Below are 69,605 nucleotides of genomic sequence, written 5' to 3'. Positions count from 1 at the left end.
TGCCAACCTTCTAATGAGAGTAACTCTTTATCTCTTACACTATTTGATTGTCCTCCATGCTTACCGAAAGAGGTTGAATGTTATGTTCTCGTGGATTCTCTTGAAATAGTACCTATGAGTAATACTTGTGAGAATGATTATGCTACTCGTTATTTATGATAATCCATGCTACTTTGATAAATCTTATGATAATGCTTTGTTTGTGCCTCGATGTCGAAATGCATGGTACTAAAGAATTTTGCTTGGCAAATGTCTATGATAAAGCTCTAGATGATGGTCCTATGTTACTTGATAATATTAATTGTACTACTAATGAAAATGGGATTGGAGAGTTCTTGACTTATTCTATGAGTCCCATATCTCTTGAGATTGATCAACTACCTTGTTATATTATTAATAAAAGTAAGTTTGAAAGTTTTAATTCCACTATTCTTGAGATTGATAAAAATTATGAGTTTGGAAATCATGAAAAGTATGCTGCATGTGATAGTTATATTGTTGAGTTTGTTCATGAAGCTACTGAAAATTATTATGAGAGAGGAAAACATGGTTGTAGAAATTTGCATGGTACTAAAACACCTCTCTATATGCTTAAAATTTTGAAGCTACACTTGTTTTATCTTCTTATGCTTGTCACTTTGTTCTTCATGAATTTATTTGTTTACAAGATTCCTATGCATAGGAAGCATGTGAGACTTAAATGTGTTTTGAATTTGCTTTTTGATGCTCTCTTTTGCTTCAAATACTATTTCTTGGGAGTGCATCATCGAAACTGCTGAGCCCATCTTAATGGCTATAAAGAAAGCAACTTCTTGGGAGATAACCCATGTGCTATTTTGCTACAGTACTTTGTTTTATATTTGTGTCTTGGAAGTTGTTTACTACTGTAGCAACCTCTCCTTATCTTAGTTTTGTGTTTTGTTGAGCCAAGTGAAGCCTCTAATCGAAGGTTGATACTAGATTTGGATTTCTGCGCAGAAACAGATTTCTATCTGTCACGAATGTGGGCTGTTCTTTCTGTAGGTAACTCAGAAAAATATGCCAATTTACGTGCGTGTTCCTCAGATATGTACGCAACTTTCGTTAGTTTTGAGTTTTCTGATTTGAGCAACGGAAGTATTTTATTAAAATTCGTCTTTACTGGCTGTTCTGTTTTGGCAGATTCTGTCTCTGTTTTTTTGCATTGTCTCTTGTGGACTTTAAGCGAGGTTTTCTAGACGTAGAGGGCTGTAGCTAATGTTTTATTGAGTTCTTGCAATGTGCCACTACAGGACCAAGGTGGATTCAAATTTTTTGAGTACTAACCCCTCTAATGAAGTTTATGAGAAGTTTGGTGTGAAGGAAGTTTTCAAGGGTCAAGAGAGGAGGATGATATATGATCAAGAAGAGTGAAAAGTCTAAGCTTGGGGATGCCCCCGTGGTTCATCCCTGCATATTTCAAGGAGACTCAAGCGTCTAAGCTTGGGGATGCCCAAGGCATCCCCTTCTTCATCAACTTATCAGGTTTCTTCTATTGAAACTATATTTTTATTCGGTCACATCATATGTGCTTTACTTGGAGCGTCTGTATGTTTTATTTTTGTTTATGTTTGAATAAATTCGGATCCTAGCAATCCTTGTGTGGGAGAGATACACGCTCCGCTTTTTCATATGAACACTTGTTCTTCGTTTTACTTTTAATGTTCAATGATAAAAGTTGGAAGCTACAATACTTATTTGGTTGGAAAAGGAAAATGCCTCATATGTCTTGGATAATTTGACACCTGGCAATTGTTTTGAGCTCTCAAGTAGATCATGATTAAGTTTTTTCATGTAGTCTAAGCCTATTAGTGGAGAACTACTGTAGAGCTTGTTGAAATTGGTTTGCATAATTGATCTCTCTTAAGGTTTAGATATTTTCTCGGTAAAAGTGTTTGAGCAACAAGGAAGACAGTGTAGAGTATTATAATGCTTGCAATATGTTCTTATGTAAGTTTTGCTGTACTAGTTCATACTTGTGTTTGCTTCAAATAGCCTTGCTAGCCTAAGCCTTGTATCGAGAGGGAATACTTCTCATGCATCCAAAATACTTGAGCCAACCATTATGCCATTTGTGTCCACCATACCTACCTACTATGTGGTATTTCCTGCCATTCCAAAGTAAATTGCTTGAGTGCTACCTTTAAACAATTCAAAATTTATTACCTCTGATTTGTGTCAATGTTTTATAGCTCATGAGGAAGTATGTGGTGTTTATCTTTCAATCTTGTTGGGCAACTTTCACCAATGGACTAGTGGCTTCATCCGCTTATCCAATAATTTTGCAAAAAGAGCTGGCAATGGGATTCCCAGTCCCAAATTAATTAACAAAAATAGACACTCCTCCATGGTATGTGATTGTTGGACGGCACCCGAGGATTCGGTTAGCCATGGCTTGTGTAAGCAAAGGTTGGGAGGAGTGTCATCATCATAATGAAACTAAAATAAAAAGGCACTCCTTCATGGTATGAGATTGTTGGCAGGCACCCGAGGATTCGGTTAGCCATGGTTTGTGAAAGAAAGGTTGGAAGGAGTGCCAACCAAAAATAAAAATAATTCATGGGAGCCGCTCTTGAAGGTTTGTCTAGCAAGGGGGTTAGAGTGCCCACTACCATTCGTTGACAACAACAAACACCGCTCAAAACTTTACTTTTATGCTCTCTTTATGTTTTCAAAACCAAAGCTCTAGCACAAATATAGCAATCGATGCTTTCCTCTTTGAAGGGCCATTCTTTTACTTTATGTTGAGTCAGTTTACCTACTTCCTCCCACCTTAGAAGCAAACACTTGTGTCAACTGTGCATTGATTCTTACATACTTGCATATTTGCATTCATCATATTACTTTGTGTTGACAATTATCCATGAGATATGCATGTTATAAGTTGAAAGCAACCGCTGAAACTTATATCTTCCTTTGTGTTGTTTCGATGCCTTTACTTTGAACTTATTGCTTTATGAGTTAACTCTTGTGCAAGAATTTTGATACTTGTCTTGAAAGTACTCTTCATGAAAAGTTTTGCTATATGTTATCTATTTGTTAGCAACTATAGATCATTGCCTTGAGTCACTTCATTCATTTCATATGCTTTGTAATAGTATGATCAAGGTTATGTAAGTAGCATGTCACTACAGAAATTATTCTTTTTATCGTTTACCCGCTCGGACGAGCAGAACTAAGCTTGGGGATGCTGATACGTCCCCGACGTATCCATAATTTCTGTCGTTCCATGCTTGTTTTATGACAATACTTACATGTTTTGCTTGCACTTTATGATGATTTCATGCATTTTCCGGAACTAACCTATTAACAAGATGCCACGGTGCCGGTTCCGTTTTCTGCTGTTTTTGGTTCCGGAAAGGCTGTTCGGGCAATATTCTCGAATTCGACGAAACGAAGACCAAACCTCCTATTTTTCCCGGAAGCGTCCGTAACACCGAAGAAGAGTCGGAGAGGGGCCGGAGGGCCACCACACCATAGGGCGGCGCGGCCTGGCCTCGGGCCCGCGCCGGCCGTGGTGTGGCGCCCCGAGTGCCCCCTCGCGCGCCTCTTCGCCTATAAAATCCCTTTCGACCTAAAAACACCGTAACTCTTGACGAAACTCCAGAAAAGACTCCAGGGGCGCCGCCACCATCGCGAAACTCCAATTCGGGGGACGAAGTCTCCGTCCCGGCACCTCGCCGGGACAGGGAAGTGCCCCGGAAGCCATCTCCATCAACGCCATCGCCTCCATCATGCTCCGTGAGTAGTTCCCCCATGGACTACGGGTTCTAGCTGTAGCTAGTTGGTATTCTCTCCCCCATGTACTTCAATACAATGATCTCATGAGCTGCCTTACATGATTGAGATTCATCTCGATGTAATCGGTGTTGTGTTTGTCGGGATCCGATGGATTGTTACACTATGATTGTCTATCTACAAAGTTTATGAAGTTATTGTTGTCGCAATCTTGTTGTGTTTAATGCTTGTCACTAGGGCCCGAGTGGCATGATCTTAGATTTGAGCTTTATAATTATTGCTTAGATTGTATCTACAAGTTGTATGCATATGTCACTGTCCGGAACCAAAGGCCCCGAAGTGACAGAAATCGGGACAACCGGAGGGGATGGCGGTGATGTGAGGATCACATGTTTTCACGGAGTGTTAATGCTTTGCTCCGGTACTCTATTAAAAGGAGTACCTTAATATCCAGATAGTTTCCCTTGAGGCCCGGCTGCCACCGGTCCGGTAGGACAAAAGATGTTGTGCAAGTTTCTCATTGCGAGTACGTACGACTATTATTGGAAAACATGCCTACATGATTAATGATCTTGATATTCTGTCTTAATGCTATTTCAATCCTATCAATTGCCCGACTGTAATTTGTTCACCCAACGCTTGCTATTGGAGAGTTACCACTAGTGTAGATAGCTGGGAACCCCGGTCCATCTTTCATCATCATATACTCGTTCTACATGTCAACTGTTTTCTGGTGCCATTGCTCTCATATTACTGCTACTGCTGCCGTGTTACTGTTATTACTGCTCTCATATCACTGCTACTTTCACATCACCCTTGTTACTAGTGTTTTTCTAGGTGCAGCTGAATTGACAACTCAGTTGTTAAGGCTTATAAGTATTCTTTACCTCCCCTTGTGTCGAATCAATAAATTTGGGTTTTACTTCCCTCGAAGACTGTTGCGATCCCCTATACTTGTGGGTCATCAGACGCCCTGCCGACGTTGCCGACGCCGCGTCCAGATCAATGGCGTCCTTCCCCTTGGACAGCGACAGACGCGTCAACCGCCATTTCTCATTCCCTTTGAGCTTGCTATAGCAATGCATCAGCGCGAACGGCTTATGCCCATCCGAGTTCCTCGCGTAAACCTCCATGGCCCTATCAAACTAGCCAAAGAAAGCAGAATCATTTCATCGAACACAATGTAGGCGGTACAGATTATGGAAGAAAGAGTCGTACCATTTGGGAGAGGTCGGCGCCGCTCTCGGCTCTGGCAGTAATTCCTGATGGTATCCATGGAAGGAGTTCACCGACGCCTGGATGATGGCCCATCGCGTCGACATTGCCTTTTGGCTCCTCTTCATTGTCACTTTGTTGTAGTCGCCCTTGATGAGCTTGCGCTCATCGAACTCGGCCTTGATTCTCGCCCAATACTTCCCGTGTTTTTGGTTGGCGCCGATGATGGAGTCATGGCTAACCGTCGCCCACGACTCGCACAGACAAAGATCCTCCAAAGCCATCCACTTGGGGCCTCGTGTGCCCGACGCCTTCTTCGTCTTTTTCTTCTTCACGCCGTCCGCGTCGACCTCCACGAGATCATCGTCACCGGCACCCTCCTCGTCTTCTTCCTCGCCGCCCTCTTCGTCCTCGTCGTCGTCCTCGTCCTCCACCCCCTCCTCTTCATCGTCCTCCTCTTCCTTAGCACCCTCAGCACCGGCGCTATCGAATTCGAGCGGCCCCCGCGGCCAGTGAAAGGGTCGCCGTCCGCACCGGGTCCTGGCTCGCGCTGCTCGTACGCCAGGGAGTAGAGGTTGTTGGGGTTGAAGCCGCCATGCGGCAGCGCATCCTGGTAGTGCGGCGACAAGTTAGGCGTCACGCACCCGGGAGTGCCGGAGAGGGCGTCATTGTAGAAGGCGGATGACGAAGGAGAGAAGACTCCCGGAACGTACACCGGCACGTTCGTACTATATGGGCTCGCGTTGGTGGCGGCGATACACCCGGCCATTAAGTGGTGGTGCTGGCGCGCCGCAAGAGCCTTCTTCTCCTGCTCCGCCGCCCTCCGCCCTTTCCACTCCGCCGTCGACATCTTCCGGCGCAGACAGTCTTCATGCCACTGATCATCGGTCAATCCTTCCGGCCTCTTCTTCGGGGCCGGCGCCTTCCGCGGCTTCGCGAACGGCGCTTTCGCCCCTTTCGTCGCATTGCCCGGCGGCTTCTTGGCCGCTTTCTTGGCCATCTTCTTGGGGGCTACCAGCGGCGTCATGGAATGGGGAGAAGGTAGCGGCGGCGGGTGGACGGCGGGAGGGAGAAACGAATCGGCGGGGAAAGGAGAAATGAATTGGCGGCGGGGGAGGCCAGAAATGCGCGGCGGGGTAGGCGCGATATGGCGGGAGGGGCGGGATTTGGCGGGAGTGGGAGACGTGTTGCGGTCAGAAACCCACCGGCGAGCAGCGACGGGCAACACAGTAGAGCCGGGAGGCTCCCAGGGCTGCGGCTGGCCCTGGCCCCTCCGAGCAACGGCCCGCAAAGACTCCGGCACGCACGTCCGATGCTGATGCAGGGCGTGCCACCCGACCTATACCTGGTCGGAAGGTGTTGGATGTGCCTCGCTTAGTTTCCTGCATGGCATACACGTAAACATTAAATACGAGCCTCGATCGGCTCTCGAGTTGTCTCGTGAATCGGCTCAAGGAGCCGATCCACCCATGATCCGTACGAGATGTACGATCGGATGGTGGTCCCGCTTGATCAAAATAGAGCTAAAACGACCTACTACGATTTAGGGTTTTCACCACATAATCGGAACATCCTACTCGTGATTGAGCCTGGCGGCCACGCACGGTGATCGTAAACCGACCCTAGACAAGGCCTAAAAACCAACACGAAGTTGATCTCCGGAACATCCTGTCTAGGGCTAGCAAACTACATCCTACGCGCCACTGGATCCTTCAACCCGTTTGTAAGGCCTAACTATGCAGATATTAAACTAATCCTTGAAGAACAAGGAGCAATCATAACGGATCGGATCTACTAAATAAGGATCAAGCGGGGTGCCGCCCTTACACCCAAGATAGGTGTAAGGGCGGCTAGACATCTAAGGGTTGCACGACAACAGCATATGATACGATGAATAATGCTAACCCTAAAACATCTATGATAACTACGTTGCTCGCCATCAACAAGGCTTCAGCACGAGCAACGCGTGGACAGCGAATAAACGTGTACTGCCTAGATCGCAAGATGCGATCTAGGCAGCATGATGCTTACCCGGAAGAAACCCTCGAGACAAGGGAGTTGGCGATGCGCCTAGATTGGTTTGTGGTGAACGTGATTGTTGTTTATTTCATAAACCCTAGATACATATTTATAGTTCGTAGACTTTCTAACGTGGGAATAATCCCAACCGTGCACGAGCCAAACTCTATCTAACCGACACGTATCCTACTATGTTACAGATACACGGGCAAACTAGCCCAAACTTTGTATACAAGGCCGATTCATGTATTTCTTCCATATATATTCTTCAAGCCCATCCGTAATCGCGGCCCACCTCCGATCCGGTCAAATTCTGGTGATAACACATGCCCCCCTGGTTTTGGAAATGACAATTCCAAAATCACTCTGCTTTTCTTCGTCGGGTCATGTCGTGGCAGAGCAGAACCGTCGCAGTATCCTTCGTCATGATGCCTTGCCTCTTCCACCTCTCCGCGTGACCTGGCAAAAAAAAAATTCTCTTTTGTTGGGCACCACTTCCTCGGAAACTGCTGTGGCATTGAATCTCCACTATATCCCCTTTTATTTAACCGTTCCAAACAGTTTGTTTCTTCATCCCCTTCGCATTAGCACTCCAAAAGCCCTCCTGCGCCACCATGTCTTCTTCCATCGAATCCTCCTCCTCCCGCGAGCCGACGCCGGAGTGGGACCCGGAGGAGGCCCACGCGGCCAACATCCGCCGCGCCATCGAAGCCGGGGATGAGCCCAGTCACGACTTCTCCGTCTGGTCTGAGGACGACAAGTCCTCGACCGACGGGGAAAGTGACCTCCGCTTCCTCGCCGACGGGGAGACGGAGGAGGAGAGCGATGACGATCGCTTCTCCTTTGATGACTTCACCTTCTCCGAGGAGGAGGAGGAGGAGGAGGAGGAGGAGGAGGACGACACCTCCTCCGACGAACCGCCGGCCAAGCGCTTCTGCCCCTGGCCGGGGAACCTCAGCGACTTCGACAGCGACGACGACGATGCTGACGAGGAAGATGAGGACAACGAGGGTCCTGCGGGCGGCCGCTATAGCATCGATGACGAGCCCGCCGGGAGTAGCGCCGACAGCGGCGACGACGGCGACGACGAGGGCAGCGACGGCCCGTAGATAGGACCCCTATCATAGGATCAGTAGTAGTAGATGGGGCAATGTATCCCCTAGTACTTCCTTTTGAGAGCAAACAGCTCTTTATGTAAGAAATCTCGTTTATCAATGAAGAATTTCCCCAATTTGATTTTGCCGATTTCCTTTATGCTAATTCAGCCGATTTCCCCTCATACTGACTTTGCCGATTGTCCACTTAGCCAATGTTCAATGAGCCGATGGCAACGCATCGGTCCCTCATAATCCGCCTTCATCTCTTTGACTACGGAGTGATCGCAAACTTGGTCAATGCTCAATAAGCCGAGGTCAACGCATCAGTTCCTCACGATCTATCCTTCATCTTTTCGACCGATGACTTTGAGCTCGGTGGACAATGTGGAAGACCAATGCCTTCAATAGAGCCCTAGAACCGCCGCTGAAACGACTTGACGCCGAAGCCGATACTTCGCTAGCAACGTATATCACCTCGCTCGCAAATCTCCTCGCTGATACTTCATAACCTCCGCTCTGTTTCTTTGCAGCAACCAGATGGCCCAGAGCCAACTCCCTATCGGTGATGATGGATCCTAGCTCCAGCGATCCTTTTCTGCAAGAACTCACCACCTTTGAAGAAGATTGCGACGCAAGACCAGCCGATGACACTCCAATCGGCTTCTAAAAACAGAGCATCTACCGGGTCAGCCGCCCCCGAGCCTCGACCAAGGCGAAAACGAGTGATGAGGACATGCAATTCAGACAAATGGACCTGAGCTCGATCACATCTGAGAAAGCTACCATGCAGAGCCAGCCAGAGCCGACCACCTTTCTTCCGTTGAAAGCCGATACTGCAGATGATCATCAAAACTCCTCTAACAAGGTTGTCTTGTACGTCCAAAACTCCTCTGACAGCACTGCTGAACTGGCAACCTTGCGCACAGAGTTGGAGGTCCTCGTGTCTTGAACACGCCACTGGTAGAGTCGATGGCCGTGCATCGCCTTTGTTCCTTAGCTCTAAAGTCGATGTTCGTGCATCGGCTGTACATCATGAAAAAAAAATTTACTGGCCGATTTTTCTATCGGCCCCCAATATTTCACTGCACATGTATCGCACATGTTCATCTGATTAGGTTCCCCCCGAGCCGATTCTGCCGGTAACCGCCGATATCGGCTCCGTGGTTAGCCAAGGCACTATATGTGAACGTCGGCTCTGTTAGGACCAGTGTTGACTTCTTCCAGCTCATCAGCCCGACGTAAACCCATTGCCCACTAGATCGACGTTGGACCCGGTGCGAACGCATGGTGAGGATAATTTTGGCCGATTGCTGGAATCGGCCTCCATGTTGATCGAATCGCTCAATGAAGGTTTTGCCATGTTCCTCCATAGATCTTTGGGGCCGATCCCACGGATCGGCATCGCCACTTTTGTCCATAGATGTTGTTCTTGTTACACGGTCAGGCCGGTGGATAGGACCAGCCTTACCCCGTCCTTCGTCACGTCGATGCGCTCGCAGTCGTCCAAATTGATGCCTGAGAGTGGCTCTTGGCCTGTTGTCTCCCAAACGTTCATGCCAGCCGTTGAAATCTCGGCTGAATCATCTGCGTGGACGACCTCTACTTCATCTCCATCCCACTCGTATTAAGCATTGGTGCATTGTGGATGGAATGCAACAGCTTGGCGTGGATCCAATCTCTTCCTAGCGAGACAGCGTAGGTGCTCTTGCTATCGACAATAAAGAACGTCGTAGGGATGGTTTTCCTTCCTACGGTCAGATCCACGTTCAGAACACCTTGTGCATCAGATGCTTGGCCGTTGAAATCACTCAGTGTCACGTTGGTCTTGATCAGATCCGAGCTAGAGCGTCCTAACCGACGTAGCATGGAGTATGGCATAATGTTGACTGCCGCTCCGGTGTCCACCAACATCTTGTTGACAGGCTGCCCATTGATATAGCCTCGCAAGTACAAGGCCTTCGTGTGTCCGTAGCTTCTTTCTCGTGGCTTCTCAAAGATAACCGGCCGTGGGCCGCAGATCAAGTTGTGCCACAGTGCCTCGTCTAATCCCGGAGCACTAAACTCCGTCGGAAGGATGAACACCATGTTTGTGCCAGCCGATGTTTCATCATCGGCTTTCTTTTGTCTGGGGCGCCACTCTTTCCTTTGTGGCCGACCTTCTTCGTCCAGGGTTCGCTGAATTTTAGCGGCCAGATCAGGCCGCGCCTTCCTCAACGTGTGAAGGTATAACCTCTCGGCTTCCTCCAAACCACGTAGTCGCTGAACCCTACGCTTTTGGGAATGGCTGAGTCCATCAGGGCACCACCTTGGCCGGTGGCACTTATCTTCTTCTTCATCATCGTCTTCTAATTCCTCGAGATCTTCCACCCGAGAGGACTCAGCGTGCTTGTTCCGAGGCGGGAGAGGCCCTAGACGTTTGAACACGGACACGTTAGCTGCATCCTTCTTCTTCTGTTTACATTCTGGGCAGTTGCCGATTGTAGGCAATCGGCTCATTCCTCGAATCCCAGCAGTGTCTGAAGAAGGGACAATCCCAGTGCCTATCCACGTCGTCTTGCTCTCTCAACTTTTCCTTGGCGTGGCGCTCATATCTCTCCTCGTCGCGATCATGCCGACGATGTCTCCTGGCGTCCCTAGTTAGACGATCCCTTTCGTCCTCACTGTTATACCGTCGGCGTTGGTCATATTGACTCACATACTTGTTGAGGAGGTGATCAGAGAGAGGTCGCTGATATCTTACGTTACTCACTTCTCCCTCTGTGATGTAGCGCTTGCCATCGTGACGGAGCCGATCGCGTGGAACGGCTTCCTCTCGTGTCCTTGCTATGAGAGCAGCTGCCCTCGTCTCCGTCCTTACCGCAGTGGTGCCCAGGTCCTACCATGTTGATATTGCACGAGAATCCTGGCTGGCACCCTCCATGGTAAGTGCACTCCACCATGTTAACGGCGGGGAAGGGGTGTGTGTCAACCTTCATGGCGTATGTAGGATAACGTTGCATAGAAAACAAAAATTTTCCTACCGCGAACACGCAATCCAAGCCAAGATGCAATCTAGAAGACGGTAGCAACGAGGGGATATCGAGTCTCACCCTTGAAGAGATTCCAAAGCCTACAAGATGAGGCTCTTGTTGCTGCGGTAGACGTTCACTTGCCGCTTGCAAAAGCGCGTAGAAGATCTTGATCACGATCGCTTCCGGTGCCACGAACGGGCAGCACCTCCGTACTCGGTCACACGTTCGGTTGTTGATGAAGACGACGTCCACCTCCCCGTTCCAGCGGGCAGCGGAAGTAGTAGCTCCTCTTGAATCCGACAGCACGACGGTGTGGTGTCGGTGGTGGTGGAGAAATCCGGCGGAGCTTCGCTTAAGCGTGTGGGATGTGGTGGAGGAGAGATACCGCTAGGGTTTGGGGAGAGAGGGGGAGGCTAGGGCGCCGGCCAAGGGCAGCCCTAGGTGGTGCGGCCAAGAGTGGGCAGCCCCCTCCCTCTCCTCCTCATTATATAGGTGGAAATCCCCAAGTGTTGGTATCCAAGTCTTCGAATAAGACCCCAACAATGAAACCTCTCATATGTAGGGAAACCTACCCAAGGTGGGAATCCCACTTGGGGTGGGATTCCCCTTCCATGAGGGGGTTGGCCGGCCACCCTAGGGGAGTCCACCTTGGACTCCTCCCTTTAGGGTTGGCTGGCCATGCAAGGTGGAGTCCCTCCGGGACTCTACTTTCCATGGTGATTTCTTCCGACTTTTCTAGAACCTTCTAGAACCTGCCATAAATGCACCGGATCATTTCCAAACTTGGAATATGACTTCCTATATATGAATCTTATTCTCCGGACCATTCCGGAACTCCTTGTGATGTCCGGGATCTCATCCGGGACTCCAAACAAATATTCGAACTCCATTCCATATTCAAGTTCTACCATTTCAACATCCAACTTTAAGTGTGTCACCCTACGGTTCGTGAACTATGCGGACATGGTTGAGTACTCACTCCGACCAATAACCAATAGCGGGATCCTGGAGATCCATAATGGCTCCCACATATTCAACGATGACTTCAGTGATCGAATGAACCATTCACATACGATACCAATTCCCTTTGTCACGCGATATTTTTACTTGTCCGAGGTTTGATCATCGGTATCACTCTATACCTTGTTCAACCTCGTCTCCTGACAAGTACTCTTTACTCGTACCGTGGTATGTGGTCTCTTATGAACTTATTCATATGCTTGCAAGACATTAGACGACATTCCACCGAGAGGGCCCAGAGTATATCTATCCGTCATCGGGATGGACAAATCCCACTGTTGATCCATATGCCTCAACTCATACTTTCCGGATACTTAATCCCACCTTTATAACCACCCATTTACGCAGTGGCGTTTGATGTAATCAAAGTACCTTTCCGGTATAAGTGATTTACATGATCTCATGGTCATAAGGACTAGGTAACTATGTATCGAAAGCTTATAGCAAATAACTTAATGACGAGATCTTATGCTACGCTTAATTGGGTGTGTCCATTACATCATTCATATAATGATATAACCTTGTTATTAATAACATCCAATGTTCATGATTATGAAACTAATCATCCATTAATCAACAAGCTAGTTTAAGAGGCATACTAGGGACTTCTTGTTGTCTACATATCACACATGTACTAATGTTTCGGTTAATACAATTATAGCATGATATATAAACATTTATCATAAATATAAAGATATAAATAATAACCACTTTATTATTGCCTCTAGGGCATATCTCCTTCAGATCTCCCACTTGCACTAGAGTCAATAATCTAGTTTACATTTGTAAAGATATAACACCTTGGCCTTCCGGTGCTTTATCATGTATTGCTCACGGGAGAGGTTTTTAGTCATCGGATTCGACACGCTCGTAAACGTATGTATTTTGTAATTCATTTGCGTCTCAACGCATCACTCATTTCCAAATGAGTTGGCATTAAATATGTTTGATCTTCTGGTGGAACCTTAATTCCGTTGTCTGAAATATGTCACTAATATTGTCACACACAATATAGCTTCAAAGTTCCGACTCTGTCGGAACTATACCAAGTTCTCAAAGAACCTCTTGACTTAACATCCTTTGTCATTACCAAAATAATGACATATTCTGTCTTCTTTTGTAGAATCCGTCACAATATTTAGAACTCTTCTAAATCTAGCATAGACAACTTCTAGCTCATTGTGCTACCTTTTAAACAACACCTAGTCTAATTTGAGATTGAAATTATATTTTATATGTGACAAAACCAATATCGGTGTAACACCTTACGGCCGATTTGTTTGTCATTTCTTCATACAAAAATATATATATATCCTTAGTTCTTCTAAAGTACTCAAGGATATTCTTACGGTCGTCCAATGATCATCATATGAATCATTCTGGTATATGCTCATAACACTTTATAGCACATGATATCTGATTGTGTACATATTATTCGTGATCTATAATCATTCATGTGTTTTTACTCATTGAGTGTCAGATACACTCAAGTCTTGTTAAACCTTCACATGACAAGAACATTTTCTTAATATTTCTATATTGAACTACTTCAATATCCATCATATGTACTTTGACTTAAACTTATTTATGTGTTTCAATCTATCTTCATAGATCTTGACACTAAATTTGTTTCAGTCCATATCCTTTCATTGAAGTTAATTCTCAATGAAACATTTTTAATCAAGTATATAATTACATCATTTATAACCAACTATATGTCACCTACATAAAGTATTATAAATGTGTCTTAGCGCTCCCACTTAATTTCTTGCAAATGCAAGCCTCTTCATCGTCTCCGATGAAATCAAAAACTCTTTGACTATTTCATCTGGTGAAGATTCCAACTCCGTGATACTTACTTCATCCAATTGAAGCTTGTATACCTATCTAGTATTCCACGGACCAAGAAAACTCTTGGTTGTATCTTGTATACATACTTCGTTAAGTAGTGTATTTTGCCATCCTACTAGCATATCTCATAAAAGAAATATGTAGTGATTACTAGAATAATCCACATAGACTATAAGCATTGCTACGGAAGATCTAATCTTATCGTATTCAACTCTTTGAACTTTGTCGTAAATAATTTTTCGATAAGTCAAGCTTTCTTCAAGGATATTTTATCCAAGTCTATCAATTTCATAGATCCATTTACTTTCATAAAGTATTCATCTATCTTGGATTTCATGGCGCATGGCCATTTTAACGGAGTCAGGGCCCATCATAACTTCTTTGTTTTGTTGTTGGTTTATCATTGTTCAAAATCAATCCTTTGTCCACAAATCATTTATTTGATCACAAAGTAAACCATACCTACAAGGTTCAATATGTACTTCGATCTCCATGGCTAAAACACTTTGTAGTCATGAGAGCCATGATCGTCGTGGCCGCTTCCGAAACCAATTCCGATGCTGCGCTTCTCTGATCATTATGCTCAGGTTCATAAACCTTATCAAATTATATTGTCCTCAAATACTTCACTCGAAACAATTTCTCGGAAATAAGAAACATTGACAAACACTTTTGTCTTTGTCTCGTGGGAATAATTCCCAATTAAATCTCTGGGATAACCAACAAAGACATTTATCCGATTTTGGTTGACTATTAGGGTTTATACCCATGCCATAACTTGTATGGTGTCATTTCAACGGATCATGATGATGCTCTATTCAGTGTAAAAGCGGTAGTCACTAAAGCATAATCCACAAAAATATAATGGCATCAATATTTTATCTCATCATTGATCCAACAAAGTTTGGATATATCTCTTGGATACTTCATCATCACTATAATACTCCAAGAAACGTAAGTTGTAGAACAATTTCATAACTCTCTTAGATGTTTGCTAAAACTCGTAATTCAAATATTTCCACCATGATCCAATCATAGATATTTGATTTCTATTACGATGATTTCCACTTCATACTGAAATTTATTTGAATCCATTCAAATGTTTCAAACTTCTTCCTTATTGAATATATCCACATATATATACTCAATTCATTGTTGAAAGTTTTCATGAAGTAGAAGAATCTCCCGCACACAACTATGCCCGAGTGAACCACATACATCATCATGTATTTTTCCACTAAGTTAGTTGCCCGTTCAACTTTTGGCCTATGAACGGTATTTTAATCATTCTCTTTAGAAAAGATTTGCAAGCGCCAAATGATTCAAAAATCAAATGACTCCAAAAATCCATTTGCATGGAGTTCCTTCATGCGTTCCTTTCTAACATGACCTAAATGGCGGTTCCACAAATAAGTGGAATTCAAATCATTTGCCTTATGGCATTTTAGCGTCAGTGTTATGTATGTGTGTTTCACCATTAAGATTTATAATAACTTATCCATCGTATATGGAGTAATGTCATAATTTGAACAACTTATTGTTTTCATTTGACCAGAGCAAAATAACAATTATTAAGTTCTTTATTATAAATTCTAAGGGCTAGATAGAATGCTAACGACGAACATAATAACACTTTATTTTGTTCCAGTCGTGCATTCCTATCATATTCCTTGTCAGTCACTTAGGCCATTGTATTCTTGTATTGCGTTGTTTTGTATGACACTTCATACCAACCAATATAGTACTAATACCCAAGAATTTCTTAGTGTGACTTAACTAGGAATACAACCATAACATGTATATCATTTATATACACCTGAGCAAGACTTTCTAGTCTTTTCTTTTCTTTTTGCCAAAATATCTTTTGCAGTTTCTCTTTTAGCTTTCCTCATTATTCAGAAAAACACTTCAACATCAATAACTTCTAGGTTTTTTGGTCTAATACCAATAACCTTGAGGTTCTTATTTTGAAGTTAATCATCATATGACAAGTGTTCCAGATTTCACTATTAGTAACTTTGTAATACGATGAACAATTTCACTCATAATTTTATCCATTAATTCATGACAACTTTCTGAGACCATGTCTGTACATGCTAGGCTCATAAAGTTTAACCTTAGTATTCGGATGTGCAAATCTGGCTTGTACCCGTTGTAAGCACACGTAGAATCTATAACACCCGATCATCGCGTGATGCTTCGAAACGACGAGTCTTAGCAACGATGCATACTAAGGACAATCACTTCATGGATATGCGAATATCGTTAGTGCCCCAATAGTTGGAGGATTGGGACGCCTTGCGTCTTCAACCTTCGTACATTCCCATAAAACTTATGAGTTTATGTAGTCTCACCAAAATATATTCTATCATCTTGCAATAAGGTCTTAGATATCACATATATCTCATACCTTGATTATTTCTGAAAACTAAATTTTCAGCTCCTTATTTTTCAAACAGATTTGAACTTCAAGTTTTACGGAGACAAGATAACTTTAGGTACTAATTGAAACCACAACTCTTTGAATCAACAATGTGAGGTTTACTAAAAGTTTGCAATAGGACTTAATCATTTCTTGATTCTTTAACAATACGGTACCGAGTCCGTAAAGTTTCTTATCGGACTTAACGAGTATTTCTATCTCAATTACAAGACTAGCGCATGGTAGAAAACGGATGCCAATACTACAAAATTAATTCAAAATACTACTCAGACTATGTTTATGATAATTAGTTCATGTTTTAATCTAATTACTAATGAACTCCCACTTAATACAACATCCCTTATAGTTGTTATGTGGTACACGATCCAAATCCACTACACCAAAACCGATCATCACGTGAGATGATGTAGCTTCAATGGTGAACATCAACATGTTGATCATATCATCCATATGACTCGTGTTCAACCTTTCGGTTTCCGTTGTCCCGAGGCCATGTCCGTACATGCTAGGCTCGTCAAGCAAACCCAAGTATTCCGCGTGTGCAACATGGCTTACACCCGTTGTATGTGAACGTTGAATCTATCACATCCGATCATCACGAGATGCTTCGAAACGACGAACTGTACAACGGTGCATACGAGGGGAGAACACTTTATTATCTTGATATTAATGTGAGGGATCATCTTATAATGCTACCGTCGCGATATAAGCAAAATAAGATGCATAAAGGATTAACATCACATGCAATTCATATGTGATATGATATGGCCCTTTAGTCTTTGCGCCTTCGATCTTCATCTCCAAAGCACGGACATGATCTCCATCATCAACGGGCATGATCTTCATCATCGTCGGCGTAGCGTCAAGGTTCATGGCGCCGTCTTCATGGTTGTTCACCTCATGTAGTAACTATTACAACTACTTTGAAATACTACTCAACATGAAATTTAAAGACAACCATAAGGCTCCTGCCGGTTGCCACAATACAATAATGATCATCTCATACATATTCATCATCACATCATGGCCATATCACATCACCAAACCCTGCAAAAACAAGTTAGACGTCTCTAATTTGGTTTGCATATTTTACGTGGTTTAGGGTTTTCGAGTAAGATCTAATCTACCTACGAACATGAACCACAACGGTGATACTAGTGTTGTCAATAGAAGAGTAAGTTGAATCTTCACTATAGTAGGAGAGACAGACACCCGCAAAGCCTCTTATGCAATACAAGTTGCATGTTGAACGAGGAACAAGTCTCATGAACGCGGTCATGTAAAGTTAGTCCGGGCCGCTTCATCCCACTATGCCACAAAGATACAAAGTACTCAAACTAAAGATAACAAGAGCATCAACGCCCACAAAACCATTGTGTTCTACTCGTGCAACCATCTATGCATAGACACGGCTCTGATACCACCGTAGGATAACGTTGCATAGAAAACAAAAATTTTCCTACCGCGAACACGCAATCCAAGCCAAGATGCAATCTAGAAGACGGTAGCAACGAGGGGATATCGAGTCTCACCCTTGAAGAGATTCCAAAGCCTACAAGATGAGGCTCTTGTTGCTGCGGTAGACGTTCACTTGCCGCTTGCAAAAGCGCGTAGAAGATCTTGATCACGATCGCTTCCGGCGCCACGAACGGGCAGCACCTCCGTACTCGGTCACACGTTCGGTTGTTGATGAAGACGACGTCCACCTCCCCGTTCCAGCGGGCAGCGAAAGTAGTAGCTCCTATTGAATCCGACAGCACGACGGTGTGGTGTCGGTGGTGGTGGAGAAATCCGGCGGAGCTTCGCTTAAGCGTGTGGGATGTGGTGGAGGAGAGATACCGCTAGGGTTTGGGGAGAGAGGGGGAGGCTAGGGCGCCGGCCAAGGGCAGCCCTAGGTGGTGCGGCCAAGAGTGGGCAGCCCCCTCCCTCTCCTCCTCATTATATAGGTGGAAATCCCCAAGTGTTGGTATCCAAGTCTTCGAATAAGACCCCAACAATGAAACCTCCCATATGTAGGAAACCTACCCAAGGTGGGAATCCCACTTGGGGTGGGATTCCCCCTTCCATGAGGGGGTTGGCCGGCCACCCTAGGGAGTCCACCTTGGACTCCTCCCCTTCAGGGTTGGCTGGCCATGCAAGGTGGAGTCCCTCCGGGACTCTACTTTCCATGGTGATTTCTTTCGGACTTTTCTAGAACCTTCTAGAACCTTCCATAAATGCACCGGATCATTTCCAAACTTGGAATATGACTTCCTATATATGAATCTTATTCTCCGGACCATTCCGAAACTCCTCGTGATGTCCGGGATCTCATCCGGGACTCCAAACAAATATTCGAACTCCATTCCATATTCAAGTTCTACCATTTCAACATCCAACTTTAAGTGTGTCACCCTACGGTTCGTGAACTATGCGGACATGGTTGAGTACTCACTCCGACCAATAACCAATAGCGGGATCTGGAGATCCATAATGGCTCCCACATATTCAACGATGACTTCAGTGATCGAATGAACCATTCACATACGATACCAATTCCCTTTGTCACGCGATATTTTTACTTGTCTGAGGTTTGATCATCGGTATCACTCTATACCTTGTTCAACCTCGTCTCCTGACAAGTACTCTTTACTCGTACCGTGGTATGTGGTCTCTTATGAACTTATTCATATGCTTGCAAGACATTAGACGACATTCCACCGAGAGGGCCCGAGTATATCTATCCGTCATCGGGATGGACAAATCCCACTGTTGATCCATATGCCTCAACTCATACTTTCCGGATACTTAATCCCACCTTTATAACCACCCATTTACGCAGTGGCGTTTGATGTAATCAAAGTACCTTTCCGGTATAAGTGATTTACATGATCTCATGGTCATAAGGACTAGGTAACTATGTATCGAAAGCTTATAGCAAATAACTTAATGACGAGATCTTATGCTACGCTTAATTGGGTGTGTCCATTACATCATTCATATAATGATATAACCTTGTTATTAATAACATCCAATGTTCATGATTATGAAACTAATCATCCATTAATCAACAAGCTAGTTTAAGAGGCATACTAGGGACTTCTTGTTGTCTACATATCACACATGTACTAATGTTTCGAGTTAATACAATTATAGCATGATATATAAACATTTATCATAAATATAAAGATATAAATAATAACCACTTTATTATTGCCTCTAGGGCATATCTCCTTCGAGCGTATCGGCTGAAAATTAGGCGCCCTTGTTCTATCGCCATTTGGACTCGCCGACGCCACACCCTGCGGTCGTTGGTGGCGTGGGTGAACGTGTTATGCCACTTGCAGTATGGCTTCCCGTTCAGCTCCTGCGCCGTGGGGATCTTGTGGCCTTCGGGTACCTTTAGCTGTTTCTCCTTAAGCAAGAGGTCGAAAATTTGCTCAGCCTTGGTGACGTCGAAGTCAAACCCTCTTGGAGGACCTTGTGGCTTAACCCACTTACAGGACACGGGGTTTGCCCCCCCCGAGTCCATTCAGCCACTGCTACCTCCTGATCTCCCGCAGAGCCTTCATCTTCATCTGCCTCAACCAGGACCACCGCACGTTTGAATTTATCCTCGGTAAACGTCCGGGTGGCGCTGCTCATATGATGACAGGCTTCGCACCATGTGCGCCGGTGAAGGGTACTCGCTTGGGAGGCCACATCCTTGATCGGTGATATGAGACCCACCACCGCCAACTCGATCGCTTCTTTTTCGGTCACACGAGCCGAATAGCATCGGTTCCTAACGTCTACGAAGCGCTGGATGTATTCGACACTCGTTTCTCCGCGCTTCGTCGTACTTGTGCTAGATCGGCAATGCCGGCCTCGGAAGCCTCTGAGTGATACTGCATGTGGAACTGCTCCTCCAACTGCTTCCAAGTCCGGATTGAGTCTGGTGGCAGCGATGCGTACCACCCGAAAGCCGATCCGGTGAGGGACTGTGCGAAGAACCTCACACGCAGCTCATCTGATGCTGAGATCGTGCCCAGCTGTGCCAAATATCGGCTCACATGCTCGATCGAGCTGGAACCATCTGATCCACTAAATTTGGAGAATTCAGGGAGCCGATATTTGGGTGGTAGCGGGATCAACTCGTACTCGTTGGGGTACGGCTTGGAATAGCCGATTGCCCTCCTCTTCGGCACCATGCCGAACTGGTCTCTCAAGATTGTGTCGATCTGATCCGCGGTGCCAGGCTGCAGGAGTCGAACTCCGAAGATTTGCCGGAGTGGCCTACTTAGCCAGCCATGCTTGTTTCTCAAGCTCCGAGCCAAGCTGCAGGAGTTGGGCTCGGAGGTTTATCGGGGTGGCGTACTTGGCTAGCCACGTGCGCTTCTCAAGATCCGTCCCCGAAGTTCCTCCCGTTGTTCCGAAGTCTCTGCTGTTCCGGTCCGGTTTGTGAGGGCCCGATTCTTGCGGTCGCGGCACGTATGTGCACGTGTATCCGTGAGGGATCTCCTTAGGCGCCTCATGCAAGAACTGGTAGTCACTAGGGTCACCACTGATCTTGTAGACGACATATGCCGGTGAATTCGGCACTTCTGGTGCTGCCAACGCGAATGGCAGCGGTGGACGGGACTGGAGTGGCATCTCTCCTTGGTGAGTCCCTAGAGCTGGTCCTGCCGGAGAGTACTGATGCTTCATGATTTCCTGGATCACGCGAAGAGCGACAAGCAAGTTAATCTCCTGACGCAGCGACCTGGTGCGTTCTTCTGACGGGGCGGACAGGTCCACTCCATCGAGCGCGCCTTCAGGTGAGAACCCTTTCCACCTGATGCCATGTGAGCGGGTTCTGTGAAAAGAGCCGATGAGGTCGGCTTCGAGGATCGCTTTGACCTCGTCATACTTCTTCTTGAGCTCCTCGGTCAGATCCTCGTACGTGACTGGAGTGCCTCCCGCCATCTCGGATGTAGATGGCGATGCGGTTGATGTCGAAGATCGTCCCACCGGGCGTGCCAGAATGTGTTGCGGTCGAAACCCACCGGCGAGCAGCGACGGGCAACACGATAGAGCCGGGAGGCTCCGGGGCTGCGGCCGGCCCTGGCCCCTCCGAGCGACGGCCCGCAAAGACTCCGGCACGCACGTCCGATGCTGATGCAAGGGCGTGCCACCTGACCTATACCTGGTCAGGAAGGTGTTGGATGTGCCTCGCTTAGTTTCCTGCATGGCATACACGTAAACATTAAATACGAGCCTCGATCGGCTCTCGGGTTGTCCTGTGAATCGGCTCAAGGAGCCGATCCACCCATGATCCGTACGAGATGTACGATCATATGGTGGTCCTGCTTGATCAAAATAGAGCTAAAACGACCTACTACGATTTAGGGTTTTCACCACATAATCGGAACATCCTACTCGTGATTGAGCCTGGCGGCCGCGCACGGTGATCGTAAACCGACCCTAGACAAGGCCTAAAAACCAACACGAAGTTGATCTCCGGAACATCCTGTCTAGGGCTAGCAAACTACACCCTACGCGCCACTGGATCCTTCAACCCGTTTGTAAGGCCTAACTATGCAGATATTAAACTAATCCTTGAAGAACAAGGAGCAATCATAACGGATCGGATCTACTAAATAAGGATCAAGCGGGGTGCCGCCCTTACACCCAAGATAGGTGTAAGGGCGGCTCGACATCTAAGGGTTGCACGACGACAGCATATGATACGATGAACAATGCTAACCCTAAAACATCTATGATAACTACGTTGCTCGCCATCAACAAGGCTTCAGCACGAGCAACGCGTGGACAGCGAATAAACGTGTACTGCCTAGATCGCAAGATGCGATCTAGGCAGCATGATGCTTACCCGGAAGAAACCCTCGAGACAAGGGAGTTGGCGATGCGCCTAGATTGGTTTGTGGTGACCGTGATTGTTGTTTATTTCATAAATCCTAGATACATATTTATAGTCCGTAGACTTTCTAACGTGGGAGAATAATCCCAACCGTGCACGAGCCAAACTCTATCTAACCGACACGTATCCTACTATGTTACAGATACACGGGAAAACTAGCCCAAACTTTGTATACAAGGCCGATTCATGTATTTCTTCCATATATATTCTTCAAGCCCATCTGTAATCGCAGCCCACCTCTGATCCGGTCAAATTCTGGTGATAACAAGACGATTTTTCACTGAGCTGCTGACGAGTCGGCCCCGCCACTCCCCGCCTCGCTTTTCGTTGTGTCTGGCGTCCCCGGTGCGTCCCCTGTGGGACGGGCTCGGGGCGCCGGACAAAAATGAGCTTTGGGGGACGCGGCTGGAACGCATTTTTTGTCCGGCGCGCCACAAATCCCTTTGGGGGACGCTTTAGGGGACACGGCTGGAGATGCTCTAAGATCTTCTCTACTTCTGAAGATGATTGGTAAAAAAAACCATTAGTTTCGTTTGATACCAATGGTTGTATGCAATAGCTCCGCAGATTGTAAGTCATGTGCAAGCCAAAACACCATCGATACACGTTCATTGACAAATACCCACCTCAATTATATATACCAAACAAAAAGCGTGACAGAACTAGGCTAATGTTTATGGACATTGTTATATTGGGGCGTGGACTATTTTATTTGGAAGCAACATAATCACCATTTCCCTGACGAGATCAACCATAATCTCCCGCCCCTTTCATATTTGTGGTGTGCGTGCGGAGCACCATAACTTTTTACTCCATTTATGTTTCTCCTGCTAAGAAATGTAAATTTATTTCTCATTTATATATGTGCAATTTTTCGCTTTTTTTCTAGGCAAAAATGGCATGGGCCTCAACACCCTATAAATGTGTTACACAACTGAAAGGACACGGATGTCGCCTAGAGGGGGGGTGTGAATAGGCGATTTAAAACTTTTACGAGATGGGCTTAACAAATGCGGGATAAAACTAGCGTTTACTTTGTCAAGCCCAAAGCCTATATACTATGGTTCACCTATGTGCACCAACAACTTATGCTAAGCAATACAAGCAACTATATGATAGCAAGATATATAACTTCAAGCATGAAGGCTATCACAAAGTAAAGTGCATAAGTAAAGAGCTCGGGTATAGGAATAACCGAAGTGACGCGAGAACGATGTATCCCGAAGTTCACACTCTTGCGAGTGCTACTCTCCATTGGAGCGGTGTGGAGGACAAGTCACTCCAAATGCACGAGGGCCACCGTATTCTCCTCGAGAATTCCCACCAAAAGGGATGTCCTCGAACCACTATGGAACCTTAGGGAGGTTACCGAACCCGCACAAAGCTTGAGGCTATCTCCACAACTTAATTGGAGGCTCCCAATAAATTGCCACAAAGGCCTTGCCCTTGAAGAATCTCCACAACTTAATTGGAGTCCCCAAGAATACCACAAAGACCACTAATCATTGCCAAAAAGGCCTTACCCTTGAAGAATCTCCACACCTTAATTGGAGTCCCCAAGAACACCACAAAGACCACAAAGACTACTAAGCCGTCTAGGGTCCAAAGATCCAAGAGGAACAAGCTCCGGGAACAAGCTCCCGAAGTGAATATCTCACGAACTTTCACCTCCACGTATCACCGCGGAGAAGTCAAACCGATGCACCAAATGCAATGGCAAGAACACCACAAAGATGCTCAAGTCCTTCTCTCTCAAATTCCAACAAAGCTACAAAAGCTATTGGGGGAATAAGAGAAGAAGAACAAAATAAGAGGAGGAACACCAAATTTCTCCAAGATCTAGATCTAGTGGATTTCCCTCACGAGAGGGATTTGATTGATCAAGATATAGATCTAGATCTCCTCTCTCTTTTCCCTCAAATAGGTGCAAGAATCATGGAGAGATTAGAGGGAGAGGAAGCTTCTCAAGGGCAACAATGGAGTAGAGAGAGAGTGGATGAAGCCTTTGGCCCAAGGAGGAAGAAGGGGGTCTTATATACCCCCTCCCAAAGGAATATGACCGTTTGAGACCTCCTGGACCTCAAAAAATGGCTAAGGACCTGAGCTTCCGAGCTTACTGGACTCGGGCCTGATATTTGGCCGGATATTTGTATCCGGGCCGGATTATCCCCCCCCCCCCCCCCCCCCGAAAACTGCAGAAACACCAAAACGAGAATGATCATAACTTGAGCATCCGGACTCCAATTTTGATGATCTTGGGCTTGTTTTGAAGCTAGGAACAAGCTCTACAAGATCATGCAGGGAAACTTCATAGTCCAACAAGGGAGGATAGAAATAAATGATGAAAGGTTTGACCTATCTAAAAAGGGCATACCGGTAAAACCTCCAACCTTGAAAATGCAACAAGTTGTCCGTGCAAAAACCATTCTCGATGAACTAGAGCTTGTCATTAGAATAAGCACAAGCTCTAAACCATCACATGGATAAGATCCAAATAAAAACCAAGAAATATGATTCAAGGATGCAAATGTTTGAGCTCTCTCCGAAAGATACGATCGAGTTACTCACTCGAGAGCCCTCTTGATAGTACGGCAACTAAACTATAAACCGGTCTCCAACTACACCATGAGACCGGTGAGAAAGAAACCCTATCAAGAGCTAACCTTAACCTTGCGCATTCCACTTGAGCTTGATGATGACGGACTTGACCGCAACAAGATGGAACGTCTTTCTTGATTGTGCTTGCTTGATGAAGTCATGCGAAATGCTCCCCCAAACTCCACTATGGGAGAGCTTTCTCTTCAGCGCATCTTCACATATCCATGATCACCAAATGGATGGCGAGCTTCAAGCATATGATCTCTTCGAGTTGGCTCATCTTGAACTTGCACTTCATTTCTTCATTCTTCATCATGTTGATGTCTTGAAGTAACTTGAGGGCTCACTTCATCTTCATCTTCAAGACATACTTGACACTTGATCTTCTTCAGTTGCTTCTAATTGCAACCTTGAAGCCAACATATGGTTCAAGCATTGCCTATGGACAACTCCTACAAATATAACTCAATGCAAACATTAGTCCATGGGGATTGTCATTAATTACCAAAACCACACATGGGGGCTCCATGCACTTTCAACAACTCTCTTATTAATACTATCATGCATGCAAAAAAGCTCATGTGGCAGTGTAATTAAAGATGAGAGAGAGGATTGTAGTACTCCCTCCGCTTCAGTTGTTTAAGAAAACCTTTAACCGTGTATTTTGTCAACAAAATATGATATATATGCCACAAAAGTTATACCATTGTATTCATATTCAAGAGAAGCTCTCAACGGTATAATTTTTGTGACATATAACTCATATTTTATTGACTAAATTAATAGTTAAAGTTTTTCTTAATCTACGTGTGTGCCTTATAAACTGAACTGGAGGGAGTATTAACCCTAGATACCGTATCATAACACGTAGTACTAGAAAATTTAATGTCAAATACATCTTGTACAAGATCTACATTGAGATTCTACAAATCAATTAATATAAGAAGATTATGATACTAGTGTATAATACCATGCATTGTGGACATAGTAACATGTAGTAGTATCATACACATGATAGTTTTATATGATACTATGCATTGTGACTAGTCCTAGACTACTCATAGTGTAGTAACTAAGATAGTAAATAGAGTTACATGCATTGCCAATTAGGAAAATTGATGACATGACATGACATTGAATGAAGAAAGAGATAGTTGTGGTAACTAGCTGTGTTACCATAACATCACACTTTTCAACGTAGAATGAGTCTACAAGCTAATTAATACACTCACCCACGATACTACATCTAAGTTACTATGCACTATGAATGTAGTAACATAGGCTAGTGTCATATGCATGACACTAGTCAATGTTACTTCCCACTATGAACAGTCTTATAAGACTGGTCATAGTGGGGAGTAACATATGTCATGTTACTAGTCTAGGTTATTATCTTCATAGTGGGTAGTAACTTATATGTGGTGTCATGCATTGTATCATTTATTATGTTGTAGACTCATCTTGCCTTGAGGTGTGTGATGTTATGGTAGTAACATGGCTAGTTACCACCTCACTCTCTTTCTTCATTTATTAGCATGCCATGTCACAAAAATACCTTGAGATGTGTGATGTTACTAGCTATGTTACTCCCACTATGAGCAGTCTAATCGGTAGGCGAGCCAGAAACTTTTTGAAGGGTGTGCACACTCCCAAAAAAAACCAACCTCACGTATAACACATAAAACCTTACCAAAAACAACAGTGTAAATGACAAAATCAAGTTTTATAATATTATAACTCACCAACTATGTTTGAAGTTAGCAAAAAAATAGTCTTACAAATAGTTGGCAATATTAAATAGTATCACATGAATAAAATATAACATTAGTAGAAAACTATGGGAATTCGACAACAAAAATAAAAATATTTTCCCAAAAAGAAAACAAGAGTGACACCTAAATAACTTCCGGTTTATAGAGGGGCTGCGCACATCCCTAGATCGTCAATTTGACCAGCATAACATAAATTATATAATACAAAAATATATCATTAGATAGTATTAAACATCTAAGCTTTGTAATGATATATATTTTGTAATATATACTTTATATAACGTTGAGGACGGAGATGTAATGTGTCAAGCTGTGAGCCAACTTTCGCATGTTAGCATCAACATGAATAAAATACAATGTGTGACCGATCCTAAATAATATGTGTGCTTGAAAGAAGCCAAATATGCTTAAGTAAATAATTGTAGTGCTAGATGAAATTTGTGTTGTAATGCTCGTTAAATTTAGTCACATCAAGCATAATAGAACTCTTTGTATACCCTATTTTGTATCATAAATTTCTTGTAAGAATACATCCAAGCGTTCCGTGTACTCTTGTCTATAGTACGGTACAATGCACATGATATAGTTGGTGTAAAAAGCCTCTAGTTATTAGTTCCTTATACATATATATGTGAAATAGAATAGTATGTCGTGCTATCCATCCCATGAATGAAGCCAAAATTTAAGGAACACATGCTTATGCAATTTGTGATCAATATGATCATTCAAACCTTTTATTGAAAGGTGCTCAAAATCGGCTGTTTCTCGGCTCACATCGACGAGAAAACGGGACTTTGCCCTATTCACCTTAATGTTAAATGCACCGCGAAATAGATTCAAAGTGCCCAGCCATGTGTTTACCATGTGATGATTTAGCATCGGTGATATTTCCATTGTAATTTCTAAAGGCCCTCAAATTTAGTTATTATTTTTAGATACACATGTTTTAGATGAGAGTGCTGTTTTGGCACATGGGAGCATATGCTTCCTTTATTTTGAAATACATGTTAGACATATTTTAAAATTTTAAAAAATTAGAACGAAAAAAATCACACATACATCTTTACGTGCTATGCACTCACAAAGTTGTTGCATGAAAAATTAACTTGTCGTGTGGCATGTGTAAAAAAGATAAAATTTAATGCTAAAAATAAGGTTTATCAGAAGATAAATTTTCTCTTTTTTTACATAGATCACAAAAAACATGGATCCCTCTCGAAACTTGATGAACGGACATATATTGTGGAGACGTACATGTGAAAAAAAATTGTCAAATTTTTTGGACATTTCAAAATACTAGTTTTAGTACCGGGAGCCGAATTGAACAAGGTTCGGGAAAGCGGAAAAAAGCGTCGCTTATGCGCGTTGAAGCGCTATGCGGAGGCCTTCCGTGTCGATTGCATAAGCGCTTAAGCTGGAAAAAAGCGAAAAAAGGGGAAAAGGGCCGCTTATGCACGCTAAAGCGCTAACCGGAAGGCCACCGCACCGATTACGCTTAACGCTTTCTTGAACCTTGGAATTGAATTTCCGTGTTTTAGGTCACATGCGTGTGTATACATCCTTTTATCGGAATAAAAAAATTGTGCGAATAAAATATAGAACACAAAGGAACAAAGTATTTAACTAGTTGTATGAAATTGCAATTTTCACATGAGTCGACGTCGTCTTATGTTTCAACATACCGTACTATTTGGGCGAGGAAGATTCTTCAATCCTAAACAGGTCCCTATGTGCCAAACAACCAAAGCAGCACGGCGCCTCCTCCATGCTCCCAACCCCATCTTTCTCTCCCATTTGACATGCTAGAAACTCAAGTGGGGACACTGCCCCACGCCGGCGCTATAAAAAACCACAAGCCCCAAGAACAAAAAGAAGAAGAAAAAAATCACAAACCCCAAGAACAAAAAGAAGGAGAAAAATCCCAGCAAGAAGAAGAAAAACAAAAGAGCTGGGCGCATAGAGCCGTAGCAGTCACCCCTTTTTAGGAGGGATCCAATGCCCACCGTTTCTCTCTCCTTTTACTCTTGCCCCTAGTCGTCCCCCCCTTCCAAAACAATCAATATACTACCCAAAGTCAGCGCCTCCCCCTTATCTCCTCCTCCTCCTCGCTCCCTCTCTTCATCCTGCAAACCTTTCCACAACCCAACCACTGCGCTGCGCTCTCCGGTCCACCCCAATGGAGGAGGAGCACTGTGCCAACAACTGGGACCTGCACGCCGTCGTGCGCTTCGGCTGCCGTCGCGCCCTGTCCCCGCCGACGCCGCGGCGGCACGACCCCTTCGCCACGTTCCTGCCGCCGCCGCCTGTAAAAGAGCAGCCGGTCGACGCCGGCTGGTGCTTTCCGGACCTCGGCGCCGGGTTCGGACAGGACGCCGACGAGCTGCTCAAGGCCTTCTGCGCCCCACCTTCTCCGCCGCAGCTGCCTCCACCTCTTCCGCCGCAGCAGCTGCCCGTGTCTCCTCCTCCGCCGCCACCGCCAAAGCAGCAACAGCAGCAGCAGGCGATGATGGCACCGGCGGAGGTGCCGCTCCAGACAGCTGCTGCTGCTCCGGCGCCGAGGGCGCAGCCTAGCGGGCGGCAGGCTTCCGGCGGCGTGCCGAGATCCAAGAGAAGGTACAGCACACACACACCTCGCCTTAATTCCTGCACCGAAATGGCAATCATTTCACCTTCCGTAAACACGTCCTGAGATTCCATCGCGCGCGCGCAGGAAGAACCAGCAGAAGAAGGTGGTGTGCCACGTCGCGGCGGACGCCGTGTCCTCCGACGTCTGGGCGTGGCGCAAGTACGGCCAGAAACCCATCAAGGGCTCCCCCTACCCAAGGTACCGTTTTTCCTCCTGCCTGCCAAACCTCCCGTCTCTGCTCCTCTGCCGTGCAGCTTCCACAAGCAAAACCTCACTCTGTTCCGCTCTGTTTTCTTCTCTTCTCGAACAGGGGGTACTACCGGTGCAGCACCGCCAAGGGCTGCCCGGCGCGGAAGCAGCTGGAGCGCAGCCGGGCCGACCCCAACACCTTCATCCTCACCTTCACGGGCGACCACAACCACGCCGCGCCCACGCACCGCAACTCGCTCGCCGGCACCAGCCGCCACAAGTTCCCCGCCACGTCCTCCTCCTCCTCCGCGCGGCCCCGGCCTCCGCCGCCGTCGGTCGTGGCGGCGGGCGAGGCGCACCCCTCGACGTCCGCGGGCCTCTCGCCCACCACGCCGCTGCGCGCGTCGTCCTCCTCCGAGGACGAGGACGAGCTGCTCGTCGAGGACATGGAGATGGCCGGCGAGGACGACCTCCTCTTCCTCAGCGGCGAAAGCGACAACGCCGCCACGCCGCTGTCCTCGCTCTTCGACGTCGACGAGCCCTTCTTGGGCTCGCCCTGGACAGAGATGGCCACTGGGGCTGCGGGCGACGCCGGGAGTTGACCTGCTGATCTTGGCTTCTCGTAGAGGAGGGGATGGGAAGAAAGATGAAGAGAGCATCTGATCCACCACTACAGTTTAGAGGGAGTAGTTTTTAGCATTGGTAGTCAGAGCTTCTTCATCATTCTTCCTCTCCGGCTCAAAACAATCTCTGTCTCTCTCCTTATTTTTGCTGCTCCTTTTTTAGGTATGGATGAAACTTTGCATCTCTTTTCCTTAGATGTCTGATTTATACAGTTGTATATAGAAAGTGGCAGATGATGAACCAACCAACCATAGCAGATAGATGAAAGAAAAGGGAAGAACTAAAGAAGATATGCTCCGTGTATGGGTGGCTCTTCCCGGTTCTTCCTTTCTCTGCGCAACAACTTCCTTTCTGAATGTAGCTTGTCCTGCGTGATCTTGAAAAGATGATAACCCCTTAACGGCAATCTTGACCTTTTGTTTCCAGCATCGAGATCTCAACCTACAAATATGATATGGAGTATCTCTAGTGCTTGATACTGCCTTTTGATTGCACTTTCATTTCATTCTGATGCCAGAATTTGTTTGTGTGGTCTGTGTGGATGGTGCAATGCTAGCTGGTGCTTTGGCTGCATGCTGCGGCGGAGCGAGAAGGGGTCAAGGTTTCTATCATTATTTTTCTTGCTATTGTTTCTATCTCCTCTGACTTTTTGGGGGTGGACAGAGCTGTGTTCCCATGGAATCCATGAGTGGTTTGGGGAGAGTCAAGGAAAAGCAACACCCCATATTGCTAGGACCACCCACATGAATAAACCCAACGCTTGCACTCCAGTGCGAAAGTTGCATGAGCCAAACAAGTGGTCCTGGAATCAAGGGATGGAAAATATATGCTCATGAAATGCCATACAACGCATAAAAAACTTGGTTCTGGTTAGTGTCAATGTGTATTTTAACTCTCGTGTTGGTTTTCTGAATTGTGTTTACACTTTTTTTTAAAAATATGAACTCAAATTGCGTCGTGACGACTTAAACCTGTGCGCGTGATCTAGACTCACTCCTCTTGTTAGTATGGAATCAATCATTTAACTTGATTAGCCTAGGATATCCTCCTTTAGAAAATCATTCAACTGGATGGATCCATTCAAGGCTTTGGTAATAACGGGAAACTGCTTATGTACATTTACTTCATGTAGATACTTCTGCGGATGAATTCTTGCATTTTTTTTGGCACAATGCATGTTAAATGCATATTTATATCATGTATCTGCAGATAGATATTTGCATTCTATGTAAAATATCTATAAAATGATTGTAGAAATATAGATAGATTTACATAGTATGAAGTGTATTAAAAATTATTTGTGTAGAATAGAGTTTGTCTTAAAATCAATAGTAAAATTTCATCGTTCTGCTCCATATTAGTTGTCGCTCAGCGACAATTGATATGGAATGGAGGGGGACTTTACTTAAAAATGCACTAAAACCACATGATTAGTACTAACACTATGTTGAGAAAAGAAGTACTAGTAACTAACAACTAGTCCACTCCATTTGTGTTAGTTAGCTCTATGCCCACTTTGTGTGGTTTTATATAGGAGGGTATTGTTTGTGAATGATACCTAGCTAATTGTTATTGGAATGGGAATAACAAAATTCTCCTTTTGTGCCGGGGAGAGAATAATTCAGCATCTCTCCCCTCTTGCGCCCCTTGCTCGCCTTTTTTTGGTGCGTCAGATAGTGCACGTGACTTGAAAATACACTTGTCCACTATTATACTTCCTCTGTCCCGGTTTATAGGACCTACGCGTATACCTAGGTTGTTAATTTTATGGACATAATATTAATTGTATAACAAAAAAAGTATAACACTAGAAAGTAGAACATATGAATTTTCTAATGATATATGCTTTATAATATATAACTTGTCGTGTGATGGTTAAATTTACGACCTATGAATACACGCAGACCCTATGAAGCGGGACGGGGTAGTAACGAGTATGTTTTGAAACTGCTTTAGGGGGTTAATGCACAACCAACGGCTCAAATTTGAGTAGAGTTTGTTTTATATTAGGGATATATGATATTGTAGCAATGTGGTAATTTTAAACAAGTCAGATTTTCCAAAAGCATGGCTACACACTTGGATTTATATGTGGATCTAACCGCATCGCGTGGAGGCGTGGTCATTCGTGGACTCTGTTTGCAAGCATTTGGAGATTCTAGCAGTACGAGTATTTTTTAATGTTTTGATGAGTTTTACATTTGTTTATATACATTATAAGTGGTTGAATTTGTATTTTACAATTAAGAGCATCTCCAGTCGCGTCCCCCAAAGCGTCCCCAAACACCGCCGGATGAGCGTTTGTAGACGTTTTTTCTTCGTGCAACGTTTGAGGGACATCACTCCCCAGCCGCGTTCTTCAAAAACTATCTCAAACATAAATTTAAATAGTTCACATTAAAAAGAGATCGTTCCCACCGAAGTAGTCGAGATCAAAGTAGCTGCGATCAAAGTACTGGACGCGCGACCATATTACAGACCGGTGGTGCAAATTGGACATAAACTAGAAGAAGAGGTTCGGCGACGCCAACGGCGCATCCTGAGTCGGCGTAGGCTCGTCGAGCACGACGATCGTCGTGCTCTGCCCGGTCTGCCTGCTCCGTCGCCGACACCGAGGCCGGCGCCGATGCAGATGCCGATGCCGCCGACGCAGGTGTACTAGCAGGCGCTGACGCGTCTGCATGTGCCTGCTCTGCCTCGGGGGGTGGGGTTGCTGCTGCTGCCTCGGCCGCCGCCATGTTGGCTTCGATGTCGCCGAGGATCATGTCTTTGTAGGAAGTTGTGCGCCGCCGGCGTACGAGGAGACATTCCAGCTGTCGACGCGGTCAACAGGGAAGAGTCCTCCTTCCGTTTCCTGAGCTCCATCTTCTCTTCTTGCCTCTTAAGCAGCGCAGCCCACCTTTCGTCGGTTTTTTTTGTCGCGGAAGATCATGGGACTTTACTTAAAAATGCACTAAAACCAAATGATTACTACTAACACTATGTTGAGAAAAGAAGTAGTAACTAACAATTAGTCCACTCCATTTGTGTTAGTTAGCTCTATGCCCATGATGATCCACAAGTATAGAGATCGCAACAGTCTTCGAGGGAAGTAAAATCCAATTTATTGATTCGACACAAGGGGAGCCAAAGAATATTTGTAAGCCTTAACAGCGGAGTTGTCAATTCAGCTGCACCTGGAAACAGACTTGCTCGCAATAGTTTATCAGTAGCAACAGTTTTATAGCAGTAGCAGTAGTGAAATATAAGCAGCAGTGTAATAAAGATAGCAGTAGTGATTATAGTAAACAGCAGGATTAAAATACTGTAGGCATAGGGATGGATGAACGGGCGCTGCATGGATAAGATAACTCATGTAATAATCAAGACAAGGCATTTGCAGATAATAATAAAACAGTATCCAAGTACTAAATAACCATAGGCATGTGTTCCGTATATAGTCGTACGTGCTCGCAATGAGAAACTTCCACAACATCTTTTGTCCTACCAGCCGGTGGCAGCCGGGCCTCTAGGGAATCTACTGGTAATTAAGGTACTCCTTTTAATAGAGTACCGGAGCAAAGCATTAACACTCTGTGAACACATGTGATCCTCATATCACAGCCTTCCCCTCCGGTTGTCCCAATTTCTGTCACTTTGGGGCCTCGGGTTCCGGAAAGCAATATGTGTATACAACTTGCAGGTAAGATCATAAAACAATGAATATCATCATGAATCAATAACATGTTCAGATCTGAAATCATGGCACTCGGGCCCTAGTGACAAGCATTAAGCATAACAAGTTGCAACAATATCATATAAGTACCAACAACGGATACTAGGCACCATGCCCTAACAATCTTATGGCTATTAGATGAACAATCTCATCCAATCCCTACCATCCCCTTCAGCCTACACCGGGGATTTACTCACACATGGATGGGAGAAGCATGGATGGTTGATGGAGAGGCGTCGGTGGCGATGATGGCGATGATCTCCTCCAATTCCCCGTCCCGACAGGGTGCCAGAACAGAGTTTCTGATCCCGAAAGTAGAGTTTTCGATAGCGGCGGAGTTCTGGATGTCTTCTGGCAAATTGGTCGAACCCTCGTGCGTTTTTAGGTCAAGGGCTTTAAGTAGTCCAGAGGGAGCATCGGGGGCTGGCCGAGGCGGCGTCACCATATGGCGGCGCGACTCAGGGGCCCACCGCGTCTCGTCTTCTGGCTCCGTAGGTCTTCTGTGAAAATAGGCCCATTGCAATTATTTCCGGGGATTTTCCCGAAAGTTGATTTTCTGCACAAAAATAAGACACCAGGGCAATTCTGCTGAAAACAGCGTTAGTCCGTGTTAGTTGTATCCAAAATACACAAATTAGAGGCAAAACAATAGCAAAAGTGTTCGGGAAAGTAGATACGTTTCGGACGTATCAACTCCCCCCAAGCTTAGCTTATTGCGTGTCCTCAAGCAATTCAGTTAACAACTGAGTGCGATAAAAGAACTTTCACGAACACATTTGCTAATATGATTTAAATATTCTCATTATATGGACGAGTACTTAGGCAATTCATGATAAGATAAATGCAAATAAAGTCATCTAATAGTTATGTCAATCATGAAAAAGATACCAACAAATTAATAACAAGCATCATGAAACATATCTATCAGCATGATTGCAATGCTCATAAAAAGATATGATAAAGTGGTATCTCGCTTGCCCGTATGTGTACAGCAAAACATAAATGCCCAGGCACCTCTGAATTTCATGGAAAGACTAGAAGTAAAGATTATCAAAGATAAAACCATCAGAGTTATACCACAATTAACCATATTCTGGGACAAACATATTACACTAAGAATGACAATTATGCTCTCAAGAAGGTGCTCAAAGAAAGAATGGTGACTCAACATAAAAGTAAAAGATTGACCCTTCGCAGAGGGAGCAGGGATTAACATGTGCTAGAGCTTTTCATTTTTAAACCGAAGTAAAATTGTTTTGAGAGGTGTTTGTTGTTGTCAACGAATGGTAGTGGGCACTCTAACTACCTTGTCAACCAGACTTTCAAGAGCGGCTCCCATGAAGGACGTTATCTCTACCAGCAAGGTAGATCATCCCTCTTCTCTTTTGTTTACACATGTATTTTAGTTTCATTATGGATGACACTCCTCCCAAACTTTGCTTACACAAGCCATGGCTAACCGAATCCTCAGGTGCCTTCCAACATTCACAGACCATGGAGGAGTGTCTATTTGCAAATTAAGTTGTTTACTGATAAATCAGGGCGAAACATGTGAAGAGAATTATTAATGAAAGTTAATTAATTGGGGCTGGGCACCCCGTTGCCAGCTCTTTTTGCAAAATTATTGGATAAGCGGATGTGCCACTAGTCCATTGGTGAAAGTCTGTCAGGAGTAAATGATAAGGTTGAAAGATAAAACACCACATACTTCCTCATGAGCTATAAAACATTGACACAAATTGAGAAGTACTTTGAAGGTTTTAAAGGTAGCACATGAAAATTTACTTGGAATGGTTTGAAATGCCATGCATAGGTATTTATGGTGGACACTTTGGAATAACTTGGTTTTCAGGGGTTTGGAAGCACGAGCAGCATTCCCGCTCAGTACAAGTGAAGGCTAGCAACAGACTGGGAAGCAACAATCAAGAGAGCAATAACCGTCATATTCATGCTTGCGACAAAATAAAATTAACGGAGGCATAAAAGTGATACAAGAACTCTGAAGCAAAGTAAATCATCGAGGCTTAATTGACTTTTGTTTTTCAGTCATATGCATGCGTGAGCATGTGCCAAGTCAATTGAAATAAATTATTCAGAGGAGGATACCACAATGTCATACCTATCTATGAATAAAACAATGCCAGCAAATAGTTATGACATGCTACTCATTATTAATAATTGTAGCTAAACATGAGAAATCATGAACTACTAGACTTTCATTAAATGACATATACCTCACATGAACCAACTAAGCATGCTCACATGGATCAGTATATGTACAAAAATGAAAACAAATAGAGTTCATACCAGCCTCTCACCACAGTCGAGTTGTCGTAGATCGTCATTATTGCCTTTCACTTGTGTGGCTTGAATAATATGAAATGAAAACCAAGCTCCAACCACCGGGGACCGCTGAACTCCATAATAAACTTTACAAAACCGAAGAAGAACAACAAATATTTTTGATGTTTTCGAATTGGAAACAAGAACGAAAGTAAAATCTTTTTGGATTTTCTCATAGCAAACCAACGATAGTAAATAAAGCAAAATAGGAACAAGAAACCAAATAAACAAATGATAAAGAGAAACAACAGAAATATTTTTAGTATTTTTATGTTTTAGAAAAGAAACAAAGCAAAAACAAGAGAATGAAAACTAAAAGAGTCACATAAAAGCAAAGCAGCAGAAATCTGCCAAACTTTGACAAAGATGACAGTAATTTTTTTTTTAGAAAATCTTCTGCTGCTCAACTCGAAAAGTGCTCAACTAATGAAAGTTAGATAATAACCTGGGGAACATGCAAAAAAATTGGCCGCTCAAAATAACGTTCTGGCTATTTTTAGGAATTTTTTTAGTATCAGTCCAGAATCTGTTTTTTAGACAGCACTTCCCCAAATATCATCTTCCTCATATTAGAGGCAACCATCGGCACACAAATGAAATAAAAAGGTAAAAGTAAAGGTTACTACAGTAGTAACAACCTTCAAAAACTAAAATAAGAACCTACTGAAATAAAAATAACCGAAAGAGAAACAACCAAAAGAAGCGAAACAAGTATATACAAATGACCGGCAATTGTAATATGCAATGAATGAGTGATGCCGGCATACCTCCCCCCAAGCTTAGGCTTTTGGCCTAAGTGGAGATCAATCCCACGGTGCCCATGAGGTGGCACCTCCGTAATATGATGAAGGAGGATCCTGTCCTTGGTACAAGCTGGAGGACGCACCAGGATATGTGACAGTGTACCCGTCGGAAGGATCGGCGTCCTCGGAGTCGTGCTGCTGGTGAAAACCAAGTATCCTCAGCTGCTCATCCACCTCCTCCTTGGAGCGCGACCACGGCTTCCTGCGAACACTGAACAAATCGGCCTGCGGCAAAGGGATTTCCCTCTCATCCCCGTCAATAAACAACATTCTATAGACAATATTTTCTAAATTAGAGTTAGTTGTGACAAATTGGTGACCCTTCATAGCAGCAATATCAAGCTTAATAGGAGCTAATTTCTCATCACTAGGATCAACAGAAAGACCTAGATATGCATCAATACGTGAGGCAACAATTCCTCCATAAATAGGCCCCTTACTAGCTAAGCGACGAGCAATGAGAGCACCAAGATGATAAGGTGTACTTCCAGTAAGTGCAGCAACCAGAAAAGCAAGATGATAACTAGAAATGTTGCTAGTGTTCTCCCTACCAAGAATGCTAGTAGCAAGATAGTAAGTGAAATATCTAATGGCAGGGAGCTGAATGTTCCTTATCTTGCCGCGCTGAATGGTATGGTCATCACCGTTGGTAACTTCTCGATAGAGTTCCGTCAAAACTTTGGGGCGGTTCTCGATCTTCTTCGCTGTACCTATAGGAGTAATATCCAATGCAGCACAAAAATCCCCCAACTTCATAGTAATAGGCATGTCATAAATCTTAAATTTAACTGATGGTGTGAAAGGTGAGTTGCTGAATTTAAAGCTTTCAACAAAGATTTTAGTTAGCCTATAAAATTGATCACTCTCATCTTCCATATAGGTAGATAAGCGCACACTATTAATGAGAAACAAGAAGTCATCAAGTAGCCATGCATTACGCAAAAAGTCAGTGCACGGAAAGGATGAAGCATTAGGAATCCCATTGTCCTCTTCATCTTCAAAGCTAGGTGCAATGACATCCTCATCATAGGATCGCCTAACTCGAGTGGCTGCCCTTGAAGGCCTTGCCACTCTTGTCGCATCCCTCTCGAACACTTCTCCAAAGGTGTGGTTATGCATTTTCCTTTTCTGAAATTTTTCAACAAACATTATAAAAGTTGATTTTGAGACATATAAATGAGGGAGACTACTATAGGAACTTGATAGAGTACTAAACATGCATCAAAACTAATTTCTACAACTTAGAACAAGTATGCAAACCCACTTAACATGTCACCTACAGCAGCAAAATACTCAAGATATACTCAACCAAACAAAATTCTATTTGGATAATCGGAGGAGTCACATACCGGAGAACAAATGCCCCAAATCTCAGCAGCAAAGATGGGCTGAGCAAGGAGATCGAAAATCTCGAGCAAGAACAACAAGAAACTCAAGTTTGAACAATGGTGGTGTGTTTTTCCGTGAAAGAGAGTGGAGTGGTAGGTGGATAAGTGAGTGGAGGGCCAGGTGGGGCCCTCCCCACAGGGTGGCGCGCCCCCCCATGCTGGCCGCGCCGGCACATGGGGTGCAGCCCTGGGGTGCCCACTGGTCAGCCCCAGGCACTCATAGGTTGCAATTTAAAAATAGGACCAGTGGTATAATTTTTATAAATTTTTGAAAACTTCAAAAAAATGCACATTTCTGGGTGTTAAAATAACTGTTTCAGGGCAGAAAAAGATTTTCAAAATTTTAGAAAACTAAAGCATCTTGCAAAACAAGTAGTACTACAAAAAGTAAACAAGTGTGGAGAAAGAAAGAAATGTTGTTTAGCTCTTCCATGCATTTAAAATGTACTTGTTAACAAGGTTGATCAAGTCTTGCCACCAAATAAATTTTACATGACATAAGAAGAAATAAACCTCAAATCAATCATGTTACCTTATATTGTATTGATATGGACCCAATCATAATATTTTGATATCCTTCTTTAGGCTCATATATAGGACAATCAATAACTCCCACTTTGATAGTTCTCAAATTAGAAATTGTATTAACTCCATATACTTTATCAATCTTCTTGGGAAAATAAACAGTATGCTCCTTGTCATCAACATTGAAAGTAACTTTTCCTTTATTGCAATCAATAACAGCCCCTGCAGTTGTTAAGAAAAGGTCTTCCAAGAATAATAGACATATTATCATCTTTAGGCATTTCCAACACAACAAAATCAGCTTAATATTAAGCAATTATTAGCAACTTGAACAGGAACATCCTCACATATACCAACATGAACAGCAGTAGATTTATCAGCCATTTGCAAAGATATATCAGTTGGTATCAACTTATCTAAATAAAGTCTCTTATAAAGAGAAAAAGGCATAATACTAACTCCTGCTCCCAAATCACATAGAGCAGTTCTAACATAATTATTCTTGATGGAACAAGGGATAGTTGGTATACCCGGGTCTCCCAACTTCTTTGGAACCTTGCCATTGAAAGAGTAATTAGTAAGCATAGTGGAAATCTCCTCATTAGGAATTTTCCTTTTGTTAGAGACAATGTCTTTCATATACTTTGAATAAGGAGGCAATTTAATAGCATCAGTCAAAGGAATTTGCAAGAACAAATGTTTCATCCAATCACAAAATTTATTATAGTGTTCTTCCTCCTTTAATTTTAGTTTCTTAACAGGAAAAGGCATTTGCTTTTGAACCCAAGGTTCTCTTTCATTACCATGTTTCTTAGCAATGAAATCTTCTTTAGTGTACTTTTTATTTTTATCATGCTTTTCAGGTTCATCTTCAACCTCTTCTTTATCAGAAACATCATTCTTATCCTCATCTTTATCATGTTCATTACCACTTTCAGTTTCAGCATCAGAAATAGAAATACTATTAGGATCATTAACAGGTTCAGAAGATTCTACAACAGTTTTATGTTTCTTCTTCTTTTTCTTAGAAGGAGCACTAGTTTCTTTAGTTCGTTGAGAATCTTGTTCCACTCTTTTGGGATGCCCCTCAGGATATAGAGGATCCTGAGTAGAAACACCGCCTCTAGTTGTTACTTCATAAGCATATTTTTCTTTAGAAGTATTTTTTAACAAGTCATTTTGCACTTTAGTGGGTTGATCAATTTGAGTTTGAACCATATGAAAATGTTTAACAAGCATCTTAACATCATTGGAGGTCCTCTCCACAATATCATGCAATTTACTAATAGCTTGAGAATTTTCCATTAAATGATTCTCTACTCTCATATTAAAGTTATCTTGCTTAACAACATAATTATCAAATTCATCTAAACATTGATCAGAAGGTTTTGAGTAAGGAATGTCTTCTTTATCAAAGCGTTGAAGAGAATGTACCTCAATTGTGGATGAAGGAAGAGTTATCTTACATAAATCTTTTATGGGAGGTAAATTCTTCACATCTTCAGATTTGATACCTTTCTCTTTAAGAGATTTCTTGGCTTCCCTCATATCTTCATCATTTAATTCAATCATACCCCTCTTCTTCAATATTGGTGTTGGGGTTGGTTCAGGTGTAGTCCAATCATTATGATTTTGGCTTATTCTAGCCATTAATTCTTCGACTTCGTCCTGGAGTTCTTTTCCTGAAAACACAACCAGCACAACTATCCAGGTATGCCCTAGACTCAATGGTTAGTCCCCTATAAAATATATCAAGTACGTCATGCTTTTCCAAATCATGTCCAGGCCGGGCTCTAAGAAGAGAGCAAAACCTTGCCCAAGCTTCAGGCAATTTCTCTCCATCTTCCTGATCAAAACTATAAATTTTCTGCAAAGCAATATGTTGAGCACTAGCAGGAAAATATTTTCGAAAGAAAACATCAAGCAAACCACTTGGACTATCAATAGAATCAGGAGGCAAACTATTATACCAAGTTTTAGCATCATCCTTTAATGAGAAAGGAAAAAAATTAGCAACAAAATAAGTACGCTTCTTGATATCATCAGAAAACAAGCTTCTCAAAGTAGAAAGCTCATTCATGTCCTCTACAGCACTTTCTTTTTCAGTACCACAAAAAGGTGTTTTCTCAACAATAGATATATGAGATAAATCAAGAGAAAAATCATAGTCCTTATCCTTAATGTTTATAGGAGATGTGGCAAATTTAGGATCAGGAGACAGTTTATATCTAACAGCATGTTGTGCAAGAAGCTTTTTAATGTTACTTGCACCAGTAGGTAGCATTACATTTATCAATAAAATCATCATCAAGTTCCACATAATCTTCATCAAAATCATCACTAGAGTGTTCAACGGACTCGTGTGAATTAACGAGTGTAACAAGTATTTTCATTAGGAATTTCAGTATTTTCAATTTGTCTAGACCTAGCAATTGTAGCATCTAGAAAAGGACCTAATGAACCATTATCATCAAGCACAGTAGAAGCATCATCACGATTGTAAGAGGAATTTTCAGATTCAGCAGAAGTACCAGCATGTGAAGCTTGTGGTGGTGAAACAAGTTGACTTATCACAGATGGTGAATCAAGAGCAGCAGGGGTACTCAGAGTTGTACCTTTTCTTGTAGTGGATGGTAATATGGCGAATTTAGCATCGCGAGGTTTACCCATGATGGAGGATTTGCAACGAACAATATCAATTCAGGTGAACTTGCAAATAAAGCTATGCTCCCGAGCAACGGCGCCGGAAAATAGTCTTGATGACCCACAAGTATAGGGGATCGCAACGAGTCTTGGAGGGAAGTAAAACCCAATTTATTGATTCGACACAAGGGGAGCCAAAGAATATTTGTAAGCCTTAACAACTGAGTTGTCAATTCAGCTCGCACTGGAAACAGACTTGCTCGTAATAGTTTATCAGTAGCAACAGCTTTATAGCGATAGCGATAGTGAAATATAAGCAGACAGTGTAATAAAGACAGCAGTAGTGATTATAGTAAACATCAGGATTAAAATACTGTAGGCATAGGGATGGATGAACGGGCGCTGCATGGATAAGATAACACATGTAATAATCAAGACAAGGCATTTGCAGATAATAATAAAACAGTATCCAAGTACTAAATAACCATAGGCATGTGTTCCGTATATAGTCGTACGTGCTCGCAATTAGAAACTTGCATAACATCTTTTGTCCTACCAGCCGGTGGCAGCCGGGCCTCTAGGAAATCTACTGGTAATTAAGGTACTCCTTTTAATAGAGTACCGGAGCAAAGCATTAACACTCCGTGAACACATGTGATCCTCATATCACAGCCTTCCCCTCTGGTTGTCCCAATTTCTGTCACTTTGGGGCCTCGGGTTCCGGGCAACAATATGTGTATACAACTTGCAGGTAAGATCATAAAACAATGAATATCATCATGAATCAATAACATGTTCAGATCTAAAATCATGGCACTCGGGCCCCACTGACAAGCATTAAGCATAACAAGTTGCAACAATATCATAAAAGTACCAACAACGGATACTAGGCACCATGCCCTAACAATCTTGTGGCTATTACATGAACAATCTCATCCAATCCCTACCACCCCCTTCAGCCTACAGCGGGGATTTACTCACACGTGGATGGGGGAAGCATGGATGGTTGATGGAGAGGCGTCGGTGGCGATGATGGCGATGATCTCCTCCAATTCGCCGTCCCGGCAGGGTGCCAGAACGGAGTTTCTGATCCCGAAAGTAGAGTTTTTGATGGCGGCGGAGTTCTGGATGTCTTCTGGCAAATTGGTCGAACCCCGTGCGTTTTTAGGTCAAGGGCTTTAAGTAGTCCATAGGGGAGCGTCGGGGGCTGGCCGAGGCGGCGTCACCATATGGCGGCGCGGCCCAGGGGCCCACCGTGCCGCCATGTGGTGTGCGCACCTCGTGGCCCCCCTCCGTCTCGTCTTCTGGCTCCGTAGGTCTTCTGTGAAAATAGGTCCATTGCAATTATTTCCGGGGATTTTCCTGAAAGTTGATTTTCTGCACAAAAATAAGACACCAGGGCAATTCTGCTGAAAATAGCGTTAGTCCGTGTTAGTTGTATCCAAAATACACAAATTAGAGGCAAAACAATAGCAAAAGTGTCCGGGAAAGTAGATACGTTTTGGACGTATCAGCCCACTTTGTGTGGTTTTATATAGGAGGGTATTGTTTGCAAATGATACCTAGCTAATTGTTATTGGAATGAGAATAACAAAATTCTCCTTTTGTACCGGGGAGAGAATAATTTGGCATCTCTTCCCTCTTGTGCCTCGTGCTCGCCTTGTGCGTCAGATAGTGCACGTGACATTAAAGTACACTTGTCCACTATTATACTCCCTCTATCTCGGTTTATAGGACCTACGAGTATCTCTAGGTTGCCAATTTTACGAACATAATAATATTAATTGTACAACAAAAACATTTTATATCACTAGAAAGTAGAACATATGAACTTCCTAATGATATATGCTTTATAATATATAACTTGTATTATGATGGCTAAATTTATGACCTAAGGATACACGCAGGCCCTATGAAGCGGGACGGGCTAGTTACGAATATGTTTGGGAACTGGTTTAGGGGGTTAATGCACAACCAAGGGCTGAAATTTGAGTAGAGTTTGTTTTATGTTAGGGACATATGAAATTGTAGCAATGTCGTAATTTTAAACAAGTCAAATTTTCCTATGTGCGAACATGTACTAAATATAACTATTAAGAGGACCGTACATATGGTTTATTTTATGTTTTCATGATTTCTTGGATGTGTCGCTTTTGAGGAAGCTAAACTATTGGTGTTGTTTTGATGGTGTTAGGGTTGCTGTTTGAAGAAATGGATCTTTATAGCGAGTCTTTTCTTATTTTGTATTTTTTTTCTCTTTTTTTGCCATCTCCATCCGTTATGCCGCTAGGGTAATGCGTTGTTGCAGATGCTGAGTATAATTGTTATTTGCACGTTGTTAAAATATGCTCCTTATCGAAAACAAGCTGGCTGGTCAGAGTACTCAAACGTGTGCTGTACTTTGCTTATAAAGACTTTGAAACGAAAGGGGGGGCAATTTTGAGTGAAGGCTCCTGCCGGTCCGGCTCATGCTGTATTTGACTATACTGTTTTAAAACCAACAACATCCAGTGTGTGGGTTGACAAATGCGTGCTGAATTTCACACTGGCACACGGGAGTATTTGTTTAGCCATATTACCGCACAAAAAGACCGTTCCAGAGGAAGGAAGGAAGGTCTGGTTAATTATATTTTCTGAAACCGAAATTAATAAGGTTTTGTCATCTAGCCGCGTGCACCCAAGGATTTTTCCTCTCCCGTGGGCCGTGGGCTGTGAGTGTGAGGGGCGACTTTTCCAGCTTGCCCCCAAGGTCAACACGGCTTTGGCATGGCCTAGCTGAGCAAGACGCTGCGGCATGCGCGCCTGCCTGCCTCACCCCGTGCATGTGCATGTGCTCGTCACTGCCACTAATAATCACTTGATTACTGATTAATCACACGACTCTAGCAGAAACTTTTTTTACTCCAGCGGGTAGCTGGGGCAGCTGTCGGGCAGGGCGGGCGATCGCTTTTGGCGAGGGGCCGCGTGCGCTGCGGCCGTTGGATCCTCTCGTCTATCACATGCGACGAGGCGCAGTAGCAGAAGAGCGCTGGCTGTAGCGGGGGCGCGGAGCTCGAGGCGGCTCTGGCTGCCACGCCACCTTCTAGACGGGTCCAAATCACGAGGTGCCACTAGTCCCCACGCTTTTCCTCCATCCCTCTGTTATTTTTTCTTCGGTACCCGCTCGGCGCTCAGGCAGTTTCCGGTGCTTTTCCAAAGACTAAGGCTGGCCATAGTGCTAAGATATACATCAGTAGCTAGTATCGTGCTAGCCATAATGCTAAGATCATACATTAGTATCATGCATCCTACTTCACCAGAAATGCTGATGTGGCAGATAATTATGGATGAAAGAGAAGATTGGAGTATCATAGGTAGATACTGTATCATAGCGCACATCACGAGAAAAGTTAGTATCAAATAAATCTTGTACACAAATTTGTATTGGGATTCTACAAATCAATTAATATAGTAAAACTATGATACTCCCTCCGTCCTAGTTTGTAAGTCACAATTTTTGAATATCTTGGCCTAAGGTATTAGTTGATTGGGTCTCATTTTCTCTCTCTCATTGGTGCATGCAGCCCCTTTCTCTCTCTCATTGGTGCATGCATTCTCTTTCTCTCCCTCATTGGTGCATGCAACCCCTTTCTCTCCATCATTAAATAAAATTATGTCTTAGAGGTGGGGGTTATGGGACAAATAGTTTTTGAGAATATGACTTACACTCTAGGACGGAGGGAGTACTAGTTTATGATACTATGCATTATGGATCTAGTATCATACAAAAGTATCATATACATGATACTACCATATGATACTACCCACTATGGCCAGCCTCATGCATATTGGTCCCACAAAAATGATGATGTGGCAGCTAATTAAGGAGGAGAGAGAGGATTAGAGTAACATAGGTGGATACTGTATCATAGCACATATCACAAGAAAATTTAATGCCAAACAAATCTTGTACACAAATTTGTATTGAGATTCTAAAAAACAATAAATATAACATGACTATGATACTACTCTATGATACTACCCACTATAGAGATAGTATCATACACAAATATCATATGCATGATACTACTACATGATACTTACCACTATGACCAGCCTAAGAGCATCTTCACCGGCGGCTCTTAAATAATCGTTGGTAGAGACACTGGCATCTATGTATGGAGAACGCCGGCAATGCATCCTCTATTTGGGAAGCTGTTCTCACACCGGTATCCCCAAATCGGCGGCTCTGATAGCTGTTTTGAATTAAAATCACAAATAAAAGCATGCAAAATCGAATAAAGAGAAGAAACATTCTAATACATAATTGGGAAGGTGGTTTACATGAAGATATAGTTTGGAACATAGTTTTCCACAAACTAATACATAGTTTGAACCATGGTTGACACAATATAAAACATTGCAAAATAACTAAACCTATTAAGGTTTCGTGTGTTCGCTGCTATGAAAGAACACTCGATGGTCCACCCAGTCACTCAAACTAGAAAATCCGGCTAGTGAGGGTACCCCTGTTGGTTCTTTCGAGAAAGAACATCCAAAAACATGTGTGCCGATATTTGCTGCGAAGAAACAACACTCAGTCGTCGTCCTCCTCGGCGCTGTCGCCGTGGTAGTGGCGGCGGCGACGCGTCTCGTCGAACACCTTGACGCTCATGTCCGCGTCACCAAGGTAGGAGAACATGAGCACGAAGCCGGCTTCGAGGTGGTGGTAGCGCGTGAACTTCTCCCAGCCGATGTGGAGGTACATCTTGCCGTGCGCGTCGTAGATCACGTCCACGATCCATCGGCAACAGCCGTCCCGCAGATGCAGCGAGCCCAGCTCATCGCCGGCGACGAAGTCGGCGAACGTGTCCGGCAGCCTCTGGATGGCGTACGGGTCGCCCTTGAGGACGACGACGAACTCGAACACCACCGGCCGCTCCTCCTCCTGCAGATCCGATGATGAAGACGACGGTATCGCAGGCGACAGCGAGCGTGTAGCTCTGCCGCGGCCTCGACCAGACATGGCGTCGTCTCTTCAAATGGTGGCGGCTAGGGTTGGGAGAGAGGCGCTAGGGTTTGTGTGTGAGAGAGACGATGAGAGGCGACCCCTTTTATAGGCCGGATGGGGTAATGGACGGTGGCGTTCATTAACGCCGACACGAAGAGCAAGGCGCGACGGGATGGTTCGTTGCGCGTCTGCGGAAACTACCCGTCGCGAGGTAGGATACAGTTAGGTTAAAATTAAATAAGCCGCTAACGATGTTGACCCTAGATTAATTAGAACAAAATTTAGGTCTAAAATATAGAGTATTATAAAACGGAAGGAGTGTGAGCCTAGTGCTTGCCAGGGCCGGTTTTAGAAGGCCGTGAGTAGAAGATAACACAGTAGGGCCCTCGGGTTTTCTACCAGGAACCTTTACCATGAACTTTTTTTTAAAAAAAATTTAACAGAATGCCATCGACCCAGCTTTATAGATAAAGCCACAAAGGGCTGTTTCGATTGACACACACAACATTCGATCCCCTGGATGCGCTAGGATGGCAAAACCGCGTTCAAAGACACACACGAGTAAAATACAAAAAGAAAGATGGCATCGCCTCAGCTCCAAAGCGACGATTCAGGTTCTCATCCTAGCTTGTAGCCTACCAAACCTCGTTCAACGCCTCGTCCGACAACATTGTATTTCTCGGTCTGACCCGAACTCTTTAGCATTGTATGTGTAACGATAAGTGGAAAAAAAAAGATCATCAACCTGATGTCCTAAGATCTTCCTTTAGATAGTTAGTTTATTACATATGTTTCAAAGTGCAGCATTGGGCCATGAAGCCCTTGTGTTATCATGTAAAAATATAAGTACACTAAATCATAAAATTTCACCGTGAAAGCTTTTTGTTCTTTTGTTTTTTATTCATATACAAGTTATAAAAAATTGAACATAACAAATTAGCATACAATCAGTTATTATGTCATGATGTTTAAACAAAAGCACCGTGGTGGTTGCTGCCTGTTGTGAGCGCATACTAGAAAAAAATTCTGCAAGGGGCCCCTCTCGTATTCGTTTGGACATGAATTGCGAGCGGCGAGCCCTTGCAACTTTGCCACATGGTAGGTTTTCTTTACAAATATTATCCATCGTACGATATAAAATTCGACGCTTCATGGCGGGGGCCAACAACACATTTATTTTACAATTGCCATCTACCATACGATATAAAATCCGACAGTCCAAGATGTGTTCGCTATGCGGGACTAAAATTTTCATGTTCGCTCAATATCAGTTGGCTTAAATCAAAGAGAATGGTGCGATCAACCTAATGTTGCGACATGTGAGCACGGAGACTCCAACGTGGGCAGGTGAAGTATGTATCATCACTGTCTTACCATTGGAGCTTGCCATGACTCGCATTAGTAGGAAAATATATTGAATCTCGGCCGAATTAGGACACCAATTGCCCTTCCAAAGCTAAAGGGGTCTCATCAAATCGATTATCAATCCGATTCAATATTTCTAAAGCAGATTGTTATTTTTGGAGAAAAAAGTAATCGATCTACCATCCAATTAGATAAATAGAAAAAGTTGGTGTACACGAAAAAAAAAGAGGAGTACTTACCATCTCTTGTCAGCCTCAGGGCTCATGCAGAATTCAGGGATGGGATTTTGAGTTTTGACATCATTGTTGCGAGTAAAATTGGCCGGTGTGCTCCTGAGTTCGTACCTACCTAAACTGCAACTGTGTCGCGATGGAGACTGGCACCCTCGAGTTGGTACGTGATGCCTACGGGACACAGGGGCGAGCCTGCGGCCATTGCTGCTGTCTGCTGCTCCCTGGCCTGGCCTCTGCAGTGCCGTCCAGCGCGGCACGTGCGGGCTCCTTTGCAGCGTGCGAGGGTAGCGCGTTCCGGCGCACGGCCCTGTCGGCCCACACAGTTCCAAAACACTGACGCTGCGGACACTAGGACCCCAGTAATTCCGTGTTTTGTTCCTGCCAGTAGGCAATCATGTCTTCAACCATAACAATTTTACCAAGACAATCTAAAAAAAACAATTTTACCAAGGCTAAGTTTAGTTTCTAGTTAACCATAACGTCAACGTGCAAAAAATTGTCACAATTTTTTAACAAACAAAATATATTAATATTTTAAAGATACTAATTACACCTACCTTCTGCACCAACCAAATATACAGAAAAACATTAAAAACACAGCAAAAATAAAAAAGAAGAAGAAGAAGAACCTGGCACGGAGATCAGATGCGTGCCTTTAGAAATTCCAAATAGTAGACAACATAAGTTTAGTCACTTGTGTCTCATACCCCAATTTTATTTGTGCCTATAACGAGGGATGTTACTTCTCTTTTCTCCAAATCGGTTACAAGAAAAATGATTGGAGACTTTCCATCCTGACCGCAACCCCTTGTCGAGGTGGTTTAGGCATGTTTGGTTCACAACATTCTAAAAAAATAGGAAGATGGGAGACACATAGTAGGATAGGAATGCATGTACAAAACAGAGGATTGAAACACATTTTTTGTGTGTGGTAAACTTGGTTGCTCGATTTACATGAATTGGAAAAAAAACATGTTCCTAATAAACATGGTTATATAAAAGTTAAATCACATGGGAAAGTATAATTAGGTGTTATGTCAATATACATCGGTCTCATTCTTCGCCCGTAGGCATTTAAAAAAAAGATCCAAATGGATTGTAAAATTCCCATATTGTTTCTTTGAAACTTGATTCATGGAATTTTTTGCATTATTCTTTTGCTCACTTCTTTTGAACCAAAGGGATGAAGGATGTTACCACAGAAATTGTTTGTATTCCTATGCCATCATCTACTTCTCCCTTTGAACCAAACAAGCCCTTAGGGTTGGGATGGGATGTCTTGATTTACACTCCTGTTTCTAAATACATTGTATATTAGCTTTGGTTCAGGTCAAACTCTGTAAAATTTGACGAAAGTTATAAGAAAAGTATCAACTATATAAGAACACATTTCATGACATTCTAACGATATTTATTTGATATTGTACATGTTTCTTTTTTAACATATTTGGTCAAAATTTTACAATTCCACTTTAGCGAAACTATACACAATGCATTCCCAGATAGAGGGAGTAGTTGATATCGTGACTGAATATAGGTCCAACACAGCTAGAGATGGTGATCGAGATAGTCAGATTTAAGGACCTCCGGTTTCGCTGTTTGGCTTATTATATGAGAAAGGAACAGCCTCTGTACAATCTTCCGTTCATTCTATCCACTTTATGTTCAAACTGAGAGGCCACTGGAAGCCTGGTTTTTCTTAATCGACAACAAACGCGATAGCAACTTAACACCACACTCCTCTGACAATCCCATTCACTAATCTGTAACCACAGCCAGTACAAAAGACTAACAAGATCTGAATCAAGAAAGGAGGGAAAGAATAACAGACAGGCTATGGATCTCTGCCATGGGCAGGTGTCATCAGCCATGCATCGTCGCGGTCTTCTTGAAGTCGATCTTGTCGACCTTCACCTCGCCGTCAATGAGCTCATACACGTACACAACAACGCGGAGGCCGTCGATGTCCATGAGCACGAAGCTCGGGTTCACGTCATAGGTGATGCTGCTGTAGGCGCCCGTAGCAGAGCCAGGGTTGATGACGACGCCCCCCTCGTGCTTGTAGGCCTTGAACTGGTGGGTGTGCCCAGTGACAAGGATGTCCACATCCAGTTGCCGCTGGAGCATCGCTAGGGAGTCCAGGTCGCCCCATGGAACAACCTGATGATGGTTGTTGATAACCACCGTAGAGTTGAAATGGTTAGGAGAAATATGCCAACGACAATCAACAACAGAATGCACAATTAAAGACGGCAGTCAATATGGTACTGATAAAATGGAAGTCATTTACGAGTCTAATAGTCTATCAGAATTCGAAAAATACATTGTTCACAAGTTGTTCATTCGGAGATCATGTTCAGTAGAACATAATCTGGTGCAGCACATGGTGAAGCAGCAGCAGACACAGTGAACCAACTATCCTGACGCTGCAAAAGGTCAAAGTTCAGGGTACTGAACATGCTTGATATCCTCAGGGAGAGGGTATCAAATCACTTTATGGATATGATCGTCCAACTAGCTGCAAAGGTATGTGCGTACATTCATCACTCTCTTTGCTTTGATGCAAATATAGGACGCAGCAATCCATTCATCACACTCTCTTTGCTTGGGTGCAAATATAGGATGCGGCAATGTATGGAGAGAAATATGTGTGCACACTCATTCACCCCAACTACTCATGTCAGTGCTAAACCACATGACATCCATCACTAGTTCGAACTTTCAAAGACACCTTTTTTCTTTGAATCAACCCTGGGTCATTTGGACACTGCATCAAGGGTGGCCACATTCAACATCTCAATCATGGGGTTTCGCCTGGTAACAGCATATGTCACTGTTTACACTCTACGAGGCTCGGAGAGCAGCAGTTGACCTAAACGACACCTGATGATATGGCATAGATATCTATGTTTAACAGTTATAAGCACCTGATCCTATAGTTCTGGAAACTAAGAAAATTGTATTGCCACAACAGAGAGGCAGAAGACAGAGGAAGAAAAAAGGCGTTAAATACTATCTTTCAGATAATGTAAACTCAGATTAGTAAATAAAGTATTAATCCCATAAATGCACACACTACAGTGCACAAAGATGTTGTTTGGTATGGACATCCCCAGCATAATACCATTTTGTTGGTATTTGATTCCATTAGCCATGTTTCAGCTTGTTATACGGGATTCTAAAGTATTTCCGAAAGTGAACCAAAGCATCAGCCATTGCATTACCAACCAACCCCAAGTCCCCAACCCTTTTGCAGTTACGTTAATAGTAAAACTCTTGAACAAAAGAGCGCCTACCAATAGTCCCAGCAACAGACCATGCCAACAACAAAAATGGCAACCATCTTGCAAATGATAATAACCTTAATTAACAGATTTGTGGCTCATTTGGTTTGTGTTTCGCTACTTACTACGGATCGGATTTGATGGGTGTATATATCTATGGATCACATACCGGCAACTGGTTCATGAATCGGATGGTTCCGATTCACTAGTTTGATTATCTACAGTTAACAAGTTCTAAATATGTTTTTTAGAAAGTTCTAAGGTCCAATAAATATTGTGGTTTTAAAATTGAAGTATTCTCAAGAAGTGTGGTTTTTTTTTTTTGGAAGTATTGGAGAAAGAGGTCTGACCCTGTTTTCTCTGAAACTGAGAAAGGAGAAAAACTGTGGTATTTGTTAGCCAGGCATTGGAATACTTTTGTTTTGAAATACTTCGGTTAGAAAATACTGACCTCAGAGACTAACACTTAAGACATCACCTCATAAATAGATCTACATAGCGCAATTAGACCCAATGGCCTCTTGATGCGACCTGCCTTTCACTCACACCCTGCTTTCTAGTCTGCTGCTACTCCAATCCCCACTGCAAAGCTGCCCGTTCCTCTGCTTCCTCAACCTGCTCCGCTCCCCAGCTTCTTCAACCAAGAACTGGCGCATCGCTCCCAGCTACTATTTCCTGCCATCTCTCTCACTTCTCCCTCTCGGCCCTGCTCCCTAACGTGGTCCCTGGCCATCTAGCTGCCGCACTAGGTTAGCGGCCGCAAACTAATGAATTCGATGTTGGCGATTTTCATATTTTCAGGTTTGTTTGGAGAACAGCGATCGGACAACGAATCCCTTCCAATCTGTGGTGATCTGGAATCCTGGTCTAGATCGGGGCTCAAATGCAATCTCTTTAGTGCCACATGCAGAGATATCACGTGCAAACAGCCCTCCTGGTGGAAGGGATCAAACCATGGTAATCAACATGAAAACATCATTAGAAAAAGTAGTGTCTCTAGGCACCTACATATCTTTGAAATATCTAGTCCAACCGCCATCAGTGTAAGGAGAAATAAAGAAGATAAGGTAGGTATGAATTGTGAAATCTGATTTTCTTTCTATAAACTGACAGAACAGAAATTTACCAGTATTAAGTACCATAAAAAAGGCTTATCCCAGGTAAACAACGATCTTTCCGATATGCGTGTGGCAAGGATATAAGAACATTAGGAAGAAATATAAGATTCATTATCTCCCTCAACAGAGCTGAAGGACACTGGTGATTAGTGGCTAAAGTGATTTCGTCCTCTACTGTGTACTCCAGTCTCAGGAATAGTGAGAGAGCAGCAAGACATATCAGAACAGGAAAAAGCAGCATAATTAATCAGGTTAATGAACATGTCCTCACGTGAAGCGAAGTCGTGACACAATCAAAACGGATTTACATGCCAAGTAGCACATGTAACACTACTATGCATGATTTAGTCAGCATGATAGATATTAATAGAGCTAAGAAAGTTAATCTGGTTTTAAAGCAAACCTGATGACCATGGCATAGCCCTAGCTTGAACTGACCGATTGTAACTGTTTTAGTCTCTGGGTAACGAGCGTCCTCATCATATTCACCTCTGGTAATGTGGAGATCAGGGCAAAGGCTTTTCAGGTAGTCGTGAATTTCCTAGAAGAATGTTGAAGAATTTGTGAGTTAGTACTTCATAGAAACAAAAACTACAGTTCATACAAGAGAACATTACTAGGACTCTGTTATCAGGTTAGTGCAATACCAAGCCCCACGAAAATAACAACTCAGTAGAGGAAACAGTAGAATATCAACTATTCCATCAGAAGGATTGCTTAGCAACTCATCATGCAAAATACTGAAAAGTGACAAAATATTTTGTGAAGTTGAGCATCGTGACCCAACACTTCGCAGGGAACGTCCATAACCCTGTAAAACACATCAACTTCCCTTTGTCCTTACATCTTTCCCTAGATGTCAATTAAATTGCCACGTAGCCATACGACTTACTGTTGTTTGATCAGAATTAATATAGCACTAAGGCATAATATTACATTCTTACTAAACAGGTTGCATTAAGCCATTAACACTTTTATTTGGCATTCTAGAAACAGCATCAGCTTGGGAGGCAGGTGCAAGTAGGTCATAGAATTTGACAATTGTTCAGATTCAGCGAGAGTCTCACGTACAGCTCCTTTGAGAAGGGTGTGATCAAATAACTTACTTAGCTGGTTCATTACAAGTCACAATCACACCCGTTGGCTTTTTTATGAACGTATGTAAATCTTGTCAAATATATATCCCCCCTCGCCCTGGAGCAAATACCACAAACACACCACAAACAACGAGTATCTCCAGTTATCCACACAGCATAAATTTCTGAGGTGAGGCACACACTCTAAAGATGTCATATCCTGCATCAATAACATATCATGCTTACTACATGGCATGCTCTGTTTCCATGGACATGTGAGCGCCAGAGAGAACTGAGTATTGGGTGATTAAAGAACCAACCAGACCAAATACTAGAAGGCACTAGTTTCGGCTCAAAAAAAAACATGAGATACAGGTAAAACTTAACGATTTTAATGGGCCATATAAAAACTGTAAAGCACAATTAATCATTCAATCACAAAAAATTATCAGCATCCAGGCATGGTGGAGTTACATCTGGAATTTTTTTTCTTAAAATAAGTTACTCCGAGCAATCAGATAACAAATAAATTTATGATAAGTGAGCAGTAAGAAGAAAGTGAAATGATGAATTAACATATCACAGTTGATCATTTGGAGCAAGAAAATACATGCAGGCTTAGTGGAGCAAAAAATGTCTTATATGTGCTTCAATAGAGAAATCAGTCAATGGCCTTTAAATACCACATATGTTTTGATCAAAGAAAACCTAACCACGAAACTATTCCACAAGCAAACAACAATTTTGAGTGTTCATATGATTTGTTGTATTTACATTTAGAGATTTATATACGTAAAAGATCAGCATACAAATGTTATAAGCAGAGCCATCATTTTGTGAATAAGCATGATACTTTCAGAATGAGAAGAGACATAATGATAAAAAAAATCTCCCACCGCGGGCGTGGTACTTACAGACTAAAAATGACACTGGTAATGACCCAACTAAACTACAGTTTCTCATATTATGTCCCTTAGTTGGCACCATAAATATAGAGTTTCTCTTAGGATACGTGAGCCCATTAATCAGTTAGTCAGTTAGATGTGCGCTTTTGAGTTTTGACAAAGTATCAACAGTGGGGTAAAAGGTTGAGACTTTCTCTTAAGAGGGCCAGAAGGGTAAAAGTAAATACTGAGAGACAAATCGGCCACATTAACATTGTTGGTCTCAACGTAAAAGGGGGCATTGACTGTACTCTAGTGCACCTAACCAAAAGTATCTCCAGCGTACAGACGAATCAAGCAATTGTGAGCTTATTCGAGCAATAATCAGCTCGCAGAACCCAGTATGGGTGCAGGTGATCCCGAAGCAACACCGAACAACTAAGATGCTAAGCATGGTTTGGCGAACTAGTCAACCAGATTGGAAACGTAACGAGCGACAATCAATCGCGCATCGAGCAGGGATCGCGGGGAGGGAAGGGACCAGCGTACCTTGATGCAGAGGTTCCCCGTGCAGATGATGTGCTGGATCTTGCCCGGCACGAGCATGGACTTGAACTTGGCGGGCAGGTCGGGCGCACGGTGCGGGATGTGCAGATCCCCCAGAGCGAGTACCAGCACCATCGGATTTGATGATCGGGGGAAGGAAGGGATCCTGAGCACTCGGCCCGCGCTGCTCTCCTCGAACTCGCGATGATCCCACAATCCCTAGGACCGCGATCTATGTTTCCTTCCTCCCCTCTCTCGGAACGTTAGATGCGAGGGGAGGACGACGACCACGTGGGGGAGGGAAGTGCTCGGCAGGGCCCACCGGGCAGCCTCCAGCGCGGGTTACTGCCCTAACCGGCGCCCCTAAATTGACCCCAACGATCAAATCAAATGCATAAAAGAAAATAGAATAGAATTTAAACTAAATAAACTGCATTCTAATTTTAGGTTTTTTACATCGATTCGCACAAAATTTAAAGAAAATTTAAACAAACTAAAATAACCTAGATCTAATGGTATTTGTCGAAGGCGCTCCAGTCCATGGCGGGGCCGTTGTCCGCCCTGTCGCCGTCGTTGTCCTCCATGTCGATGTCGATGTCGTCGTCGTCATCTCGGTCCCAGAACAATGACAAGAAGTTGTAGTTGGACTCGTCATCGACATCGATGACGGCACAACTGTCCTACACCGGCCACCACTTGGCGAACTCCTCGTCGGTAGCCGCGACGATGTTCGCGGACAACAACATCGGCCTGGCAAGTCACGGTCAGTCATCCGGGTCGCTGGAGGTACGTAGTGCCACCTAGGCGATCAGGTACTCGGCCACCTTCTTCTCCGCCTTCGAAGCCGGTGGAGGTGGCGACGCCTTCGGCTGCTTCGCAACGAGGCGACGCAAGGTGACACGACCACGAGGAGGTGACGACGGCTCTCCTTTGGCTCTGGCTCGACAAGGCAGAATACGATGCCACCCCCCTCGGCGCACCGGCGACATCGGCTCCAGCTTAATGGGACGGAAGCTCCCGTGCAATGAAGAAGACGAACACGTTGGCGTCGGCGCTGTCGCTAGCGTCCTCGGGCGCGGACGGGCGGCGACTCAGCGATGTAGTCTGAATATCATGAAAAATGCTATGGCGGCGCACCAGCCTATAGCCGAGCTGGGCCAGCATGGCATCCACGTTGCGCCCCCTCCACTAGTCCCGACGGTCGACCGGTTGTAGGGTTCGCCATTTGGGCTGATGGTGGCAACGAGGGCCGCCTCGCGCTCCACCACGAAGAGCAACCCCATCTCGGGTTTGCTTGCACCTATGGTGTGAGCTCGCTCTGCCGCCAACGCATGTAGTCGTCGTAGGTGTGATTGTCCAGCAGTGGCGGCACGACTGATGATGTTGGGACTCCAAGTGAAGAGTGTTGTGTCAGTAGAGTATTTTTCCCATAAGGGTGACTCGAGGGTTTATATTGAACTCTCATGGAATTGTCTCCCCCTCTCTCTTCTTCTAGCAATCCTGCAAAATAAAATAAAGCTTTGTGTCCCTAACTTCACCGTGTGGTTGTCAACCACAAGGTTTCGTATTAGTAATAGTAAAATAAAGTAGTAACGAAAGTAAACTAAACTAGACAAGTAAAGTAAACTAAGTAAAAGAAGGAAAGGCTTGATTGTTTTGGAGTTTTGTGTGCAAATAAGATAACTAAATATTTTTGTATTTTCATATTAAAATAGTGCTGCAAATAGAAAGTAAGATAAATGCAATGAAAAGGTGTTTATTATGATTAAAATTGGACCAGGTTCATGGGTTCACTTGTCTACACTCTCTTTAAAGTTGTAGTGGATAACAACAATTCATCAATGAGATATAAATAATATAACTTCAATATATGTAAGATACGCCTTTATATGGGCATCAAGTTCTAACATAGAGATGATGCAACACATCTCTCTTATACTCTGCAAAAAAGGAAAAATCCATGCAATCTTGTATTAAGAATTAACAGAGTATAGTCATAAGTACTTTGACATGATCTTTGAATATCAAATATGCTACATTGAACACATAGCACATGCATTTACTTTATCCCTAGTGAGATAGCAAAAGAAAAGGCAAAGCCATAATAGATCATGAATTTGTTGTCACCAATCACTAAAACCATGATATTTCATCTAATACACACATCACCCTACACACGTTCTTGCATACAAGTTGGATCATAACCAATACTTAAGAACGGGGTACATAATATGCATCTATCAATACATCTTACGCAAAGTAGAGTCAAATCTCATAGCACAATATCATAGAATAAAGAACCACCACATAGGAATTACAGATGTGACCATAATCATGTTGGGCAGCTTATATGGTACTAAGAACTATGAAGAACAAGAGAGAAATAGATCAAGCTAAGCATGGTTTACTACTCCCTGTAGTCCAGAGGTTTACTACTCCCCTTTGATCAAGGTTTACCAAATACATTTTCTAGGCTTGTGATATGCACAAAGCATATTACTCCCCCATAATGTGATAAAACATTTCTTCTAATCAAGAGGCAAATAAAAATCAAGTAGAGATAATTAATGGACATTTAGAATTTGAATTCCTCATAAGTATGACATACCACATAGTGACTAGATAATCTTGCACTATCAACACTAAGTGGTATCACTCATGTACACACATTTTAAGGAAAGTGAGGTGCACAAAGCATAACACTCCCCCAATATGGGATGTTCCATTAATCACTCGAAAAGAGCCAAATAATATATCATCAATATGAATTAGAGGCTCAAAGAAAAATACAAAAGTAAGTGATGTGTGCAATAATCATACTTTAATACACAAGATAAGAGAGTAAGATACAACACATACAAAAACATACTTGGTACGAAACCAAAACATGCAAAGGGGCAAGTGGTGACGGCTACTAGCAACGCCAAAAATATCTTGATACGTTGGGACTCCAAGTGCAGAGTGTTCTATCAAGGAAGTATCTTCCCCACAGGGTGACTCAAGGGTTTATATCGAACTCTCGGAAAACTGGATGGAAAAGTGTTTTCTTCTCTCTTCTTCGAGCAATCCTGCAAGTATATAAATTCCTTGTGTCCCCAACTCCACACTGTGGTTATCAAGCACAAGGTTTCGTGTAAGTAAATAACACAAGTAGTAATAAAACAAGTACTAAACTAATCTAGATAAAATAACTAAGTAAAAACTGTAAAGAGATTGATTGTTTTTGGTGTTTTGGATGCAAATAAGAAAATTAAATATTTTTGTATTTTCAGAATAAAATAGTGCAGCTAATAGAAATCAATGTAAATGCAATATAAAGGTGTTTCTTATGATAAAAAGTAGATCGGGGTTTATGGGTTCACTTGACTATTCGCTCGTAAAGTTGTGGGGACAAAAAGCAATTCATCAATGAGATATGAAGGTACAAATCATATTATATGTAAGATCAGAATTAATATGGGCATCACGTCCTAACATAGAGATGATGCAACACACCTGTCTTATGCTCCACAAGAATGAAACTTCATCAATCCTGTGTTAAGAATTAACAGAGCATAACGATAAGTACTTTGGCATGAAGTTTGAATATCAAATATGCTACCTTGAACAAACAAGATCACCATTATTGTCACATGATGAACATAGCACATGCATTCGCTTTATTCCTAGTGAAGTAGCAAAAGAAAGGCAAAGCCATAATAGCTCTTGAACATGTTGTCACTATCCAACTACTAAAACCCTGCTACTCCATCTAACACACACATCACCCCACACATACTCTTGCATAGATGTGGGATCAGAACATAAACTTAAAAACGGGGTACATAATATGCATCTATAAACACATCTCACAGATATAATACGATCAGATCTCATATAAAAATATCATAGAACAAGGATCCACCACATAGGTATTACTAATATGACCATAATAATGATAGGCGGCTCATATGGCACTAAGTAATATGAAGAACATGAGAGAAATAGATCAAGCTTCTACCACAAACCCGTAGTCAAGAGGTGGACTACTCCCTCTTGGTCATGGTGATGATGATGAAGATGTTGGAGAAGGTGGAGATCCCTCCGACGGTGATCCCCGGAGTTTCCCCTCCAATCTTCTCGGCAACAGCCTCCGTTTTGGTTTTTATTTGTTTCTGCAGCGCTCTCCTCCCGAGAACTCTTCGGGGCCATATATATAGTCGTTTTTAGGGCAAAATACATCGGTGGGCGAAAGAATTAGGGCAATCGGATGATCGAGGTGCGAACGAAGGTGGGTGGCACCACCAGCCTCATGGGTCGCGCCACCTGGCCTCGTTCGCTCCTAGGGCCTCTCCAGGTGTGCTCCAAAAGTCCATTATGTTCCTCCCAGTGAAAAAATGATGCTCCAAAAATCCCAGGTCAATTTGACTCCGTATAGGTCTCTAAAAGTGAAAAATACGTGAACAAGGTTTTCCTGTTCTGCAGGGTTATAAACCAAATAAAGGGGATCATTGGTAATCCCCATAAATCAACGTAAAGCATGGTATTATCATCATATATGTTGCAAATATATGGGAATTCAATATGATAAATGACAAAGTTTATGTATGTATTTTACATGCATCAACATCCTCAAGCTTAACCTATGCTCGTCTGAGCATAAAGGTGATAAAAGTAACATGAACTTTGGAGTTTATAATATATAGCTTCAAAATCATGCAAAGTTTCACAAGGTTCAATCAATAATGAATAACAATAAGTAATATGAACTAATAAAGTGATAACTCTTACATTCTACATAGCATGCATAAAAGTAAATAGCATTGTAAGTAACATGAATGACAAGTTTTATGAATCATAAAGCATGCTTGAGAAGATCCTATGGAATTGTTGGAAGACTTTGTGTCTTCTCTCTTTTCAGGAATATTTCTTTTGACTCTTGAACACAAGAAAGTAAGCAGGGAATGCATGTGCTAAACCTCCAACAAAATAAAAAGTATAAAGCATCAAACATGGTTTTGCGATATGCAATTCAAGTCAACAATAATAATAAGGATGGGGGTACCAACTATCTCATGTATAAATATATCTATGTGTCATGAGTTTCACCCCTTATGAGTAAGTTTTGCCTCATTTTCTTGAGTGCTAAGGACTACACCTCTTGCTAATCAACTCCGGGTTACCAATACCTTTCGACATACATGTTTTAACCAAGTATCTTAATGGGGTACCTTCATGTCACATGTACAAAGGAACAAAGGACATGTGCATCTCAACTATAGTCCATCCATACAGGGACAACATGAACCACAAACGCTGAGTATCCTCTCTAACTCTCTCTCACTTTTTTCTCATACTCTTTTTGTTTCTTTTCTCATACTCTTTTTTCGCAACTCTTTTTTGACACAACTCTTTGTTTTCACTCTTCCTATTGAGGATGCTCGTTGCTGAAACTTCCACCATGATTAAGCATGGCTTTGGTTAGTGGCCATTACTCTTCTCTAACAATGCATCCTTACTTGGTTAAATAACCTCTACTTATTTCACAAGAGATAGCCATCAACGAAACAAATAAATGATGATCGACGAAGGGTGCAATACCCCAAAATTGCAATGTTGAAGGACTTCCCCAATAAACATGGTTACGTTCTAGCTCATTACTCATAATCAGTCAAACCAACAATATGCATAGTGGTATTTCCTACCAAACCATTCTTTCTTATGAGCTTTAAGTTAGATAAAAAGGAAATCTTGAAAAGGTTGGAGGCAAAAACACACATTATACTTGGAATAGCAAGTGCTATGTAGGTAGGTATGATAGATATTGGATTTGAGTAGAGCTTGGAAACAAGTCTATGCTTGTGTAAGATTTCAAATCTTTTGGCTAGCAAGAGGTCTAAAAGCATGCAATAGTATCCATAGACTATTCATTCATAATCAAACAATGATACTTAAAGTTAAACATCTATGTATACTAGCAAGAAGTAATACTAAATGAGTCACATAACAAATCATCACTCAATAGAGCATGTGAAACTAGAGATACAATACATAAAATAAATTTCAGCTTTTAGGCATTCCTTCTTTTTGTTTTAAGAGCATGCAACTTATTTGTCCAGGGGTTTGGTTCATTCAGTATTTGTGCATATCACAACGCTACGTTCCAGGGGTTTGGTTTTGCGACCCCTGTCTTCTTGTCCTTCAATCTGTATGCTCCTCCTGCGATCACTTCGGTGACAATGTATGGTCCTACCCAAGGAGACCCGAATTTTTCATGGTTGTCTTGTGTAAGCCGAAGAACCAAGTCGCCAACTTGGAAGGACCTCGGTCGCAAGCGTCTACTGTGGTAATTTTCCAGGTTCTATTGGTACGTGGTGACTCTCGACAACACCTCGTCTCTGGCTTCGTCGAGTGCGTCGACATCATCCTCCAGCGCCTTTCTCGAGGTTTCTTCATCATATTCTGCCACTCTCGGAGAATTATGTTCTATTTCTATTGGGAGTACTGCCTCAGCTCCATGGACCAAGAAGAACGGAGTTTGTTGTGTCGATGTGTTGGGTGTTGTCCGTATGCTCCATAGCACGCTAGGCAACTCATCTGGCCAAGTGTGCCGAGCTTTCTCCAATGGTGTTATCAGTCGTTTCTTGATACCGTTGCAGATGATGTTGTTCGCTTTTTCGAATTGGCCATTGGTTTGCGGGTGCGCCACCGATGCGAAGTGCAATTTGATGCCTACATGATAAGGGGTTGCCCGATCTTCTCAGTAAGCGACGGGTGGTGATGAACACACGATGGTAGCAGCGGATGGAATCGATGATATGAGGAGGATAACTTGTATGACACCGACGAAGTCTCTCGATTGATTCATGTCGCCAATGCAACAGCTCTCAACCCTGCAAGATATTCGCAACTCCACACACTTGCGTACGTAGCCGCCGACCACGAAGCGGTAGATTGCAATCTTCTAATCCCCAATGGAACAACATATCTCACAAATTTTCAGTAGCATAAAACTCCACATCGCAATGAATTGGAGAGTTGGGATTCAATAGTTTTGCATAGCAAACAGTTAAGAACTAGGCTTTATCTTAAACATGGTCTAAAGCAACTTTGGGGTCGTCCTGGGCACTTATATAGGCGTCCGGGACGACCTCAGGTCGAAAAAGTACGAAAATAACCGACCCAGAATAGATCTGGTCGAGACAGACTCGGACACGGCCAGTCTGGGGGCCGGTCGACCGGGCCTGGGACCGGGCAGGCCCGTTCAAACCGGGCCTGTGACCGGGTGGTGACTGGGCGTGGGAAGTGCTCTGTAGTACTCCTCCCGGTTGGCATCAGCGGGGCGTCCGGTTGGCGCCGGGTGGGATCCGGCGTGCAGCCCGGTCGGACCGGGCCAGGGACTAGGCGCGCTGGCGTGGCGGCCGGTCTGACCGGATGCTGGGCCAGTCTGGACTGTGTCGTATCCTCTCGCGCATGCCTCCCGCTCCTCCCTCGCGCGTCCATGGGGTATCTTCATGTCCAGCTCCATGTCCAGCTTCACGTCCATCTTCACGTCCAGCTGCTCCTCTCCTCCTCGTGCGATGCTTGTCTCCTCTTCATACCTGATTATACATAAGTAACAGGACTTAGGTAGTATAAAGTTCTCATCAATCAAAGTATCGTTTAAGAACAAGTTCACCTGTTGTTTAAGTAGCTTCGCACGAGCCCTTGTAATAGGTCCAATCCTAACTTCATTGGACTTGAGCTTCACAGCAGCTTCATCTTCATCTTGCAATGATGGAGGTAGTATTGTGGTAGGGATGTCCTCATCATCTCCCCCCCTTCAAATGGCATCGACCTCGACGCTCCAAGGTCTTCTCCGTCATATGGTGTCAAAAAGCAACATTAAAAGAATTACTGACACCAAACTCATCAACTGGAAGATCTATCGAGTATGCATTATCATTGATCTTGGCAAGCACTTTGTAAGGACCAGCACCACGAGGAGGCAACTTGGACTTCCGCAGCTTCGGGAACCTATCCTTGCGTAAATGTACCTAGACCATATCACCAGGTTTGAACAATATCTCCTTGCGCTTCTTTTTCATCCTTGCAACATTGCTCTTGCCTTTCTTTTCTATCAACTCTTTAGTCTTCACATGTATATTCCGTACAAAATCTGCCCTCTCGGATGCCTCCATATTAACTCTCTCATGTATGGGCAAAGGCAACAAGTCAAGTGGAGTAATGGGTTTGAAACCATACACCACCTCAAAAGGACACAGCTCCGTGGTAGAGTGTACCGCCCTGTTGTAAGCAAACTCCACATGCGGCAAACACTCTTCCCACTCCTTCGAGTTCTTCTTGATCATGGATCTCAATCAGCTTGTGACAAGGTTCTATTCACCACCTCATTTTGACCATCAGTTTGGGGATGACAAGTAGTACTGAAAAGTAGCTTTGTCCCCAGCTTTCCCCAAAGTGTCTTCCAGAAGTAGCTCATGAACTTCACATCACGATCATAAACAACAGTCTTCGGGACTCCATGTAGACGTACAATCTCCCTGAAAAACAGGTTAGCAATATGCGATGCATCGTCGCTCTTGTGGCAGGCAATAAAATGTGACATCTTAGAAAATATGTCCACTACCACAAATATAGAATCATGGCCTCTCTTAGTACGCGGCAAACCCAACACAAAATCCATACTTATATCCTCCCATGGTGTAGTAGGTGCCGGTAACGGAGTATACAAACCGTGAGGCTTCATCTTGGGCTTGGACTTGTTGCAAGTAATGCATCTCTTCACATACCTGTCCACATCCCGCCTCATCTTTGGCCAATAAAAGTGATCAGCGAGCATGAGTAGCATCTTCTCACACCCAAAGTGACCCATCAAACCTCTAGCATGTGATTCCTACAATAAGAGCAAACGCACAGACGATTCTGGAACACATGGTTTGTTAGCTCTAAACAAGAACCCATCACGTATGTGATATTTTTCCCATGCTGTACCAATAGCACACAAGTGATATGGTTCAGCAAAATCATGATCAGTGGCATACAAATCACATAGTACTTCTAATCCAGGAATTTTAACATCAAGATGATTTAATAGCATAGTTTTCCTAGATAAAGCATCAGCAACAATATTATATTTTCCCTTCTTGTGCTTATAATGTATGGAAAAGACTCAATGAACTCAACCCACTTAGCAAGACGCCTATGCAAAGTAGATTGGGATTTCAGATATTTCAAAGCTTCATGATCAGAATGTATGATAAATTCTTTTGGCCACAAATAATGTTTCCAAACCTCAAGAACTCTAATTAAAGCATACAATTCTTTATCATATATAGGATAGTTCAACTTAGCACCAGAAAGTTTCTCAGAAAAATATGCAATTGGGCTACCCTCTTGCATCAACACACCACCAATTCCAATACCACTAGCATCACATTCAACCTCAAATTGCTTATTGAAATCAGGAAGTGCAAGCAACGGTGCAGAAGTTAACAATCTCTTTAGTTCATCAAACGCATGATCTTGGGCAAACGCCCCACTCAAAAGCAACACCCTTTTTAGTCAATTCATTCAAAGGTGCATCAATAGTATTAAAATTGGGCACAAATCCTCTATAAAACCCAGCAAGACCATGAAAACTTTTTACTTGACTCACATTCATGCGAGTAGGCCAATTTTGAATAACTTCAATTTTAGACACATCTACTTCTACTCCATGCTTAGAGACAACATAACCCAGAAATATGACCTATCTTTACAAAATGTGCACTTCTCAAGATTACCATAGAGTTTATTATCACGCAACAGTTGCAAAACATGTCGAATATGTATAGTATGATCAGATTCATTGCGGCTATAGATTAATATATCATCAAAGTACACAACCACAAACTTGCCAATAAAATCACGCAAAACATGGTTCATCAGTCTCATGAAAGTGCTAGGTGCATTAGTCAAACCAAAAGGCATTACTAACCACTCATATAAACCAAATTTTGTTTTAAAGGCTGTTTTCCACTCATCCCCTTCTTTCATCCTAATTTGATGATAACCACTACGCAAATAAACTTTAGAGAAAATAGCAGCACCACTCAATTCATCTAGCATATCCTCTAAACGGGGAATAGGATGACGATATCGAATAGTAATGTTGTTTATCGCTCTACAATCTACGCACATACGCCAAGTACCATCTTTCTTATGAACTAGAATAACAGGAACAGCACAAGGACTAAGGCTTATGCAGATATAACCTTTGTCGAGTAGCGCTTGTACTTGCTTAGCTCCTTCATCTCTTCGGGATTTGTTCTATATGGCGCCTTATTGGGCAGCGAGGCACCGGGGATCAAGTCAATTTGATGCTCAATACCACGCAATGGTGGTAGTCCTGCGGGTACCTCCTCCGGAAACACGTCATTGAATTCCTGCAAAACATTAGAAACACCAAGAGGAAGAGGGGTCATGTCGTTAGAAACCAAAACCGTACCTTTGTACATGAGCACAAGAGGCATGGCTGTAGGATCCTCACTAAATTCTCTCATGTCTTGTTTGGTGGCTAATGAGACTAAGGAATTCACTCTCTCACTTTTCGTTATATCACTCACGAAATTACAATTCTCTCGCCTATCTATAGATGCATCCTCCAAATTTACTTCAATTTTCTGACGAGACTCATTGACAAGTTGCTGTGGTGACAAATGCTGTAAGTTAATTTTCTTGCCCTTGAACTCCAAGTGATATGTATTGGCACGGTCGTTGTGTTGCACAGAACGGTCATAGAGCCATGGCCGGCCCAACAGCAGGTGACACACCGTCATAGGAACCACATCAAAATCAATGGAATCCTTATACGGTCCAATCTCAGAATCAACACGCACCATGTGGCTCACCTTCATCTCACCATTATTGCTCAACCACTGAATATAATATGGATGCGGGTGCAGTAGATACTTCAGTTTCAGCTTGGCACATAACTCCACACACTTGCGCACGTAGCCGCCGACCACGAAGCGGTAGATTGCAATCTTCTAATCCCCAATGGAACAACATATCACACAAACTTTCCGTACCATAAAACTCCAGATCACAACGAATTGGATAGTTGGGATTCAATAGTTTTGCATAGCAAACAACTAAGAACTAGGGTTTATCTTAAACGTGGTCTAAAGCAACTTTGGGGCCGTCCTGGGCACTTATATAGGCGTCCGGGACGACCTCAGGTCGAAAAAGTATGAAAATAACCGACCCAGAATAGATCTGGTCGAGACAGACTCGGACGCGGCCGGTCTAGGGGCCGGTCGACCGGGCCTGGGACCGGGCAGGCCGGTTCAAACCGGGCCAGTGACCGGGTGGTGACCGGGCGTGGGAAGTGCTCTACAGTACTCCTCCCAGTTGGCATCAGCGGGGCGTCCGGTTGGCGCCGGGTGGGATTTGGCGTGCCGCCCGGTCGGACCGGGCCAGGGACCGGGCGCGCCGGCGTGGCGGCCGGTCTGACCGGATGCTGGGCCGGCCTGGACTGTGACGTCTCCTCTCGCGCATGCCTCCCGCTCCTCCCTCACGCGTCCATGGGGTATCTTCATGTCCAGCTCCATGTCTAGCTTCACGTCCATCTTCACGTCCAGCTGCTCCTCTCCTCCTCGTGCGATGCTTGTCTCCTCTTCATACCTGATCATACATAAGTAACAGGACTTAGGTAGTATAAAGTTCTCATCAATCAAAGTATCGTTTAGGAACAAGTTCACCTGTTGTTTAAGTAGCTTCGCACGAGCCCTTGTAATAGGTCCAATCCTAACTTCATTGGACTTGAGCTTCACAATGACGATCATCTTCATGTTGCAATGACGGAGGTAGTATTGTGGTAGGGATGTCCTCATCACTACATCTGCGCAGTTGAATTCTTTGGAGGTAAAATTGTTGTTGTTTGTAACTATGTTGTTAGGGACACCGAATCGAAAGACTGTGCCCTTGATGAAGCTCACCACCGATGCTGCATCTGTCGAGGTTACTGGTACTGCTTCAATCCACTTGGTGAACTTGTCGACAGTGATGTCTACGCACGCTTCTATTCCTGTAGACAGTGTTGGGCCTCCAAGAGCAGAGGTTTGTAGAACAGCAACAAGTTTCCCTTAAGTGGATCACCCAAGGTTTATCGAACTCAGGGAGGTAGAGGTCAAAGATATCCCTCTGAAGCAACCCCGCAATTAAGATACAAGAAGTCTCTTGTGTCCCCAACACACCTAATACACTTGTCAGATGTATAGGTGCACTAGTTCGGCGAAGACATAGTGAAATACAAGTAATATGGATGATTATAAGTAGTAATTGCAATCTGAAATAAAAATGGTAGCAAGCGAACATGTAGCGGAACTTGTTGGAAACGGTGTTTCAATGCTTAGAAACAAGGCCTAGGGATCATACTTTCACTAGTGGACACTCTCAACAATGATCACATAATTGGACAATTAGATAACTTCTCTTCACTTGTGCTACTCTGAATTACTCTCCTATTGGAATCACTAATCATCACGTAGTGGCTACAAAAGCTCCACTCAAAGTTCATCAAGTACTTGACAAACACCACTCATAGGGATATCCTCATCAAATCATAATCCAAGATAATACCGCTGCAATTTAGACCGAGTACTAACATAGCATACACACTCGTCAACAATAGCTATGAAAGGGGAATAGATCACATCAATACTATCATAGTAATAGTTAACTTCATAATCCACAAGAGATTACAATCATAGCCTACGTCAAGTACTACATGATGCACACACTCGTCCACTTTACATCATGGAGGAGGAATAGACTACTTTAATAACATCACTAGAGTAGCACATAGATTAATAGTGATACAAAGCTCATGATCACATAAAGATCACACCATGGGAGAGAGAGATGAACCACATAGATACCGGTAGAGCCCTCATCCTCGGGGGAGAACTACTCCTTCCTCATCATGGGAGACAGCAATGGCGATGAACATGGCGATGGAGTCGATAGAGATGGATTTCGGGGGCACTTCCCCGTCCCGGCGGCGTGCCGGAACAGAGACTTCTGTCCCCCGAACTTGGCTTCGCGATGGCGGTGGCTACGTAACTTTTCGTGGAATATGACTGATCGTCTTAGGGTTTTCGCATCTGGGAGAATATATAGGCGGAAGGGCGATGTCGGTGGAGTCTCGAGGTGGGCTCCCGACCTAGTGGCCCCTCTTCGTCTCCTCTTCGGTGTTCTGGAAGACTCCGTGGAAAATAAGACCGTGGGCTTTTGTTTCGTCCAATTCCGAGAATATTTCCTGTGTAGGATTTCTGAAACCAAAAACAGCGTAAAAACGAGAACTGGCGCTTCGGCATCTTGTTAATAGGTTAGTACCAGAAAATGCATAAAAATGATATAAAGTGTATATAAAACATGTGAGTATTATCATAAAACTAGCATTGAACATAAGAAATTATAGATACGTTTGAGACGTATCAAGCATCCCCAAGCTTAGTTCCTACTCGCCCTCGAGTAGGTAAACGTTAACAAGGATAATTTCTGAAGTGACATGCTACCATCATAATCTTGATCAATACTATTGTAAAGCATATGAGATGAATGAAGTGATTCAAAGCAATGGTCTATAGTTTGTTAACAAATAGATAATGACTAAACAACTGAATCATATAGCAAAGACTTTTCATGAATAGTACTTTCAAGACAAGCATCAACAAGTCTTGCATAAGAGTTAACTCATAAAGCAATAGATTCTTAATAGAAGTTTTTGAAGCAACACAAAGGAAGATTTAAGTTTCAGCAGTTGCTTTCAACTTTCAACATGTATATCTCATGGATAATTGTCAACACAAAGTAATATGATGAGTGCAAATAAGAAAGTATGTAAGAATCAATGCACACAGTTGACACAAGTGTCTGCTTCTAAGACAGAAGGAAGTAGGTAAACTGACTCAACATAAAGTAAAAGAAAGGCCCTTCGCAGAGGGAAGCAGGGATTACTCATGTGCTAGAGCTTTTTATTTTGAAAACATGGAAACAATTGTGTCAACGGTAGTAATAATTCATATGCGTTATGCATAAAACCTCCTATAAGTTGCAAGCCTCATGCATCGAATACTAATAGTGCCCGCTCCTTGTCCTAATTAGCTCGGATTTCCATGGATTATCATTGCATTACATATGTTTCAACCAAGTGTCACAAAGGGGTACCTCTATGCCACCTGTACAAAGGTCCAAGGAGATAGATCGCATTTGATCTCTCAATTTTGATAGATCTCAACTTGAGGACATCCATACCGGGACAACATAGAAAACGGATAATGGACTCCTCTTTTATGCTTTAAGCATTCAACAACAGATAATATTCTCATAAGAGATTTTGAGGATTAATGTCCAAGCTGAAACTTCCACCATGATACATGGCTTTGGTTGGCGGCCCAATGTTCTTCTCTAACAATATGCATACTCAAACCATTTAACTCGTGGCAAATATCCCTTACTTCAGACAAAACGAACATGCATAGCAACTCACATGATATTCAACAAGGGTGTGACAGGTTGATGGCGTCCCCAGAAACATGGTTACCGCTCAACAAGCAACTTATAAGAA

At 43.3% G+C, this 69,605-nt stretch overlaps 2 protein-coding genes across 2 annotated transcripts; one reads left to right on the top strand and one right to left on the bottom strand.

The window, feature by feature from the left end:
- The first annotated feature begins 28,750 nt into the window (after nt 1-28,750).
- On the top strand, nt 28,751-30,343 carry LOC124678699 (WRKY transcription factor 22-like). Its single transcript, XM_047214572.1, has 3 exons — nt 28,751-29,273; nt 29,371-29,484; nt 29,597-30,343. Exons 1-3 carry the CDS (start codon nt 28,837-28,839, stop codon nt 30,075-30,077), a joined length of 1,032 nt encoding a protein of 343 aa, XP_047070528.1. The 5' UTR covers nt 28,751-28,836; the 3' UTR covers nt 30,078-30,343.
- Nucleotides 30,344-49,679: 19,336 nt separating this feature from the next.
- Nucleotides 49,680-55,305, bottom strand: LOC124702776 (vacuolar protein sorting-associated protein 29). The gene is made up of 3 exons (XM_047234961.1): nt 55,016-55,305; nt 52,910-53,047; nt 49,680-50,264 (listed from the first exon to the last, which is right to left on the bottom strand). Exons 1-3 carry the CDS (start codon nt 55,145-55,147, stop codon nt 49,968-49,970), a joined length of 567 nt encoding a protein of 188 aa, XP_047090917.1. The 5' UTR covers nt 55,148-55,305; the 3' UTR covers nt 49,680-49,967.
- Nucleotides 55,306-69,605: the final 14,300 nt, after the last annotated feature.

Source organism: Lolium rigidum, chromosome 1, assembly GCF_022539505.1.
Source record: "Lolium rigidum isolate FL_2022 chromosome 1, APGP_CSIRO_Lrig_0.1, whole genome shotgun sequence".
Lineage (NCBI taxonomy): Eukaryota > Viridiplantae > Streptophyta > Magnoliopsida > Poales > Poaceae > Lolium > Lolium rigidum.
This window is presented reverse-complemented; position numbering and strand designations above follow the sequence as displayed.

What these genes read in the sequence shown, in the direction of transcription:
- LOC124678699 (XM_047214572.1), top strand. Translation starts at nt 28,837, where the DNA reads ATGGAGGAGGAGCACTGTGCCAACAACTGGGACCTGCACGCCGTCGTG. An exon ending in GTGCCGAGATCCAAGAGAAG is followed by an intron (nt 29,274 to 29,370) that starts GTACAGCACACA and finishes GCGCGCGCGCAG; the next exon opens with GAAGAACCAGCAGAAGAAGG. An exon ending in AAGGGCTCCCCCTACCCAAG is followed by an intron (nt 29,485 to 29,596) that starts GTACCGTTTTTC and finishes CTTCTCGAACAG; the next exon opens with GGGGTACTACCGGTGCAGCA.
- LOC124702776 (XM_047234961.1), bottom strand. Translation starts at nt 55,147, where the DNA reads ATGGTGCTGGTACTCGCTCTGGGGGATCTGCACATCCCGCACCGTGCG. An exon ending in CGGGGAACCTCTGCATCAAG is followed by an intron (nt 53,048 to 55,015) that starts GTACGCTGGTCC and finishes ACATTCTTCTAG; the next exon opens with GAAATTCACGACTACCTGAA. An exon ending in GGCTATGCCATGGTCATCAG is followed by an intron (nt 50,265 to 52,909) that starts GTTTGCTTTAAA and finishes AACCATCATCAG; the next exon opens with GTTGTTCCATGGGGCGACCT.